The sequence below is a fragment of the Mya arenaria genome, chromosome 1 (assembly GCF_026914265.1).
Source record: "Mya arenaria isolate MELC-2E11 chromosome 1, ASM2691426v1".
NCBI lineage: Eukaryota > Metazoa > Mollusca > Bivalvia > Myida > Myidae > Mya > Mya arenaria.
The window spans coordinates 59182338-59254426 of record NC_069122.1 but is presented as its reverse complement, the minus strand read 5'-3'; the positions used below and the strand labels follow the sequence as shown (position 1 = coordinate 59254426).

Sequence of the window (72089 nt, the reverse complement as noted above, 5' to 3'; positions counted from 1 at the left end):
TTTAATCAAAGTGAAAAAGACCACAGGACACTATGGTTTCCAAATGCTTCATAATTGGTTTGAATATTGAAATGTTATGGACACTTTAAGGTATTTCCGACGGCAAGCAGGCCCGTTTTATTGTTAATGTCACCTACTGATGTTGTTATACATACCCCAGCCTATTAGGTAACATATAAGCAGCAGCTTTTTGTCTTTTGTAAAAGCGATGACCATCAGTGCGTGTAGATAGAATCCCTCACAGAACATCCAGGAATAGTTACACACTGTGAAGTAGTGCGTTAGCTCGTGTAACACTTGGCACCATATCTGTATGTAAAATCAACAGTTTTACATAATGAAACAAACATTCTTCAGTGTTTACTCATATTCACTCAGTTTTCTTTTATTTCCTTATTCCTACCCATCTGTATTACTTGTTGTGTTTCTTATTAAATAAAGAATCATTTTTCAGACTGTGAATTTTGTAACAACAATATTGTGTAAGTATGTTCTGGAAAAGAAGGTATGTTTCCTTCCTGAGCAGATCTTAGTTTAGTTTGCAGGCGCTGTTGATGATGATCAATACCTTAGATAAATTTCTTTTATTATTTTTGGAATTTATCTTGGTGGCGTTGAACTCATACAGATGCTGTTATGTGTAGCAGCGATTGACTCTGTAGTTCCTTTTCATTAAAATTGATAGGAATAAGAAGCATCTTTCGCAGACATGACTCTCACAAGTGTCTTCAAAAACAACAACAGAAACAACAATGCTTTGGCTACAAACAAATTTACGTGGTACCTATGCAGACCCTAAAACGTTGATTTTCTGCAATATTTACAATTAGACGGCAATATAAACATCAGTAAATCAATGCATTTCATGTAAATGTTACAAAATTATCATGATGTATAATATGTATGGTCGTCAATGGCTTATAATTGACATTACTGAACACCACATGATATCGTGAAGACAGATAAAAAATATCTGCGTATGTTCCAAAATTAACCTTTAGAAATAAACAGAATCGTTCTGGACTAAATGTCTCTGAGAAATGCACGGAAAGCGTGTGAACACATGATTACTAAACCTTTGTTATATGGGGAAAGATTATTCTTTGCCAAACTATTATTCCGTGCAAATCAAATTATTTTCAGTGAAATATTTGGGGTAAAATAAGTTTTTTTCAATTGCAATCATTATTAGGGGGAAATTGAGGTTTCACGCAAATAGTCATTTATCAGGGCTATGAAGAAAGTGCGTTCATTGCGGCAGGTCACGTCTTGTCACAACAAAGTGTCGTACGAACTTCCAAACGTTTTGCACCTACGCATAACAGCTTTTACATGTATGCTTGTCACTGGATGCTGTGAACATCCCTGTTTTGTCATATTCCACTGGGACTTATGTAAGTCATTGCCATTTGCTCAGTTAATTGTATCATGGGACACGAATATGAATCCATTGTCATTAAGTGAACTGCGTATGTGTTTCGGCAAAACAAGTATACTCTTAATTAATAAAGCAATTTTACCGGGTTTGCTATCAAGACGTCCGGGTTCATGGGCACAAGAGCATCCACAGTGCCCCAGTCAGCACATACGAGACAAACAGGTGCTTATGCAGGCTCACACGGACACATTTTAATTGTCTAAAACAAAATAATGAAGAATATTGCCTCTGTAACAAAACAATGGAATGTGAATACTGACATACACACGCTAAAGCAGAAGGGCATTTTACTCACTAGCAAAGGCAAACTAAATGATTTGAACTCTCAGATAGCGTGTCTGTATAAAATACTTGCAAAGCCAAGGGCACTAAACATATATAATTTGATGATAACAGTTTGAAAGTATTTTGCAACCACATACTGATCCATGTATTAAAAGGAGTATTTAGATAATAAAATCAATGTATCGCTCATTCTTTCTCAAATGCAATCAATTCTGTAAGTATGAAAATGCATTACGGAGAAATTGCTCCATGAACCATTTGGTCTTCAAGAAGCAATGGTGATATCGTTAATAGTTTTTTTTGTTTAATTCGCAAAAAAGGTCAACATATAGTAAGAGAATTATGCGTAGGTGTTGTTTACCCATCTTACTGAAAACAATGCAATCTTTTCCAACAAATGAAACAGTAGAAGGCTTACCTGAACATTGATAATATGATAAGGGAGATAATAAGCAATACGATGGAGATACTGAAGCCGTAGAAGTACATGTACAACACCTGCTTGTGTTGCTGAAAGTAGATAAAACAAATTACATTAATATTATTGATATATACGTATATATAAAACACGTGTCACGTTTTAAGACTTATTGTATGTTTCTAAATGGTTTTGTGACGTTTTTCAAGGCTCATACAACCATTGTTTGCCTTTTATTGTATACGATGTTTGTTCTGATCCAAGTTTATTTAAGACAACTAGAAACGTTTAAAGAGATTAAATCATTTGAATCGTTTACGCTATTCAATAGAACTGATTTAAAATGCAATCATATTTTACAGATACCCGAGCATTTATTTAGTTCCTATTTACTGTAAAGAACGTTTGTGGGCTACTTTTATATACAAGAGCGTCAGACTGTCAAGACATCGGTGTGTAAAATATGCAATGATACTTTCGTCTACCGTGAGGGATAGTTTTGTCCACCATAGGGAATTCTTTTATCTACAGTGGGGGACACTTTTGTCCACGCTAGGGAATACTTTTATATACCCTGGGGGATACTTGCGTCTATCCTGGGCTATACTTTTATCTATCCTGTTAGATGCGTACGTCTACCTTGTGGGCTATTAACGTCTGCCCTGTGGAATACTAACGACTACCATGTAAGATACTTAATTATACCAAGTGGAATACTTACGTCCACCTCGTGTGTAATTTACGCTTATCATCATGGTTACTGAGGCGTTCCTTGTTGAATACTTACGTCTACAAGAGCTTGGTCGTAACACATGGTATAGTTTGTCCAAATTCTGTTTGTGTCTGGATGACGGAACCATGTCCCATCGCTGTTGAAGGTTTTCTTTGCGTATGCTAAAATTGATATGTACTTACTTTTCTTTTACATTTCGAAAGGAAGGATATTGTCTCCTAGAAGTTAAAACATACTAGTATAAGGACGATGTCTCAGTATTAGATATGAGAATATGTTTGCCAAGTACACCCATCCTTACTTGTGTGAATTCATGTGAATGGTAAAATACTATACTACACAAGCATGCTTGTAGACCTTAGATTTTCAAATAAATCAATTTTGTGTCTAAGTGTAGATAAATCCACTCAACTGTTTATAACACAAAACAGACTTCTAAAAACTACTTTATAGTGGATAACAATCTAACACTTTTTTGAGTCATGAACTACAACCATGTGGAAAATGGATATTTTGCCCAATTTGGCATGGTAAGAAATAATATAAACAGATATATAGGCGAGTTGTGTTTTGTTGTCATTCATGGATACGATCAAGTTAGTTTGGCGTGAAATAACTCTGAGAGGGCAAACTAATCACTCTGACATAAGTTCAGAGTTTTGGTTTATACACTGTTGATGTACATTACGATTCCTGTTAACCAATGACCATACTTTACCAAATGAACAATTAACATTCAATGTGTCATAACAAATGTTCATCTATTATATGATGGGGGAAAACTGATATTATAATGTGTGTAATCATCGGATGTCAGCATTTAAATTCAAGTGTCAATGTTAATGCACTGACTGTGTGCAAGATTAATGGAGGCGTTTTCAAATTACTTCAAAACAATTGGATAATGAAATCAAGCCCATCAACAAATCAGTTCGGCCCGGCTATTAAAACAAAATGGACGATAAAAGATTATATAGATTTATCCAACACACTTTCAGCGTAACGATCTACTACATAGCGTTCAGTTAACTACTAGTTTAAGTTCGAAGAAGCGTCCCTTTGGTCAAGTGCTTACCTAATGGATTTGAGAGCCTTATGTAGGACATGGCTGGTAGAACTTCTCTCCGGCCCTTACATAGCCCCAGCATTGCATTTTGTCCCACGTGGCATTGCAGTCGGTATCTATTGTATCAAGGAACAAGGTGTCGTTTTTTCAAGCATGATTTCAATACAACCTTTTCCGTTAAGCGAGCTTTTTGTTTTCGTACTTTTGTATTTAAGTATTTGATATTATGCTAAGGACGCATTAAAACAAGAAATTGCGCTGCTCTAATAGACAATTTATTCTCATTAAAACAAAAACATGTAAGATATTCATTCGAATTTAATTTGACAATATTAATATATAAATACTCAATAATTGTTTTCGCTGAAACTATGACTTAGCTTGCAGCATAAGAGTGATGTCAAGGGTTAAGTGTCTGCATGACGTGCCCGACGGCGAAGGCATCAAGGCTGTCACAAAAGCCCGACCTTTTTCTTCGTTAAAAGAGGAGCTTAAAATGAACCGTTCGCAACTGAATAAATGTGTGTTTTATTCAATTGAGAAGATAAATACTCTAGAGCCCTGACTCTTAACTGTGTCCTCTGGAGTTAACAGTTAAAAGTTCATTCAATTATTCATCTGGTTTAGATTCACCGTTCCGTCTATATTCTTTCAACGCAATTTAACATATTCATTGCCATACGACCTGAAATTCCAAACGGTGCAGTGATCATTCGCTCTTTGTTGCATATAGCGTTCGTACTGTGATGCTCCTGTTTTGCTTTTGCTTTGCATTTTTGCTCAGTAATTGTCTCCGTAAACCTATCTTGTCGGCAAGGAGTTATAACAAAAGTAGGCAAATACCACATAATAAAACACCGGCAAAATGTCTATTTCTGGCAAAGGATGTTTGTGCGTCTATTATAAGTTTTTGTTTTCCTCATATTCTAAAATAACCCTAAGTTCATTTTCAATTGTAAGACATATGGAGACAACGCATTAAAATCAAAACAGGACATGAGAAGTGAATATCTGAGTAAATTAATTTGTTCTCGTTGTATGATTATCAAAACGTGTTCTACGTGACTGTGTCCAAAATTTGAATTCGATTTCTTATTTTTTTTAAAGCGCAAGACATTTCGTATACAGAGGAAAACTTATAATGTTATCGAAAGTATTTGTTATATGAATGCAAATCATGTACGACACAGGCCAAACTGTTGAATAAGACATGCATTTTTCCTTTTCTCAGGATCGTTACGATTGCTAACGATCAGTATGTGTCTTCTTAAACTTCTATCTTGTCGGCAAGGAATTGCCACTGATGGGAACAACAGCACATTAACTATTTCTGGTAAGGATGTCTGTGTGTCTATTTGACGTTTTTGTTTTGCTCATATTCTAGACAAATCCCAAGACTCAAGTTTAATTGTAAAGCACATGCAGCCAACACGAACCACATGAAAAAAGAACTTTGTAAGTGAATATCTGAGTAAATTTCTTGTTCTGGTTGTATGAATATCTGAACATGTGTTTTACATGAATGGGTTCTAAAATTGATTTTGGTATCTGATTCTCTTTCAAGCCCAAGGCATTTCAATAACAGAGAAAAAACATACAAAAATATTGCAATGTTTGTAATATGATCGCATACAATGACTCTAAAACAGGCACAAGTGTTGAATAATAAATGCATTGTTCCTTTTCTCAGGACCGTTGCGATCGCTAACGACGTTAGTGAGGCCAAAAGGACTAATACGATGCCCATAAAGCCCAATAAATATTCTCCCCCTCCAGATGATGATAACGTTAATGCAGTTATCAACAAGTATAATAAAATTACTAAATTATTTAATCGTTTGTTTTCCGTTGTATTAGTCACACGAGAGTTATCATATCTATCCATGTTTTCTGCATTAACCAATATGGACATGGTTTGAAAATTGGAACATTTCTTTGCATAAAAAAACGCGAAGTGTATCAAACGAATTACGTTGTACTTATGCAGAGACTAGAGCATAATAGGTGAACAATAATTGTACTTTATGAGAGTGAAAACGAATGTTGAAAACCATTCTCATAAATTTTGAGATGGTCAGTGAAAATACGCTGGGCTTAGTTTCGTAGAATGGAACTCTCACTGTCGTCGTCTTAACTATTACTTAAGAACAGCGGTTATTTATTATATTCGTTCGAAAGTAAGGCAATCAGTGTTACATCCATAATATTGTTTTAGCAACTTGTTGACATACGTGCACTCAAAACCTAAAAACGAGTAAAAACATATGTGTTTTAGTGCGGTAGGTGGATGTGGGGTTACTGTCCCCGATTAGTTTGAGCAATTTCTGTGTCAATTCAAAGTCCCTGATTGACTTCATCAGGATTTTATTGCAGCATACTATTTGCAGTATCAAACAATCATTAGCATGTATGCTAGTTTAAGACGTGGATTATGAATTTTCTTCCTATATTTTGATATTTAATAACAATATTTAAACCCGAGAACATTGCCTTGAGATGAAAGCGGAAAATGTTAACAGTTCTATTCGTTTTAATATTCAAACCCACCTCCATTGCCTTAACATGAACATAGAAAAGAAAAGACACTAACTTTAATTGTTTCTTAATATGGAAAACACTCGAGCAGTGGCTATGTCTAAATAGCCAGTTTTACTCAGATTTTTTTAATGAGAGTGTTTTGCATTTAAATTCATTACGAATTATTGATATTACTAGTAAAATATATATAATAAAATAATATATAATTGAGAAATTTTGTCATTCTTGTAACAACTTTTAACAACTTGTAACAACTTGTTGGCTTAAGTTTACTTACGAACAGTAAGTGTTCCATGAACTGCTGAACTCGCTAATAGACAATCACAGATACAATATGTAACCAAATCTCTCACAGCATCTCTTTCGATCTTTATCAATTTAACTTCAATCTGTATCTGAGCACGTTCGTCATGATAAAATAATCGCAAACTTATATTTTGTTCAATCTCCTAGAGAGATAAAACATCTGGAAAATACTCAAAGGCGTAAGGGACCATGGGAGACGTCAACATTTGTAAGAATAACATAAATTGTCCAAAAACAAGACGGCTACATCTATTCGATTTTTACAGTGATTGAATATGACTTTGCTGAAGAAAAAATTTTATCTTAAAGGGTTTTGTATATCGTAAAGAACGTAATAGAAAAAATGAATTACAACATTTTTATGACGAAATTGCGTGTTATGAGTAATACATTAAGATAAATAACTACCGACAAAGGAAGAATGAAGTATAATAACAAAAACACTTTTCTTTGAGCCATCAATGTAAATGATTGCTCTAAGCTGCCCCTGTGAGTGATTGCTCTAGCCTACCTTGTGAATTATCACTCTGAGCCACCCTTATGTGAATAATTGCTCGTAGCAACCTTTGTGTGCATGGTTGCTCTTAGCCACCATTGCGTGATTGGTTGCTTTTAGCAACCCTTGTGTAAATGTTTACTCTTAGCCATCCATGTGTGTATGGTTGCTCTAGCCACCATTGTATGAATGATGACTCTTAGCAACACTTTCGTGAATGCTAGCCACAGTTGAGAGACTGGTCCTCTAACCCAACCATGTGTGAATGATTGCTCTAGACATCCTGTTATGAATGGTTACTATTAGCCGCCCTTTTATGAATGGTTACTCTTAGCCACCCTTTTGTAAATGGTAACTCTGAGCCACCCGTGCGTGAATGATTGATCTATGCCATCCTTGTGTGAATGGTACTTCGTAGGCAACCAGTGTGTGTATGATTGCTCAGAGCCAGCCTTGTGAATATTTGCCCTGAGTCACCCATGTGAATGACTGCTATGAGCCGACAGAACTTTTGAATGTGAAATAGAGCAATGACCATGTCATAACTAGGAACAGTACTTAACGATACCTGTCTTATTTCTCAAGGGTATGCTGTAGTTACATTTAGTACAAAATTGATCAAGCACTTATAGTTCGTTATTAGATGAATTAATGCAACATCAGTACTGTTTTTTTAACAGCTCGGTTTGAAATGTATAATATCGCAAGAAGAGCTGCGAGAGCAATTAATGTAACATCAGCTTATTTATGATATTGTTTAATGCAAGAATGAATTTAGGTAGGAAATATAACAAAGAGACGTTAATTGTTTTAGATTTGGCTGAGTTTTTACTTATGGACATACATTTGTTTAACAGCCAGTGATATATGTTTTGTTTTCTCGGTTTGATTTAAATTTCCCCGTTTAATTTAGACGTTGAGGCGTTTACTAATACCAAGCTTTTACTAGTATAAAACAATAAAAAAACTTTTAGGTACGTGGTTCCTTTTATCTTTATTATACGTTTGACTAATCTAATTTTTTGCAATTTATCAGATTATGGGAATTATAAATACTAAAGTTATTTACGACTAAACCGGTCGCACTTTTGTTCATGAATATGAAGGAATTCAAAACTTACTGCCTTTACGTATTACAGACCGTAATCATGTAAGTGTCTACTGTTTGTACAGAAGAAATGTAAACTAAACTCAAAACTTATGTTTGGCCCAAGACAGCTTGTTCCTCAAAGTTATATTTGGTAAATAGCGTTGCCATAGCATGAAACGGACTTCAGATCGAAACTAACTCGGTCAACGTGAGAGGGGTCTTCGCATACAAGCTAACCATATTCATCATTTTGCCACTTAACAGCTATGGAGCTATTGTTGTCGTACCATATTTGCCAAATACATGTAGTTACATAAATAGCATAGGTGCATACTGTATGTGTTTGACACATTCTGACATCAAGTTCGTTCGATGAAGGTTACACAAAGGTTTGAATAGTTGTCCGTGTCTTATACAAAAGGTTGTGTGTTTCATCCCAACCACGCGTTCTTTCACATGGCCTGTCAAAACGGGTTTTTCCCACGATACGCAACCGGAAGTGATTTAATAAACTAACAGCTTTCGTCACAATCGTCCAAAAAGAATTAAGCATGAATGAAAATAAGATCTGTAATCTGCGAACGGTTCTTGTTTCTTGATAAATGTATTTTTGGGATGTATCTTTCAAATGATTATATCACTCTACGTGACAATGCAATGACATATACGGACAAAACCTGATACTGCATAATCTTCGCATTACAATATAAACTTTTATTAAAGCATTGCCGCATATTGGTGTATCTCTCATTGATGTTTGATCCGGTTATAAATCAACTATGTGTTAAGATATCCCATGTTTACTGACTACATACAGCTGTCACACAAATGTAGTGAAGAGTTTTATCAAAATACGTTGTCAGACAGCAGTGCATTATAATAATATATATCAGGGAATAAAGAGGCGTTAAAACGTATAGAGGATAGGCTAAACGGGATCTGTATAATCAGTCGGTATATACTATAACGTTATCTAAAAACAATAGTCACAAGTTTGTGGACGACAAATCCTAATTGAAATAACTAGGTTAAGAACGTACCTTCTTTAGAAAACCAGACTTCTGTCTCGAACATATGCATGGTCTCTGTGTGTGCATTTATAGTTAAACAGGCACTTATAAGTATCGTTTAGGATTTTTTTCCAGAAACACAGGAACATAATTCAAAAGTGTATCATGACACATTATTCTGAATGTTTAAATCACTGCTCAGACATCAGTTTCTGTGTTTTACGTGCTCACTTTTGCTGTTTAGTTGTATATTAAACTTTCGAATCCATGTGTATCCTACTTCTGTGTTTGTTGTCAATACAATGGTGTCGCCCTGTAATGATATTTTATTAATGGATATAGTCATTATCGATGTAAATTAACATTACGATGATACGTAGCCTTTACACAATAAACACGTTTCTTTCTCAGAGACCGAACGCGTTTTCTCTCCAACTGTGGAACTTTGAAGTCGTATTAAAAACGTATCAATAAGGAAAATAGAACCGTAATGAGTGTTTCGTTTTCCGACGTCTGAAGGGTGATTTGTTTATATACAAATCCTAATTGAACGACTGACAGTGTTCAGTGAGAAAATGTCAGAGATTCCGTCAAAGGGGATTTTACCCGTACTTCACAAAAATCGGCGCATAAGTCTACAATTGTATTACGCTCTATGATTCAAGCAGCATAATTTCTTCGAGAAATTAAAGTTAACTCTGTCCTTAAATAATACAGAATAGCATTCAAATACATGATTCTTTTTCTGAGTTGGCATGGCTTATACGCATATATGTATTTCCATTACAAATATTGCATGACGAACGATTCGATAATTAATTGTGCGACTTGCTTCTTCTGAGAAATGCCCGTAAATAATGGAAGTGTCAGTTCTAATCATGACAAAACCTGACTACATGCTACGTCCCAGCAAAGGCATTGCCACATTCATCACAAATAATGGTTTAGAAATTATTTTCCGTCTTTGGACGAAATCATGTGTTTGGTCTTAAAATTAATTTACTTCAAACCAATTCTGATTAACATCAAATCCAAACATACGCTCTGCAGGTAAGATCATGCAATGCAGTCAGGTTGATGAAAAATCTTCCTTTCTTAAATAAACTATCCATTTACTTCGAAACAGAGAAGGAGTAACACAGAATGACTAATACAGAAGGAATAGTTCAGGCATACATACCATAATGAAGCAAAACACGTACTATTATCACAAGAAAACATTAAGTCAAACCTATCAGGGAAAGTATAACTAGTAATCAATCAGAGTCCGTGCCGGCTAATTGCAACGCATTCGAAACGTAAACGTTCTCATTAAGCCAATAAATCACATGCATATTTTCATTTCCAACAGGGAATTTTCGAAGTATTTCGTGCTAAGTATGTTTTTATATATCTCTTCCAGTGAGTGGCATAAATGACTAGGGATACTTTCCAATTTGTTTTGGGAGATATTACCGTCGTTATATTGGCACCTTTGATTGGTTCTTTACAATATAACAATTGAGCATGCCAGCACTTAAAACCCTAGATATGGAAAATATACATGAATGCACTGGTGTATTTGAATTTAGAAATTTAGGTATCCGATGCTCATGACCTCATATCAGAAAGAATATTCCTACCTTATACCAAATATTAATTACATACAAGCTTTTCCCGCCAAGTAAGATTATAAATTAGGCAATATTTATACGAAAAGCTACAGAAACAAGCTCAGTAGCAAAAGGTTTAAACATAAACGCCAAAGACATAGAACATAAAATCAGAAACAGGAAACATGGAAGAACAGCACAAAACTCCAGGCATAAACGTCTAGCCTAAGGCATATAATTCACGTATTATTTTAAAGAAAACCCAGTAAAAATACATCCATCTTACAGTACTGCCTGTACATTCAAGTCTACCCAGTGCATGAACGTTTCTTATCTCAGCTGAAAATTGGGCTGAACATAAAAGTATAACGTATGAGACAGGTAAAAACACAAAGATTTTTGGGCCATCCTTGTGAATAGTTGTACTGAGGACATACATCCTTATAGCCATTCTTGTAAATGGCTGCCCCGATTTTATACAGGGCTTTGAGGCCATCCTTATAAATCTTTGTACTGGAAACATAAAAAAGCCTTGAGTAAACCTTGTGAATGATTGTAATGGAAGATAAAGGGTTAAGGACTATTCTTGTGCATCATTGTTCACGGAGAATTACTGATTGTGCTGGAAACATACAGAATTCCGGCCATCCTTGTGAGTAATTGTACTGGGAATGTTCAGGGTTTTGGCCCATCCTTGTGAATGATTCTACTTGGCCACCCTAATAAATAATTTTTGATGAATCATCAAACGAATGATTGAAATACATATAAATGTGTTGTATCTAAAATTTTAACGTTAGTCATTCATAATGTATTATTAAATGGCCAAGCGCATCATTGTTGCTAACTTTAAAAGCAATCCGTTTCATTTGGAAATGAGTATAAATTTCTTTTTCTTGTTAAACTATATATGGCTATCAGCAAGTTGCACGACTTTGGCCATTTAAATGTCACTGTGTTATACTGATTGTGTATGTCTATTAAGCCTTTAAGTATCTGTAGCACAACCTTTTTCTCACATTCTATTAGATGTATGTCTTAAGTATTAGGAACACAATCTATGCAAGACAATCACGCAACCTTCACTGACCCGTTCTGGAACATTTTACGCCGCATTATAAACCCATCTATCAAAAAAATAGTTCCGTAATGGGTATTTTGTATTCCACCGTCAATGAAAGAGTGATTCGTTTTTATACGAATCCTAATTGATAGAATGACAGATTTCATGGAGAAAAAAAGCGGGAGAGTCAGTAACAGGGGATGTAAATCTTTTCCGTTTAGAAATGAGAAAATAAGTGTACAACATTAGCACAAACTGTGTTTCTAGCCAGAAACCTTTAACAGAGCAGTGTTGAAAATGGCTGATGCTGAATCAAAACTGCTTGACAGTGTTCCTCCAGATTCCGGTTATTTTGGAGATTCCGGCAAGGAGAATAAAACACTAATTAATATAAACATTCATCGTACTAATGACTTTTTTAACTAGCATGATGAGCAGGTTACATGCATTCATATTCATATGTTACAATATCACTAAGCAATATTCAACTTTTATAAAAAGAGATCAAAGTTCATATTCATTAAAATAGTAACCACTGTTTTATTTAGTGTTCTTATAAAAGTGAAATGTGCTCTTAAATGATACATATGTATGTAAAGAGAGAGAAAAATGTACCAATTAACCCATTGCTATTCTCATAACGCTGTTCAACCATGAGCAATGTGTGTTTTACGGCAACTACAATGCTTCAATATCATAGACCGTGACTAAAGCCTTACATTTGTTAATATACTTATGCAGATGATAGATTTTATTCAAACTAATCTCAAATATGCATGCTTTCTACTCGGCACTTAACGGAAATTGAATTAATGGCATCTGTAGCTCCTATGGGAGATGAATTTTCAAATGAAAAAAAAAATATATTACGTATATTCTTTTTTTCTGAAAATTTGCATCAAGTTTAAATCTATTTGAAGAAACTGTTGTTTAGCAGTTTTTTTTATCCCACATGCAGAGTTATTTTTGTTTGCGTGTCGATAACATATGGTGAGTTAAATGAAATTATTCAAATGATTTACTGGCATAATTCTAACGATTCCGATGCAACAAATAGCAATTTGCAGGCCTGACAAGATATTACTCATTGGGTTAACTTATTGCAGTACTTAAATGGAAGGCTGAACATTTTATTCAAATAAATACGGTGTTTTGTTTGCAGTAAGGAAGCCAAATATGATTTTTAATTTATTAAATTATTCATGTTTTACTCAGTTACACCACCACGCGGTTGAAAAGGTAGATTTATTGGATGTGTACCGCCATTTGAAACTTCTCTCTATCATGTCATTTACACAACCCCACAATTGGCTGAAGCAGACAAACTTCATGAGGGACCATTTACAGGAGCTCATAACAAACGCAGTAAGATTATCATTACAATAAACGGCTTTCTGAATTATCGCTTTGAGAGCTATTGGACAGCTGCATACGTATACCATAAAGTGTTCTGTATCATTAACATTTTGTTTGTTGCCTCAGTCTTTGTCAATTTAGACGCATGTTAAGTTCATGCGAATTGCATGCAAATAACAAATGTCTAAAGCGTCTAGTGTTTTGACAAGTTTAGGCAAAATGTAATAAAGTTGTTCCTATTACACAGGGTCCATTATTTGTGTATAATGCCCTAGAGACGCATTTGTATGTGCAACAAGAAATGGCACTTGGGAGCATACGCCTTGAGAACCTTATAACAGTAGCAAGAAATGTTTTGCTTTACTTAAGCATATATCGTTGCATAGATTATACTGATTTTTAATATAGTTTGCCTTTAAATTGTATAATGCCAGTGTTATTAAATTTTTATATATCCTATATCGCAACAGTCCGCCAAAAAATGTATGTTTTACTTTGACAATATCGACTTGGACATAATATTCTGATGACGTCAGTTCTCGTTCATAACGTCATTTCCTGTATTATTAATTTATGGCCGTTTCACTGAGGAGTTTGTGGTCAAATGAGTTAAACATGAACATGCATTTAAGAGTTAGTGTTAAACATATTGCATCAAACTAAAGAGTGCACCTTTAAAGGGTAAGGAAGTGAAAAACATCTACCTACCTACTCACTCACAAAATATGGGTGGGGAAAGGTTAAACATGTTATTAAGTTATCGTGGCCTTGCCCAGGAGTCTATCACTCCCTGAATTGTTTGGCTTCTCTGTCTTAGACAAAGGATGGGAGTAGACTGATTTACTTCTTATCTAGGTCTTTTAGGAGCAATGCCACCTTAAAGATAATATTTATGACGGCAATTTTCACAAAACTCTTGATTATTTCTATTTTTGTTCACATACTCTTAATAAAATCCAGTGAAATTCTAGGCCTATTTCATTTAAAGGATCAGGAACAATCTTTTTTCTCTATAAACGTATTATACTCTTAAATATAGAACGAGCTTGACGGTTTGATGAAAACATCTAACAAACCATAATCCTTCAGTATTATGGGTAATAAAATATAAAAGCATTTCGTGATATCAGTGGCGAACCCTTTTAAATCGTCATGTGTAGTTTCATTTCAATAAGCAATTCACAAATCATATATAAAATTATTAATTTCCATCAGGTTGAAAAATCAATAGAAAATAATCAAATCATTGTCAGCATTTCCGTCTTAATATGAGATCAAAGATTTCTTCAAAAATTATGGATATTCAAAAAAAGAGAAATATTTTAATGGCAAACTCATCTATTCTCATTCCATGTCCCTCAGTGTTGCCATATCAACTATATTCAAAATTATCATACAGAGAAACTCTTCTTCATGTTGATATTTTATTTGTTCTAAATAAAAGATATTCCTTTATGTTGACACAAATCTTGTTAAAGTCTCGTTGTTTTTAAACCGCTTAACGATACGTTGAAGATACATTCAATTTCAAAACATGATAAAAGAGCTTTTGGGGGATGAGTTTTATCGTACTAAATAAACACTAGGTGTGACTGTGGTAATATACCCCGGTCACTTTTAAGCTACGAGCACTATACGAGTAAGCATTTAGTCGAACTTTTGAAAATCGCACGAAGTCCGTACGGCATCGTCAACTTTTGCGACCATCATTCAAATATTCTGTACTTGTCGATGACTCGGGGAGTCGGCCAGAAGCTCACGAGCTCTTGTTGTGCAATTAGAAATGTACAAAATCGTGAGCAGCTTGCATGGTCCCTTGTAAAGCTCGTAAGGGCCCGCACTGGTACATGCGTCGTCCGTGAGGATTCGGAACACTGCGAGGACCATAAAAGCTTCCCGGTGCTCTCAAGATCATTGCTGGGGAGTCGCACAGTCATCGGACGATACCACGGACACCGGGCGGGGAACTGGCTATGTCCGTACTTGGTCTGCTGGGCGTTATGTTGGCCGCACGGTCAATAGACGATGGTAATACGGACAACGGGCGAGGAACTTGCTATGTCCCGACGGGCTCTGTACGATATTCGTGGCATCAGCTGCTATACCCTCTGTAGCCTAATCTTTGTCATCCTATACTTGGCCTTTATACTTCTGAATCCGGATATTTTATGTAAGTATTGCTGGTTTGTTCTTGGCGTACGGACTGTACGGGCACCGTATGAGCGCTATACGAACACATGCGCAGCGTACGAGGTCCGTCCTAGCTCCTTGTGAGCTCCGCACGACTTGTCGGAGTTGACAGTACGGATAATCTTTGATGGCATCTCTTATTGGATCACACGGTGCCCGTAAACTTGTGACAAGAAGCTGCGGATTGCATTGAGACCGTAAGGGATTTAAATGATTGATTAAATCTTTTGATTTTATAAATCATACGGACATCGTACGGATATGTGACCATAACGCTAATGTTGTAACATTTTCATCGGATGACCTCATTTTACTTTCCTCAAGCAAACTTAAAATTAAAGGTAAATAAATCGTGTATATTTGACCAAGAACATAAACTGCCCATTAACTTTAATGCGGAGACTGCCTACATTCAACGGGTCAGATTTAATCTCATGCCCCCTTCAACACAAAACAACTGCTTCCACTGAAACAACTATTTTAACGATTTAGTAGCGGACTTGATAAACACCTCTTGTTTTATATAATATATACATAGTGTGTTGTTTGTGCTGTTTTTCCATGTTTCTGGTTTGTGATTGTTAAGTTTTGTGTTCTATGTCATGGACGTTGACCTGCGCTATCAAACGGGGTTAATGTTTAAACGATCAAATACTGGACTTGTTTCTGTAGTTTTTCATATAAATATTGGCTATATATCATTAAAATGGCTGAAATCATTTGATGCAGTGGGATGGTTGTCTTTTTTGAGACCGTCATATTGATAGACGTTTTACTTGCCGTAAATATTGGTCGAATCACTGATATATTTGCCGTTCACATTACAAAACCCAAAGTTTATCTGAAGTTTTATTTTAACCTTTTATAACAGTACTGGTATTTACCATAACGGTTTCCTCTGCGAATTACACACTATTTTGAGGTGCAAATTCATTTTCTGGTGACACTGACTTTGAATACTATGCTCGAATGACCACATCACAACAAGAGTTTTGCATTCAAATGGAACCAATCAACTTATACTGCTTAATCTATTTAGTGTTTAACATTATATTTATGACAACCATAACGCAACCGTGGCAGAGATGCGTGAACGTCGAGCCCCTGCAGGATTTTCCTTGAAACACAACCACAACATAAAACATAAAAACAACAACGACACAACCTTTAATGCGGTAAAGAAAATTTATATCCAAACATAAATTACTTATTTCAGCTTAAAAACCTCACAAGAAAACTAGTTGACATACTGCCTCATTTGATTGCGCGTATATAATTCAACGATTTTGCCAAAAATATATTCCCTTGAAAGGTGCGTGTCTTGTTAGAAATAATATTTTCAACCATTATGTACCTTATAAATCATTTTATGCATAAATTAAACGTCGCCAAGCTTTGCTAGATTTGAACATTAAAATCCCATAAAGGGTTTCAAATCAACAACGGCCTACACGTATTTTAGTATCTAAAAATATCTAACGATACAATCATTAGTCTTTCAACTTCTTTCTTATATGTCAGTTAATTAAAACCTTGGAAAAAAAGAAGAAGAAATGTTAGTTTGACATTAATTATGTATACCATTATTCTGCCAGTGAAGATGAGTCTACATTTAACATTAACAATTAAGCTTTTAGCAGTGAGTTCTGAATGATTCATTTTGGAAGAATTGTGTGGCTTTTAAGGGAAAGTATAACCCTAACCCTAAGGTATAATCAGGCACATGACCTGAGAAGAGATCGAGGGTGAACGCGAAAAGGTTCTATCTTTTTCTTAATTATATGTCACTTAAAACCTTTTTGCATTCACCCCTCGAGATGACCTTGCCATTAAAAGGCTGTTGTTGTTTTTTGCTTGTGCAATTCTCTGGGGAAAACTGAGATCTCATAATAAGGCGCAAATGTTGACAAAGATTTAATTATTTCCTTTTGATGTTTGAACTTGTTGAAAAATAATTATTTGATAAGGAATCTTATATAGACTGATAACACACATTTACTCTAACATGTTACAGGTTTAACGAGCTTAACACTGGCAAAATAGTATAATAGCAGAAATCATGCGTCAGACCAATTCAGTATTCCGGCAGAAAAGAGCCAGACTTATTAGACATTTTCTGTTGAAAAGTATTCAACGTTTAATGTTTATATTGATGGACTTTGCATTTATCTCACTAATTAGATCAATCGCCAACATACATGTATAGACGATATAAAAATAATGTTTAATTTCGCAGTCAATATCGCATTCATTTAAAAGCATGCTTCTCCTTTCAATATAACAAATCAGCTTTTGCCCCTTTTTCAAGACTTAAAGACATTTGTTTTAAAATACTTTTGTTAAAACGTTTGAATTATCCGTAAATCGATGACGCACATTGTTCCGTGCTTCTTCCTCGATTTTAAAGATAATTGTGCCCGAGAAGCTTGACAGAATATCTTCGTGACCATATTCATATATCAACATTGTTACCGTCTGTTGTGCTCATAAGTATACGTGAGTCATTCTATCAGACGCTCTGGGCATGCTGTAACAAGTACACGCGGATTTCCTTAAGAGAACAGCCATTGAAAAGGTAGATTTATTTAATTCGTACTGCCAGTTGAAATTTCTCTCTGTCATGCCATTTGCATAACTCCTCAATACGTTGAAGCAGACAATCTTCATGAGGGACGATTTGCGGGATCTCATAGCAAACGCAGTAAGATTGACATTAATATACACGTCTGTCTAAAATTTCACTTTGAGAGCTATTGGACAGCTGCATACGTATACCGTAAAGTGTTCTGTAGCAGTAACATGCTTGTTGCTCAAGTCTTTGTCAAGTTAGACGAATGTTTAGTTCATGCGAATTGCATGCAAATAACAAATGTCTAAATCGTTTAGTGTTTTGACAAGTTTAGGCAAAATGAAATAGAGTTGTTCCTATTACACAGGGTCCATTATTTGTGTATAATGCCCTTAAGACGCATTTGTATGTGTAACAAGAAATGACACTTGGGAGCATAGGCCTTGAGAACGTTATGAAGAGCATGCAACTTAGTGTTTTATTCAAGCTAGAGATTTGAATATATTTAATTTTATTTAAGGATATATTTTGCATTTCAATTCCATATCGCCAGTATTTTTATATTTTTATAAATCCTTAAACAACAGTTCGCCATAAATTGTACGGTATACTTTGACGATATCGCCATGGACGTCATGTTGTGTTGACGTAATTCACTTCCTAGCATTACAAAATATTACACTATGTTGATTTTAAACATATCATTTTTATAGATTGTACTATGTAGTGTTGTACAATTCATTATTGAAAGACAGACTGTGTACATTAAGCGGCCTTATAAATATCGTTTATGCACTACGCCTGAAACAACGGAACACATTAATTCGCTTCTGTTTTCAATAAACATGTTCATTATTGTAAAACTAATGTTATGTTATGATGTGTGCATATCTTGACTTCTATGTTGATATTATTGGTGTTACATGAACTCAATTAAACACTTTTGCATATGTGAAAACTGATAAAACAAAGTAGCATGCTTGTTATGCATTAGTTTGGCAGCATGAATTCGCACATATATTAGTTATATAATGCAGTATTAAAATGTAAAGCCTAATTATAATGAATACCCATCCTAATTTGTAGTTAACATGTTCATTAACTAGAAACCTTTAATACTTAAGGAGAAACAGCATCAGTAGTTCAGAGTGTAAAGCTTGTCATTTGATTTCTACTTTTTAATTTTAAACCTGCCTTTACGCCTAGGGTTGTTTTTTTATTAGTTCAATGCATCAAGTTTAAAATGATTTTATTTACGTTATGTTGGAACGCAAACGAAACAAAAAAGAAACTAAAGGATTGATGATTTCGACCACACTGTCTTCTCTTATTTATCGTGGTTTGTCCTCCTTATATGTCGTGTGCACCGTCCAAAAACACAGTGGAAACCAATCAAAATCCCAACACACATAAATGGAATCACAGACGAATGTTGCGTTCAGTTTTTGTTTCAAGAATTCGGAAATATCATGGCATGATTAACCAATCGTGCACTTGCAGCAATCTGAGCAATGTCGGGTAACCTTTGCAGATACTTGAATGCAATGTTCTTCACATTTATTGCGAAACCAATCTCATCAGGATTTCATGTTGTAATGCGGATTCACACCATAAACGTGTAACTAAGGAATACGTGTAGGCCAACGGTTTGTCTAGCCTTGCCTCACCAACGTAACTTTCTTCCGGCTCGCAGGGCTTATTTGTTTTGTATAAAAACACAGACTGGTGTAAAACTTGTTAGCGCAAAACTGCAATTATTACTATGTTGTGTGCTGCGATAAATCAGTTTTATTTTGTTTGAATTGCAATTATCAGTTTCCTATCTGTTGTAAATATCTTTCGGGAAATTACTTTATAATTATACACTTGATTTTAATCTACCCCCGTTTTCAGCTCATAGAAAGAGTTGCCAGCAAACAAATGTTATTAAAAACACATTCTTTGCTCATGGGTGCTATTTATTCCATCAAAGTATTCATGTTTTGTTTTATGATGGTTTCGGGAACTTGAAAACACAGTAAAAAGCAATTGTATAATGAGCTGTGTCGAAGGACGGGGCTCCACCTAAAAAAATTATATAAGAGCTTTCTTACCTGTGGACATTTGTTTCGATGTGTTTCTCATGGTTTCTAATAGTAATCGGGTATATTTTTCCAACACATTGCAGTCATCTTTAAATCCGACATATTCACTATTATTGATTCTTAAGAATGAAAAAACAAACAATAGAGGCAGCTGAATAAACAAGACGATTTCAAATTCATTATTTAATGGAAATCTTCTATCATGATTTGCGGTTGTTACATTAATGCAATTGGCAAAATGAAGCACATATAAGCAAGCACTACTACTAAAATGGATAATTGTATTATAACACGATGTAAAGATTATCGTTGATATAAACCAAGCACTCGTGTCATTTAAGGAAATTGACATGTCCATAGGAAAACAATTTAAAACATTTCAAAGTCTATGATATATGACAAAAGGTAAAAGGCAGCAAAAACAAATGGTTATCAAACACAGTCGATACCGTATGGGCTGCTGGTATACGGCACAGGCTCATTTTATCATGTCAGGCATATGTCTTAATTTCGTCAACAAACGCATAGTATGATATTTCAAATTCAAGTGTTCTGAGCTATTTATTTCAATCCGAATCATTTAAAGTGCCATTTGCATTCCGAATTAAGACGAAGACAAATTAATTCAAACAAAATAAGTGTTGCTTAGAACTGTGTTTTTATTTTCATTTTTTAAACGATTGCTGTTTGATTTTGTACTGTTCACCGATTACGATAACGCTTGTTCGAGTTCTACTGATTTTGGTAAAGTTTTAAAAATATAATGACTGACCCGTTTAAAAATATACACTTTTCGAAGTAATTATTATTATATTTAACGTTTTTTTCTGTAGTATTCGAATTCAATTTAATCATTATTGTGTGTATACTTTAGATTGATTAAAGTTTAGATACACTTCCCATTCTTTATAATGCACAACATTATCCCTCTAACTGGTCACGAAAACATTATTATTTCAATTTGTAAGTCAGTTTCAAATTAATTTGTGATATTTACACTATTTCAAATGTGATATTCTATCATTGTTTATGCTTGTTTCGAAGACTTTTGTGCGATTACACAATTTCAGCCCTTCACTTTTAACATCAGACGAGCTGGTCGCCTTCGTCATAGTTTGTCTCGCAAGGTTTTGTCTTCGTCAGCGGCGTCAGCTGAATGGAGTCAACAACGTCTTCCTGTAAAATGAATGATTGTTTTTTTGTTTTTTGTTGTTGTTTTTTGTTTATTCTTTAATGTAACATATTAGCAGGCTTCCACAAACAGTCTCCAAACAAGATTACATCGTTATAAAACAATATACTCCGCTTATAATTTTGAGCATTTAAATTTACAAGACTTAGTTCATCTGATTATCGAGTCTTTCTATTGTTGACATAAACATTAAACTTCTGTTACAGCAACATCTATTCTTACCGAAGAATCGCGCCTGTTACAGGGCATCGGAGAGCACACAGTACGCTTGTGGACGCCTTTCCCGTTTGACATATCGGGCAATGTGAATATCAAGGTCGTACTTTTCCACCGTCTTTCGGCCTTCCTTGAACCTCTTTGGTGCGTGTATGCAAATTCCTGTAGACGGCGCTTTAAGATTGTCGTAACCTTAAGGGAAAGGACAAGGTAAGTCAGTTGAGATTGTTTATTGTTTTAAGTCTGAATTTTAATTTTAAGTACAAACCGTAAGGAAACTGCAGTATAATTTCAATACACCATGGGTTATACTCCTACATGTGGATACCTGGTGACCTTATGTAGCTGTGGTATCGAATGAAAGTGTACTTACTACTAGTTACTAATATGAACAAAGATAACACATTGTTCGAAATAGCACCTCTTGTAATGTAACACCAAAATGATAAAGTGTCCGATTTAAAAATCCAAACCAACCTTCAAGGCTGAAGAAGCAACATAACATGAGCATAGAAACATCAGTTCTATTTTTTAGATATATATGGGAACTTTTCATAATGCTTTCATTTTGAAAAGTATGATAAACTATTTCACAAATAACAGTAGGAAGTTTTTCACTCAATTTATTGACTTTACCAAGGCGTTCAATTATGTTCTAAGTGATTACATGTTATAAACTTGGTGTAAAAGGTCAAATGCTAAATATCATACGTATAAGTCTATAAATTTTATGTCTACAGTTGAGTTAAATATGACAAATGTTAAGATGATAATGTTTGGTAAGTGTCCGTCAAGGAGAATCCTTCTTCCCTTTTTATTTTAAATGTATTTAAATAATAAAGTAAAGTATTTCATGACAAGTACCAACACGGGTACAGGTTTAAACGTGTTTTAACAATTTATATCATGTATGCTGATGCTATTGTTTATTGTCAGAATCAGGGGCTTGTAAACAAAAATGTATGTAAATTCAAGACAAGTTTGTATTACGGAAAAGAGGTAGATTGATGATGAGTTTTAAATATTTGCATAACGGTCAAAAATTAGAAATTGTTGACAAGTTTATTGGAATGGCGTTCGAACGAGTTGGTGTTGTCGATATGTTTTTCATGCTTTAAGCAGAGTGTCACATATATATTTATACAAAATTGGAGCTCAGAATTTTCAGAGTCTGCTAGAACTATAAGGTGTGTGTTATTTGCAGATTTCAACTTAAAACCTTTATTAAAAAGACGACATTGATAAGAATAGAATTGCATTGTGTCTGCGCGCATAATACAAGAAGAAGCTGGTAGAGGGCATACACCAGCTGTTATACCTTATTGGGAAAGGAAGTCATTTATGTAATGAACTAGACGATAAATATCATTTTGTTTTTATGTAAATTCTGATAAAATAATGGCTTACATAGATAAACTTTATTATGCAAAACCGAATATGATTAAAATTATAGAAAAAGGTTCCTCTCAAAATACCAATGTAAATAGATTGCTATCGATGTATGTACTCAAAGCTTTCAAGTTGAGATAGACCTATAAAATCTATTGCGGATGATATATTTTTTCCTCTGGCAATGTATTTGTTGAGGTATGCTACTGTGATTGCTAAAATCATGTTGTAATTGTATAATTTAAATGTTGACTGATAATTGATAATGTTATTGATATAACATACGTATTTTACTAATTGTATATGCATGGGCATATTGCGTAGTGTGTATACTGAAATAAAAATAATCTAATTTATGCAGCAGACGCATGGAAAGGTATTGGTCAATTTAAAACCAAATGACAGAACTATACAACTGTAGGTTCATAAATTAGTATCCTAAGCAACTGGAATCGTTCAAATACACTTGCAAGCTTGTTTTATTCGTATTACATTATTTCATTCGAACAGGTACGTTTATATATTTTGAAAAAAACAGATGTTGTTGCGGTTCAAATACCTATCAGTCAGATAACGATAAACATCGAATAAACATTTGTCTAATGACCATAGTTTATGCATTGTGATTTTAATTACATGTAGTTTGAAATATGTTGTCATTTTCAGGATGAAGGCATTTAATGTATATTTTTCATGCTCAAAATAACTAAAATACACAAATCGTGCTATAATTATTCAGTAGACAATATCAAATACTCATTTCAGGGTGACCTTGATAATTATTAGAAAGAAAAATATACGCCTTTAAGTCTATGTGCTAATCCTGACAAACGGGCTGAAATCCAAACACGATTAACTAGTATTTTCCTAAAGGTTTTAGATACGAAATAAGCATGACTTAGAAACAATATCTTTCCCCATGGTTTGGGATAGCAGTGGTGATTCCGATCTTCAGAGTCTCATACTGTAACAGTTTCTTGAGTGCGTATCCATGGAATAACCCTATTTGACCCTTACTGCTTAAAGTAATTGTTGCAAATATGTTAGGATTGCTGATCTTATTAGACTCTGAGACACCATGTTTTAGATTGGTCTGTATTGAGTATCTGTTTTTCCATTTCTTCTGACACTTGATGAACTGTTTAGAAGTCATTAAAATAATTTAATTATCGTTTATCTGTTAGTTGACTCTTGTCATTATTGTCGTTAATACTCAGTCTCCAAGAGTGAGAGTGGTATAGAAGTCCACCCCTCACCCCCGAGGTTGTGGATTTGATACTTGCCATGGCATTTTCTTATAAACTCCCAAAATTGACATCAGACTGATTTCCTACGCAAGAAACTGACTTGAAAGTGATTCTATCAGAAATCACTGATTCTGACACAGTAGAACTAACAGAAGGTAGTATTAACCAATAGCGAGTCCATACTGTTGTGTTCAAACCATGGATATAAAATATGTTTTCCTCGATCACTGTCTTGCTCACTTTCTCCGAATAATTATTTTTTTCATAGTTCGAAAAAATCGAAAGATTTTGATTGGAAGTTTTGCTGTATTTATTATGCAGCTGACTACGGAGCAAAAGATGATGACATTTATCATGCGATCAAAATATCAAGCTTTTTCTCAAAAGGCACATTCAGTTAGCTCATATGATTTGATAAATCGAAGCTTTTTTATTTTACGACGATGATTATGATGATGTTGTAATTGATCACTGTCGTGTTACTCAAAGCGGTACCACCAACAACGCTATAAACATGCGTCCGGGCCGGGAATTAAAGAAAACAAAACAAACCCAGGCACTTTGGCTGGGCACATGTGGGTTTGGTTTGCTGATCCATGACATAAATACATAGATGCTCCTCCTTGTCATATAAGAGGAACCCAGTAGTCAAATATTTAAAAATTATTCCTTCTTAAAGGCACTAGGTAGGGCTCAAAATGCCAAAGAAGCCTCGTTAAATTAATGTCGTTTGCATATTATTCTTGGCCAAATTAAAAACAAGCATTGTAAATTTCTTTTAATACATCTTAATAAACAAAATACAATTAATAATAAAAAGAAAAGAAAACAAACACATGATTTGAACTACGAAACGAATGACAACATTTCATGCTGTATAATGATTAAGAAAGGTTTGTGTAAAATAAGGAACACAAAAGAAGATGAGATTTTGAGATGTTTCAGAAACATTTCAAGGACATTAGTTTTAATAAAAACGGAATACGTAATGTTCTAAAACTAAATTAACTTTCTTCAATGACCTTAATGATAAACTTATGTATCACGTTTACACAACATATGTTCTTAGCAAAACAAAAATATTGAGCATAATAAGAAACGGTTGTCTTAGCAAGTGAACACTTTTTACAAGCAGTTTATGTAAATAACGTACAATTGTTTCTGCTGAGTGATTTTATAAAAAAATATAACGTTTAGAGCACATGCAAAAACAATAGACAAAAAGACAAAAAGGCAAAAACAAAAGAAGTCATATACTAGCATGTTTCCCTACCATATCTTGCTCCAGTCACTGTTCACACAACATTCCTGTGTGCTTTACAGTTGCATTATTGATCACGTGTAAACAAGTATTTCCGATATTTTAAAGCCTTGATAATCACAATATGAAGAGCCAAACTTGAGTAAACGTATATCATTTTGGTAAATCTATCCTAATTTTAAGTACATCCTGTGGAGTGTCCAGCGTAAAATGGCGCACGTTAATAAAGTGGTTATATCATTGGCTAAGATAATCTCGAGAGTTTTTAAATAGATATGCATAAAAACATTTATACCACAACAACCTTTCTAACTTTAACCCTTATCTGCACTGTGCTTAAAGATGAACAGTATTAATGTGTCTCTCTAGCCAAACATTGCATAACATTCGTACATGAATAATGAATACAGTTCTGGTGTTTGATGAAAATATGGTTGTGTTATCATATGCTTGTAGCATGAAGATTAAATGAGTCTGAAATCGCAGTATTTAAATACTTTCTACTTAGTAAGAAGCTAAAGAAACATCATTAAATTTAATCAGTAAATACTTATTGGTATCATGGCATTTGTCTGTTTAAATAATGTTTGTCTACCGATATACATACATCTACGAGATTTTCAAGACAAGGATTTGTTCGACGAGTTCATGTTATGATTTCTATGTCACGAATCTATTTCAACAATAGTTTCATTTTTTTTCTTTTTTCTTATTCAACGGCGACGACGCAGATGTTGTTTTACAAGTTGATAAAGCCATTTCTTTCGTGCGCACCATTGATTCACGCTCCGCAAACTTGCTAGTTGAACCACCGGAGAAGGTCCGACGACGCCCGACCGATTGGAGTTTGTAGCGATTGTACTGTTTCTTGAAGCATTTTATCACCTTGTTAGGGGATAGGAAGACACAATATCAGTAAGCATACGCACTATCGCAATACTGATAATTCTAACGGCATTAGCCATAAAACACAATCAACTACAAAAGGAATATTATACAATAAAGTAACAACATCATCTATTATTACAAATGGGTATAATGATGGAAAATATAAAAAAGAAAATGAATTGACAAAACACCTTTAAACGGACAATAATCGACTATAAATAGTACGTTGCACGTTATACGAACCTCGCCGTTGAAGAAACAGAACACAAGGGCCACAAACACACCCTGAAAATATGCATGAACTGAACTTAATATTAATGTACCTGGCCCCTTTCACTGAGGTTTAAAACATATACATCTTCCCTAAATATGCCTCCGACTACTGGACTTTTTTAAAAATGATTATATAAATATCGTTTAAATATTTCTACTTTTTTATATTTGCATCTAGTATAATATTGATAAATGACTTCGGATGGGATGGATATTTGCAAAGGTTTTATATATATATAGACAGGAGTTGTTTGATAGTCAAGACCACTCCTGTTCTATTTTGTCGCATGAAAATGAAAATGTTACACAGTATCCGTAAAATGATTCAAGTAACACTCGCTCTCCTATAAACTACCATAACCATACCTGGAATGACACCAAGAAGGCTGATATCATGGAGTAGACGTATTCGCCGTTCGCTCCCGGAGGTGGTTTAAAGGGAAAGGCGATATACTGCAGTCCAAGTAGGGGGATCAGAATGAGAGTGGCCCGTACTGCGCGTCTGCAAAATTACCTAAATGTCATCGACTAATACACAATATGATGTTACCTATAATTAAATCTTGCCTGTTACCTTGACATTCATTGTCCTTACAAACAGATTCGTTACGCATGACAGGAGTGTTGACATTGTCTTTTTGGCATCATTTAAATATATGGCAGAATGACACATCATTAAAATGAAATATATAACATTTTTACAAAGTCCAAAATTATTAATTTCCATTTGTGGTTTGAGTAAAAAATATGCAAGCTAGAGAGTTTGGCATTTTAATACCTAATATTATCTTGGACACTTGTTTGGTCTAGAAAATTGCATGCAGTTTAAGGCGCAGCTTACACAGATAATGTTTATATAATTTTTACTATTCTTAATAATAGACAGCTAGTTTGTGCGAATAGTGGTGTGAATAAAGGTATCAATTGTGCATGTATACGTTATCGGATTGTAATAAATAATTTTTCATTTTATATAATGCAACATGTGTGCATAAGTAATCATGAACGACAATGTGGCATTTATATTTTTTATAATGTCGATGATTTATCATTTCACGTCTCTTGTTTCGTGGCATTGGTCTGCTTTAGACAAAAGATACCGCATAGGTTCATTTCAACCATCAAAAATATCCATACTACATTGGAGACTACAGAGACAATAATATAATAAAGGACAAGGCCAATGTTAGTCATTCAAATAAAAACCCTGTATCTGGCGCAAGGTTCGGGCTCAAGCGACACTGAACGACAGACAAAAGCGTACGAATATCACAAACACGTAGGAGGATTTATTTCAAGACATGATACCTCAGTACATGTATTGCTTGGAGCTATAAGAACATAAAATGTGACTTTTTATAGCATCCACAAGAACACCAGCAATAATATGAACGAATGCCCGGTTGATAAGCTCAAGTCACTTGCTACTTAAAGTTTAAATTGTTGATGGATACGTTTTTATTAAGATAATCTTTAGAGGTGGTATAAGTATGTTGCCGTTACAACATTAGGGCCTATTCAAAGAATAATTCAGGCGAATGACCATACCTCAGTCAAGTTGATTTACGTTTAATTTTGTTTTATGGCTTCTTGATAAGCTTCTTCCCTAAGTTTAGAAACCTGCCATATTGCATAATAAAATAATTGAAGAGAATTCCATCCATAGAAAAACAACATCATTGATACAGTCATATTGGCAAGCAATCTTTAAAATAGTATGTAGAAGTTTTATAGTAAATCATCAGTGATTGTCTGCTATACTGAGTACTTATGCGTCTATTATAAAGAAGACTGTTTGCTACACAAACAAATGCATCACAGCATACCAACAAAATTTCCTTAGCAGGACTTATCAACTTACATTTTTCTTCAATAGGATCAGTTTGTATGGGGATATTACCTGACCCTTGCCCTCCCTTCGGGGCTTAAAGGTGCTTCCAATACCCTAATAGAATAACATTTAGAAGTCAAACGGGTGGAAAATTTATGAGAGGCTGCTTTTGAATATGATGATATTAATTAAGTGTTTACGAATTAAAACAGCATGCAATTTCCGTAGGTTGCTGCTGATAAATGTAAATACACAGAGTGAATCACCTGACACAAGGAATAATCCCCTATATTTAAACCTTCAATTGCGGTAAACAAAATCATGAATGCTGCATTCCATATATTGCCAAAGGTATTTTTACGAACTCTTTAAAGCAATGAAATGTGTTCCGCTCGATCTCAGACTGAAACTAATGTTTGAAAAGATAAAAGATTGCTAGACAAAACTTCATTTTGATGGCCAAGGAAAATGCATGTTTTTGAAAAACAACTTTTCCAGAAGAAGTGCTTAGCCATTATAAAGCTGCCTTTGCTGATTTATATCTTCAAAGTTCAAATAGCAGTGTTTTAAAATCTTATTCTGTTAATACAACTTGTTTCCGCGATTCAAGCGGTGTTTCAGTGTCCTACTTTAATTAAAAAAGAGTATGTTGTTTCATGAAAACAAAAGGTTACCTGTAAACTTTATATGACTACGGTACCACAACATATGACCAAATATAGTAATAAAAAAACAACAAAAAACAATAGTACGAATATATTGCATTCTAAAGGATGCGGATATATTTTAGAGAATTTTGTCGAAATCACATCAAATTAATCGAAGAGACAAACGTTTTCTTCCTTACCTAGTCTGCATGGTTTCATTGTTGTATACAGAGCGTATCTTTGACAACAGGATGCGCATTATATTATTGGAAAATATAAAGATTACCTGAAACAAAACAACATTTATTCAGCACGTAATGCATAAATGAAATGAAATGGAAAGTACGTTATTAGATGCACTCTAAAAGTGCACCTTATCTAAAGCCGAATTCTGAATCTGACCTTTAACTGCTCTTCTTATAGCTATTTTACGATAAAATTATGATTTGCAGTTTTCAGTTCTGCGTCTCAAACGTTTTACTGCCGCTACACAGCACGTGGCTATATGTATGAATCAATAGTATGTATATTACCACAAGGGAAATGTTAATTGGACCAGCCAAAATCCAGTGGAGATTCGTGTCACCTGTCCAGCACCTGAAACGAAAATGTATAGAGCTCAACATCATGTCAGCATTGCTCAGGTCGTGTCAACAGGGCAGCATCCGTAAGGCAAATGTATAGAGCTTAACAGCATGTTAGCATTGCTCAGGTCGTGTCAACTGTGCAGCATTTGTAACGCAAATGTAGAGAGCTCAACAGCATGTCAGCATTGCTCAGGTCGTGTCAACTGTGCTGCGTATGTAATGCCAATGTATAGAGCTCACATCATGTCAGCATTGCTCAGGTCGTGTCAACTGTGCTGCGTATGTAATGCCAATGTATAGAGCTCACATCATGTCAGCATTGCTCAGGTCGTGGCAACTGTGCAGCGTATGTTACGCAAATGTATATAGCTCAACATAATGTCAGCATTAATTAGGTCGTTGCAACTGTCCAGCATATGTAACGCAAATGAATGGAGCTCAACATCATGTCAGCATTGCTCAGGTCGTGTCAACAGGGCAGCGTATGTAAGGCAAATGTATAGAGCTTAACAGCATGTTAGCATTGCTCAGGTCGTGTCAACTGTGCAGCATTTGTAACGCAAATGTAGAGAGCTCAACAGCATGTCAGCATTGCTCAGGTCGTGTCAACTGTGCTGCGTATGTAATGCCAATGTATAGAGCTCACATCATGTCAGCATTGCTCAGGTCGTGGCAACTGTGCTGCGTATGTAATGCCAATGTATAGAGCTCACATCATGTCAGCATTGCTCAGGTCGTGTCAACTGTGCTGCGTATGTAATGGCAATGTATAGAGCTCATATCATGTCAGCATTGCTCAGGTCGTGGCAACTGTGCAGCGTATGTTACGCAAATGTATATAGCTCAACATCATGTCATCATTGCTCTGGTCGTTGCAACTGTCCAGCATATGTAACGCAAATGTATAGAGCTCAACATCATGTCAGCATTGCTCAGGTCGTGTCAACTGTGCAGCATATGTAATGCCAATGTTTAGAGCTTAACATCATGTCAGCATTGCTCGGATCGTGTCACCTATGCAGCATATGTAACGCAAACGCATAGAGCTTAACATCATGTCAAAATTGCTCGGCTCGTGCACCTATCGAGCATATTGAACGGAAATTTAAAGAGCTTAACATCATGTCAGCATTGCTCGGCTCGTGTCAACTGTCCAGCATATGTAAAACAAATGTACAGAGCTCAAGCTTGACAAGCAATGAATAAAATTAGCAACAATGAGACAGGAGTCAGACCTTGTCATTCTTTGTAGGAATACAATTTCAAATACTGACGGTCCAATGACAAAGGAAATACACATAGTTTACTCTCAAATGCATGATTCAGTCGAACCCCGTTTGATCGAATTCACTTGATTCGATTTCCTCGTTGGTTCGATCAAGTTGTTAAGACCAATTTTGAGTATATTTATTAAGAAATCCCGCTTGGCTCGATTTCCCGAAACTCAATTTATATGCCATTCCCTGGCAGATCGAGCCAAAATGGTTCGACTGTACCATTTATTGAAATGTTTTGTAGGAAAATAACAAATCACCATATTTCATTTCTAAATAATCTGTAAATCTCAGTCAAAGCAGAAGAAAGGTCCATCAAAATGAAACACTCTTTTAATTGAACAACAGCAAACGCATATACCAATAATAAACTACTTGGTAAACATACCTGTCCCTATCCTCTTCATTTAGCGCTCTCAATATGGTGTAAATAATGGTGGGTAATAAAGGAAACGCTGAAAACAACAATAAACATGTTTCATTTTATCATTAGATCTTTTTGCTTATAAATTAGTTGAGTTGTTTGAAGTATTCTGTTTCAGTTTATGCAGTACACTAAAATGTTTCATGTGAATCGCAATAAAGTTAAATCATGTTTAATCAAAGTGAAAAAGACCACAGGACACTATGGTTTCCAAATGCTTCATAATTGGTTTGAATATTGAAATGTTATGGACACTTTAAGGTATTTCCGACGGCAAGCAGGCCCGTTTTATTGTTAATGTCACCTACTGATGTTGTTATACATACCCCAGCCTATTAGATAACATATAAGCAGCAGCTTTTTGTCTTTTGTAAAAGCGATGACCATCAGTGCGTGTAGATAGAATCCCTCACAGAACATCCAGGAATAGTTACACACTGTGAAGTAGTGCGTTAGCTCGTGTAACACTTGGCACCATATCTGTATGTAAAATCAACAGTTTTACATAATGAAACATACAATCTTCAGTGTTTACTCATATTCACTCACAACAACAATATTGTGTAAGTGGAAAAGAAGGTATGCTTCCTTCCTGAGCAGATCTAAGTTTAGTTGGCGGACGCTGTTGATGAGTAATTATTTTATGATAAATATTTGGAATTTATCTTGGTGGCGTTGAACTAATACAGATGCTGTTATGTGTAGCAGCGGTTGACTCCGAAGTTCCTTTTGATTAAAAATTGAAAGGAATAGGAAGCATCTTTCGCAGTCATTACACTCACAAGTGCCTTCAAAACCAACAACAGAAACAACAATGCTTTGGCTACAAACAAATTTACGTGGTACCTATGCAGACAATAAAAAGTTGATTTACTGCAATTTATACAATTAGACGGCAATTTAAACATCAGTAAATCAATGTATTTCCTGTAAATGTTACAAAATAATCATGATATATAATATTTATGGTCTTAAATCGCTCTTAATTGACATAACTGAACACCACATGCTATCGTGAAGACAGATAAAAAATATCTGCGTATGTTCCAAAATTAACCTTTAGAAATAAATAGAATCGTTTTGGACTAAATGTCTCTGAGAAATGCACGGAAAGCGTGTGAACACATGATTACTAAACCTTTGTTATATGGGGAAAGATTATTATTTGCCAAACTATTATTCCGTGCGAATCAAATTATTTTCAGTGAAATATTTGGGGTAAATGTTTTTTTATTTCAATTGCAATCATTATTAGGGGGAAATTGAGGTTTAACGGAAATAGGCATTTATCGGGGCTTTGTAGAAAGTGCGTTCATCGCGTCACGTCTCGTCACAACCAAGTGTCGCACGAACTTTCAAACGCTATACACCTACACATAATAGCTTTTATATGTATGCTTGTCACTGGATGCTGTGAACATCCCATTTTTGTCACATTCCACTGGGACTTATGTAAGTCATGGCCATTTGCTCAATTAATTGTATCATGGGACACGAATATGTATCCATTGTCATAAAATGTACTGCGTATGTGTTTCGGCAAAATAAGTATACTCTTCAATAATACAGCAATTTTACCGGGTTTGCAATCAAGACGTCCGGGTTCATGGGCACAAGAGCATAGTAGAGGATCCACAATGCTCCAGTCAGCACATACGAGACAAACAGGTGCTTGTGCAGGCTCACACGGACACATTTTAATTGTCTAAAACAAAAAATGAAGAATATTGCCTCTGTAACAAAGCAATGGAATGTGAAAACTAACATACACACGCTAAAGCAGAAGGGCATTTTACTCACTAGCAAAGGCAAACTGAAAATGATTTAAACTCTCATATAGCGTGTCTGTATGAAATACTTGCAAAGCCAAGGGCACTTAACATAACGAATTTCATGATAACAATTTGATAGTATTTTGCAACATACTGCTCCATGTCTTCAAAAAGGTATCTAGAAGTATGAAAATGCATTACAGAGCAATTGCTCCATGAAACACTTGGTCTTCAAAGAGCAATAGTGATATCGTCAATAGTTTTTTTTGGTTAATTTCGCAAACGAAGGTCAGCATATTGTAAGGGAATTATGCGTAGGTGTTGTTTACTCATCTAACTGAGAACATTGGAATCTTTTCCAACAAATGAAACAGTAAAAGGCTTACCTGAACATTGAGAATATGATAAGGGAGATAATTAGCAATACGATGGAGATACTGAAGCCGTAGAAGTACATGTACAGCACCTGCTTGTGTTGCTGAAAATAGATAAAATAAGTTACATATACAATTTTAATATTATTGATATATACATATATATAAAACACGTGTCACGCTTTAAGACTTATTGTATGTTTCTAAATGGTTTTGTGACATTTTTTCAATGCTCATACAACAATTGTATGCCTTTTATTTTATACGATGTTTGTTCTGATCTTAGCGATTAAAGGCAACTAGAAACGTTTAAAGAGATTAAATCATTTAAATCGTTTACGCTATTTAATAGAACTGATATAATAATGCATATATATTTTACAGATACCCGAGCAATTATTTAGTGCCTTTTTACTGTAAAGAACGTCTGTGGGCTACTTTTATATACAAGAGCGTCAGACTGTCAAGACATCGGTGTGTAAAATATGCAATGATACTTACGTCTACCCTAGGGGAAAATTTTGTCCACCATAAGGAGTTCTTTTATCTACCCTGGGGGATACTTTTGTCCACCCTAGGTAATACTTTTATCTACCCCGGGGGATACTTTTGTCCACGCTAGGGAATACTTTTATATACCCTGGGGGATACATACGTCTATCCTGGGCTTTACTTTTATCTACCCTGTTAAATGCGTGCGTCTACCCTATGGGCTATTAACGTCTGCCCTGTGGAATACTTACGACTACCCTGTGGGATACTTAATTATACCAAGTGGAATACTTACGTCCACCACGTGTTTAATTTACGCTTATAATACTTACGTCTACAAGAGCTTGGTCGTAACACATGGTATAGTTTGTCCAAATTCTGTTTGTGTCTGGATGACGGAACCATGTCCCATCGCTGTTGCAGGTTTTCTTTGCGTATGCTGAAATTGATATGTACTTACTTTTCTTTTACATTTCGAAAGGAAGGATATTGTCTCCTAGAAGTTAAAACAAACTAGTATAAGGACGATGTCTCAGTATTAGATATGAGAATATGTTTGCCAAGTACACCCATCCTTACTTGTGTGAAATCATGTGAATGGTAAAATACTTTACCACACAAGCATGCTTATTTATGACAATGTAATGTCTGAAAAACATTAACTTGCAGACCTTAAATTTTCAAATATATCAATTTTGTGTCTAAGTGTAGATAAATCCACTCAACTGTTTATAACACAAAACAGACGTCTTAAAACTACTTTATAGTGGATAGCAATCTAACACTTCTTTGGGTCATGAACTACAACCATGTGGAAAATGTATATTTGCTAAATTTGGCATGGTAAGAAATAATATCAACAGACATATACGCGAGTTGTTTTTCGTTGTCATACATGGATACGATCAAGTTAGTTTGGCGTGAAATAACGCTGAGAAGGCAAACTAATCACTCTGACATAAGTTCAGAGTTTTGGTTTACACACTGTTGATGCACATTACGATTCCTGTTAACCAATGACCATACTTTACCAAATGAACAATTAACATTCAATGTGTCATAACAAATGTTCATCTTAGATTTATATGATGGGGGAAAACTGATATTATAATGTGTGTACTCATCGGATGTCAGCATTTAAATTCAAATGTCAATGTCTATGCACTGACTGTGTGCAAGATTAATGGAGGCGTTTTCAAATTACTTCAAAACAAATGGATAAAGAAATCAAGCCCATCAACAAATCAGCTCAGCCCGGCTATTAAAACAAAATGGACTATGTAAAATTTTATAGATTTATCCGACACACTTCCATCGTAACGATCTAGTAGATGGCGTTCAGTTACCTACTATTTTAAGTTCGAAGAAGCGTCCCATTTTGTCAAGTGCTTACCTAATGGATTTGAGAGCCTTATGTATCCTGGACATGGCTGGTACGACGTCTCTCCGGCCCTTACATAACCCCAGCATTGCATTTTGTCCCACGTAGCATTGCAATGTACGTGACCTGCAATATACATAAAACAATAGTTTTAGAATCACGCGTTAGTTTAACATTAGTACTGGTTTAAGCAGTAAATGTTATTATGTAACAAAATGGTTCATTTATGTAACAAAACGGTTCATCCATATTATTGCCTAATCACAATAATCACAATAAGGCTATCCAATATTTCATGGCCGAGGGTGTAATCAGGAAATAAATACACTTTTCAGTATTTTGCAGACAAGCATGCCTTAATGCGTATTCACAAAACCATCAAACCTTTATTAAATCTGGGTCAAGTTTATTAAGTCTATTGTATCAAGGAACAAGGTGTCATTTTATCAAGCATGTATTCAATAAAACCTTTTCCGTTAAGCGAGCTTTTTGTTGTCTTATTTTTGTATTTAAGTATTTGAGTTTATGGTAAGGACGCATTAAAACAAAAGTTTGTGCTGCCCTGGCAGACAACTTCTTTTTATTAAAACAAACAAACATTTAAGATATTCATTTGAATTTAATTTGACAAGTATTATTCCCTTTACATATAGAGATAAAGCGACCTCTATCAGATATAATGTAATGGTAAAAACCTCGATTCAAGGAAAAACACAAGATTAGGCACTATGGCATAAGTTGTTTTCTGTTTTGAGAGGATATGAACGAGCCGTAAATGGAAGACTTGATTGCATTTCACAACAAGATATGTTTCAAGAACCTAATTATGTTCACTCGAGATTTGAGTTATAACAAATGTACAGAATGAAACACCAGCAAAATATCTATTTCTGGCTAAGGATGTTTGTGCGTCTATTGTAGGTTTTTGTTTTGCTCATATTCTAAATAAACCCATTGTGTCATGTTCAATTGCAAAACAAATGCAGACTACACAATATCATCAAAATAGGACATGATATGTGAATATCTGAGTAAATTAGTTTGTTCTCGTTGTATTTTTATTTAAAAAAGTGTTCCGCGTGACTGTGTCCCAAATGTGAATTTGATTTTTTATTGTTTTTCAAGTGCAAGACATTTCGAATACAGAGGAAAACTTACAATGTTATCGAAAGTATTTGTTAAATGAATGCAGATCATATCTCTGACACAGGCACAACTGTTGAATAAGACATGCATTTTTCCTTTTCTCAGGGTCGTTACGATTGCGAACGAACAGTAAGTGTCTTCTTAAACCTATCTTGTCGGCAAGGAAATATAACAAATTTAAGGAAATACCACTGATGGGAACAACAGCACATTAACTATTTCTGGTAAGGATGTCTGTGTGTCTATTTGACGTTTTTGTTTTGCTCATATTCTAAACAAATCCCGAGACTCATGTTTAATTGTAAAGCACATGCAGCCAACACGAAACACATGAAAAAAGAACTTTAGAAGGCAAATTGAGTACATTTCTTGTTCTGGTTGTATGAATATCTAAAGATGTGTTTTACATGACTGGGTTCTAAAATTATTTTTGATATCTGATTCTCTTTCAAGCCAACGGCATTCCAATAACATAAAAAAACATAAAAAAAATATTGCAATGTTTGTAATATGAATGCATACAATGTCTCTGAAACAGGCACAAGTGTTAAATAATAAATGCATTGTTCCTTTTCTAAGGAACGTTGCGATCGCTACCAACGTTAGTGAGGCTAAAAGGACTAATAAGATATTGTATTAGTCACACGAGAGTTATTATATCTATCCCAGTTTTCGGCATATACCAATATGAACATGGTTTGAAAATTGGAACATTTCTTTGCATAAAAAAACGCGAAGTGTATCAAACGAATTACGTTGTACTTATGCAGAGACTAGAGCATAATAGGTGAACAATAATTGTACTTTATGAGAGTGAAAACGAATGTTGAAAACCATTCTCATAATTTTGAGATGGTCAGTGAAAACACGCTTGGCTTAATTTAGTACAATGAAACTCTCACTGTCTTCGTTTTAACTATTACTTAAGAACAGCGGTTATTTATTATATTCGGTCGAATGTGAGGCAATCAGTGTTAAATCTATGATATTGTTTTAGCAACTCAAAGAGCAAAAATGATGGCATACGTGCACTCAAAACCTAGAAACGAGTAAAAACATGTATGCTTAAGTGCAGTAGGTGGATGTGGGGTTGCTGCCCCCAATTAAGTTTGAGCTATTTCTGTATCAATTAAAAGTTCAACAGGATTTTATTGCAGCATACTATTTGGAGTATCATTATATTAGCAAGTATGCTGGTTCAAAACATGGATTATGAATTTTCTTCCTACAGTTTGATAGAGAGATAAAACATCTGGAAAATACTCAAAGGCGTAAGGGAACATGGGAGACGTCAACATTTGTAAGAATAACATAAATTGTCCGCCCTTTAAGGTCAGATGTGACATACGGCTTGAACAAGACGGCTACATCTATTGGCTACGTATCGTAAAAGACGTAATAGAAAAAATGAATTACAACATTTTTATGACGATATTGCGTGATATGAGTAATACATTGAGGTGAATAACTACCAAAAAGGAAGAATGAAGTATAATAACAAAAACCCATTTCTTTGAGCCATCAATGTAAATGATTGCTCTAAGCTGCCCCTGTGAGTGATTGCTCTAGCCTACCTTGTGAATTATCACTCTGAGCCACCCTTATGTGAATAATTGCTCGTAGCAACCTTTGTGTGCATGGTTGCTCTAGCCATCCTTGAATAAATGATTACTCTTAGCAGCCCTTTCGTGAATGATAACTCCTAGCCATACTTGTGTGAATGGTCCTCTAACCCACCCTTGTGTGAATGATTGCTCTAGACATCCTTTTATGAATGGTTACTCTTAACCAACCTGTTATTAATCTATGCCACCCTTGTGTGAATGGTACCTCGTATGATTGCTCTAGCCAACCTTGTGAATGATTACTCTGAGCTAATTTTTAATGCAATGAGCTACCCGTTTGCTTTGATCCATTCTAGTGAATGTTTGCTTAAAGCCACTCTTGTGTGAATGAATTTTCTGAGTCAGCCTTGTAAATGCCTACCCTGAGTCAGCCTTGCCAATAATTGATATGTACAATCGTGGTGAATGCTTGCTCTGAGCCACCTTTGTGAATGTTTGCCCTGAGTCACCCATGTGAATGACTGCTATGAGCCGACATAACTTTTGAATGTGAAATAGGGCAATGACCATGTCATAACTAGGAACAGGACTAAGCGATACCTGACTTAATTGTCAAGGGTATGCTGTAGTTACATTAAGTAAAAATTTACAGTTCGTTATTAGATGAATTAATGCAACATCAGTACTGTTCTTTTAACAACTTGGTTTGAAATGTATAATATCGCAAGAAGAGCTGCGAGAGCAATTAATGTAACATCAGCTTATTTATGATATTGTTTAATGCAAGAATGAATTTAGGTAGGAAATATAACAAAGAGACGTTAATTGTTTTAAATTTGGCTGAGTTTTTACTTATGGACATACATTTGTTTAACAGCCAGTGATATATGTTTTGTTTTCTTGGTTTGATTTAAATTTTCCCGTTTAATTTAGACGAAGAGGCGTTTACTAATACCAAGCTTTTACTAGTACAAAACAATAAAAAACTTTTAAATACGTGGTTCCTTTTATCTTTATTATATGTTTGACTAATCTATTTTTTGCAATTTATCAGATTATGGGAATTATAAATACTAAAGTTATTTACGACTAAACCGGTCGCACTTTTGTTCATGAATATGAAGGAATTCAAACTTACTGCCTTTACGTATTACAGACCGTAATCATGTAAGTGTCTACCGTTTGTACAGTACAAATGTAAACTAAACTCAAAACATATGTTTGGCCCAAGGCAGCCACTTGTTCCTTAAAGTTTTATTTGGTAAATAGCGTTGCTTTAGCTTGAAACGGACTTAAGATCAAATCTTACTCGGTCAACGTGAAAGGGGTCTTCGCATAAAAGCTAACCATCTTGGTCATATTAGCACTTAACAGCGTTGGGGCTATTGGTTTCGTACCATATTAGCCAAATACATGTTGTAACATAAGTAGCATAGGTGTACACTGTATGTGTTCGACTACTTTTTACATCAAGTTCGTTCGTGGAAGGTTACACAAAGGTTTGAATAGTTGTCCGTCTCCTATACCAAAGGTTGTGTGTTTCATCCCAACCAGGGGTTCTTTCACATGGCCTATCAAAACGGTTTTTACCCACGATACGCAACCGGAAGTGATTTAATAAACTAACAGCTTTCGTCACAATCGTCCAAAAAGAATTAAGCATGAACTAATATAAGATCCGTTGTCTGCTAACAATTCTTGTTTCTTGATAAATGTATTTTTCGGATATATCTTTCAAATGATTATATCATTATACGTGACAAGGCAATGATATATACAGACAAAACCTGATACTGTATAATCTTCGCATTACAATATAAACCTTTATAAAAGCATTGTCGCACATTGGTGTATTTCTCAGTGAAATTTGATCTGGTTGAAAACCAACTATGTGTTAAAGATGCACTCCTACTCCCAAATAAGATTTATCTCAATTAATTGTATTTATTTAATATTAAAAAGATGAATACATGTCGAAAACAATGGTTCTTATAAAGGATACCGAGTTTAATTTGAGAAAATTATGCATTAAACACATTAGTTCTACCTTTTGAGACTTTAGTAAACCACAGTCAATCTTTTAGCATTCACCAATCATTTAATATTTTTGTGCTTTCTGCTATTAAATACACGGTTATCTTGTTATCAGTAATGAATATTTTCCATAAATGCATTATTTAGTAAGTAGTCAAAGGTTTATCAGTCAAAATAGATGTTTGTTATACATATGTATGTATTGATTTTGAATAAGAGTGTCACTTTAAGCAATCCCAAGTTGTCTGACTACACACAGCTGACACACAAATGTAGTGAAGAGTTTTATCAAAATACGTTATTAGACTGCAGTGCGTTATAATAACATGTATCAGGGAATAAAGAGGCGTTAAAACGTATAGAGGGGAGGCTAAACGGATCTGTATAATCAGTCGGTATATACTATAACGTTATCTAAAAACAATAGTCACAAGTTTGTGGACGACAAATCCTAATTGAAATAACTAGGTTAAGAACGTACCTTCTTTAGAAAACTAGACTTCTATCTCGAACATATGCATGTTTCCAGTGTGTGCATTTATATTTAAACAAACATATGTACCTAGTATTATGGAGCTAATATGAGTTTGGCCAGAAAATCCCAATTGAGATGAAATCCATTTCACACAATTAAAAGAATCAATCATTTTGAACTTCCCCTCACCGTGTGCGTGTGCGTGTGCGTGTGTGTGTTTGAGCGGCACTTATAAGTATCGTTTAGGATTTTTTCCTGAAACACAGGAACATAATTCAAAGGTGTATCTGAGACATTATTCTGAATGCTTAAATCACTGCTCAGACATCATTTTCTGTGTTTTACGTGCTCACTTTTGCTGTTTAGTTGTATATTAAACTTTCGAATCCATGTGTATATACCTACTTCTATGATATTTTATCAATGGATATAGTCATTATCGATGTAAATTAACATTACGATGGTACTAAGCCTTTACACAATAAACACGTTTCGTTCTAGAACACCGAATGCGTTTTTCTCTCCCACTGTGGAACATTGAAGCCGTATTAAAACGCATCAATAAGGAAAATAGTACCGCAATGAGTGTTTCGTTTTCCGACGTCTGAAGGGTGATTTGTTTATATACAAATCCTAATTGAACGACTGACAGTGTTCAGTGAGAAAATGTCAGAGGGGATTTTACCCGTACTTCACAAAAATCGGCGCATAAGTCTACAATTGTATTACGCTCAATGATTCAAGCAGCATAATTTCTTCTAGAAATTAAAGTTTACTCTGTCCTTAAATATTACAGAATAGCATTCAAATACACGATTCGTTTTCTGAGTTGGCATGGCATATACGCATATACGTATTTCCATTACAAATATTGCATGACGAACGATTCGATAATTAATTGTGCGACTTGCTTCTTCTGAGAAATGCCCGTAAATAATGGAAGTGTCAGTTCTAATCATGACAAAACCTGACTACATGCTACGCCCAGCAAAGGCATTGCCACATCCATCACAAATAAGAAATAATTTTCCGTCTTTGGACGAAATCATGTGTGTGGTCTTAAAATCAATTTACTTCAAACCCATTCTGATTAACATCAAATCCAAACATACGCTCTGCAGGTAAGATCATGCAATGCAGTCAGGTTGATGAAAAATCTTCCTTTCTTAAATAAACTATCCATTTACTTCGAAACAGAGAAGGAGTAACACAGAATGACTAATACAGAAGGAATAGTTCAGGCATACATACCATAATGAAGAAAACACGTACTATTATCACAAGAAAACATTAAGTCAAACCTATCAGGGAATGTATAACTAGTAATCAATCAGAGTCCGTGCCGGCTAATTGCAACGCATTCGAAACGTAAACGTTCTCATTAAGCCAATAAATCACATGCATATTTTCATTTCCAACAGGGAATTTTCGAAGTATTTCGTGCTAAGTATGTTTTTATATATCTCTTCCAGTGAGTGGCATAAATGACTAGGGATACTTTCCAATTTGTTTTGGGAGATATTACCGTCGTTATATTGGCACCTTTGATTGGTTCTTTACAATATAACAATTGAGCATGCCAGCACTTAAAACCCTAGATATGGAAAATATACATGAATGCACTGGTGTATTTGAATTTAGAAATTTAGGTATCCGATGCTCAATTATGTGACCTTTGCATGGCTGATGACCCCATATCAGAAAGAATATTCATACCTTATACCAAATATTAAATTACATACAACCTTTTTTCGCCAAGTAAGATTACAAATTAGCCAATTCACGTATTATTTTAGTTTAAAACCCAGTACAAATACATCCATCTTACAGTACTGCCTGTACATTCAAGTCTACCCAGTGCATGAACGTTTCTTATCTCAGCTGAAAATTGGGCTGAACATAAAAGTATAACGTATGAGACAGGTAAAAACACAAAGATTTTTGGGCCATCCTTGTGAATAGTTGTACTGAGGACATACATCCTTATAGCCATTCTTGTAAATGGCTGCCCCGATTTTATACAGGGCTTTGAGGCCATCCTTATAAATCTTTGTACTGGAAACATAAAATAATCTTGAGCAATCCTTGTGGATTATTGTTATGGAAGATAAAGGGTTAAGGACTATTCTTGTGCATCATTGTTCACGGAGAATTACTGATTGTGCTGGAAACATACAGAATTCCGGCCATCCTTGTGAGTAATTGTACTGGGAATGTTCAGGGTTTTGGCCCATCCTTGTGAATGATTCTACTTGGCCACCATCATAAATAATTTGTTATGAATCATCAAAAGAATTATTGAAATACATATAAATGTGTTGTATCTAAAATTTTAACGTTTGTCATTCATAATGTTTTAATGAATGGCCAAACGCACCATTGTTGCTAACTTTAAAAGCAATCCGTTTCATTTGAAAATGAGTATAAATTTCTTTTTTCTGTTAAACTATATATGGCTATCAGCAAGTTGCACGACTTTGGCCATTTAAATGTCACTGTGTTGTACTAATTGTGTATGTCTATTAAGCCTTTAAGTATCTGTAGCACAATTTTTTCCTCACATTCTATTTGAGGTACGCCTTTAAGTACTAGGAGCACAATCTATGCAAGACAATCACGCAACCCTCACTGACCCGTTCTGGAACATATTACGCCGCATTATAAACCCATCTATCAGGAAAATAGTTCCGTAATGAGTGTTTTGTATTCCACCGTCAATGAAAGAGTGATTCGTTTTTATACGAATCCTAATTGATAGAATGACAGATTTCATCTAGAAAAAAGCGGGAGAGTCCGTCACAGGGGATGTAATGTTTTCCGTTTAGAAATGAGCAAATAAGTGTACAACATTAGCACAAACTGTGTTTCTAGCAAGAAACCTTTAACAGAGTAGTGTTGAAAATGGCTGTCAGATGCTGAATCAAGACTGCTTGACAGTGTTCCTCCAGACTTGGGTTATTTTTGAGATTCCGGCAAGGAGAATAAAACAATAATTAATATAAACATTCATCGTACTAATGACTTTTTTTAACCAGCATGATGAGCAGGTTACATGCATTCATATTCATATGTTACAATATCACTAAGCAATATTCAACGTTTATAAAAAGAGATCATATTCATCAAAATAGTAACCACTGTTTTATTTAGTGTTCTTATTAAAGTTAAATGTGCTCTTGAATGATATATATGTATGTAAAGAGAGAGAAAAATGTACCAATTAACCCATTGCTATTCTCATAACGCTATTCAACCATGAACAATGTGTGTTAATCGTCTTTTACGGCAACTACAATGCTTCAAATTCATAGATCGTGACTAAAGCCTAACATTTGTTAATATACTAATGCAGATGTTAGATTTTATTCAAACTAATCACAAATGTGCATGCTTTCTACTCGGCAATTAAACGGAAATTGAATTTATGGCATCTGTAGCTCCAATGGGAAATGAATTCTCAAATGAAAAAAACAATATTACGTATATTTTGTTGTTCTGAAAATTTGCATCAAGTTTAAATCTGTTTGAAGAAACTGTCGTTTAGCAGTTTTTTTATTCCACATGCAGAGTTATTTTTGTTTGCGTGTCTATACATCGTTTTGATAACATATGGTGAGTTAAATGAAATTATTCAAATGATTTACTTGCATAATTCTAACGATTCCGATGCAGCGCAAATAGCAATTTGCAGGACTGACAAGATATTACTCATTGGGTTGACTTATTGCAGTACTTAAATGGAAGGCTGAACATTTTATTCAAATAAATACGGTGTTTTGTTTACAGTAAGGAAGCCAAATATTGCTTTATAATTTATCAAAATAAAAATGTTTTACTCAGTTGCACTACCACGCGATTGAAAAGGTAGATTTATTGAATGTGTACCGCCAGTTGAAACTTCTCTCTATCATGTCATTTACACAATCCCACAATTGGCTAAAGCAGACAAACTTCATGAGGGACCATTTACGGGAGCTCATAACAAACGCAGTAAGATTGACATTACAATAAACGGCTTTCTGAATTATCGCTTTGAGAGCTATTGGACAGCTGCATACCTATACCGTAAAGTGTTCTGTAGCATTAACATTTTGCTTGTTGTCTCAGTCTTTGTCAATTTAGACGCATGTTAAGTTCACGCGAATTGCATTCAAATAACAAATGTCTAAATCGTCTAGTATTTTGACAAGTTTAAGCAATATGTTATAAAGTTGTTCCCATTACGCAGAGTCCATTATTTGTGTATAAAGCCCTAAACACGCATTTGTATGTGCAACAGGAATGACACTTGGGACAATACGCCTTGAGAACGTTATGCGGAGCATGCAACTTTGTGCTTTACTTAGGCATATATCGTTACAAAGATCTTCGCCAAAAAATGTATCCTATACTTTAACGATATCGCCGTGGACGTCATGTTGTGTTGACGTCATTTTCCGTTCATGACGTTATTTCCTGTATTGCATACAACCAGATGAAGGCCAGACACGTTTTAAGAATAAATGTTTTAATGTTGAAGAAGATATAAAAAGATATGCTATATGTTGGCGCTTTTTAACTGGGGAGTCTCTGGCCACGTGTCTATCAATCAAATTTAATTAATTTTTATTTTATCTGTAACTTAAGCATATGTTTTGTTTTTTTCATTTTTTCGGTCAAATGAGTTAAATATGAAAATGCATTTAAAGGATATGGCTAAAAAACAAAGTTGCATCCACCTATATTGTGCGCCTCTATAGGGGTAGGGAAGTGAAAAACATCTACCTACCTACCCACTCAAAAAATATGGGCGGGGATTGGTCAAACACACTTCTTGGGTTATCGTGGCATCGCCCAAGGCGATCCCACTTCCTGCTTTTCTGTCTTGGGACACCAGCTATGAAAGAACTGATTAACCTCTAATCCAGGTCTTTTAGGAGAGTGTCATCTTAAAGATAAAATTTATGACGGCAATATTCAACAAAACTCTTGATTATTCCTATTTTTGTTCACATACTCTTAATAAAATCCAGCGCAATTTCAGGACTATTTTATTTAGAGGACCAAGAACATGCTTATTTCTCTATAAATGTATTATACTCTGAAATATTGAACGAGCTAGATGGTTTGATGAAAACATCTAACAACTCATAATCCTTCAGTATTATGGGTGATAAAATAAAAAAGCAATTCGTGTTATCAGAGTCGAACCCATTTTAAATCGTCGTGTGTAGTTTCATTTCAATAATCAATTAACAAATCAAATATAAAATAATTAATTTCCATCAAGTTGAAACAATCAATAGAAAATAATCAAATCATTGTCAACATTTCCGTCTTAATATGAGATCAAAGATTTCTTCAAAGAAATGGTTAAGCAAAAAAAAAGAAATGTTTTAATGACAAACTCATCTATTCTCAGTTCATGTCCCTCAGTGTTGCCATATCAACTTTATTCAAATTTTTCATACAGAGAAACTCTTCTTCATGTTGAATCTTTTATTTGTTGTAAATAAAAGAAATTCCTTTATTTTGCAACAATCCTTGTTAAAGTCACGTTGTTTTGAAAGCGCTTGACGATACGCTCAAGATACATTTAATTTCAAAACATGGTGAAAGAGCTTTTTAGGGATGGATTTTATCGTACAAAATAAACAAAAATACTGTAATTGTAGATGAGTCGAGAGTCAGCCAGACGCTCACGAGTTCTTGTTGTGCAAGTAGAAATGTTCGACATCGGGAGCAGCTCGCAGTACCCACTGTAGCCTAATCTTTGTCATTCTATTATTTGCCTGCATGCTTCTGAATCTGGGCCGAATATTTTCTTGGAAGCCCCCACCCCCACCTTTCCTTAATGTAAGTATTGCTCAGTCATTTTAGAGGCATCTTAATGGGTTTTTTTCTGAATATTATTTTACTAGGTGTATGCACTTAATCTGACTAGCTAAATAAGAGAAAAATTCAGATACCACCGAGCTGGTTTGTTCTTGGCGTACGAACACTGTACGGGCACTGTATGAGCGTTATACGAACACATGTGCATCGTACGAGATACGTCCGAGCTCCTTGAGAGCTCCGCACGACTTGTCTGAGATGACCGTACAGATATTCTTTGATGGCGTCTCTCAAAGGATCGTACGGTGACATGTGACAAGAAGCTACGGACTGCATGGAGACCGTACGGGGTTTTAATGATTGATGAAATCTTGCGATTTCATAAATCGTACGGACATCGTACGTATATGTGACCATAACCCTTATGTCGAAATATTTTTATCGGAATTCAAATTCAGTTATCATTTAAAAGGGTTCATTTTTTAATTATTAGGCAAATATGATATCGAAATATTTTAATTATACAAGGCAATAAGTTATCTAAAAAGCAAATTTGCAATTATTGTTACTTTTTCCTTTTATTACCTTTGTATTTCGCTAAATTGAACTCATATACTACATACAAGGATGACCTTACCTTTCTCAAGCAAACTGGATATTAAAGGTAAATAAATCCATATATTTGACAAACTTTACGACCATTTTTAGTCTAATCTGATACTGTAATCATAGCCCCAATGCCTCTTCATGCATATTTGACCAAGAACATAAACTGCCCATTTACTTTTATGCGGAGACTGCCTACATTCACCGGGTCAGACTTAATCTAATACCCCCGTCTACTGAAACAACTGATTTTATTGACACAACTATTTTAACGATCTAGTAGTGGACTTGATAAACACCCCTAGTTATATTTACTGTATTATGTAGTTTGTGGTTTGTGCAACTTGTGGTGTTTTTCCATGTTTTTGATTTGTGATTGTTTGTTTTTGTGTTCGAGGTCATAGACGTTGACCCTGTGCCATTAAACGGTGTTTATGTTTAAATGTTCGACTACTGGACTTGTTTCTGTAGTTTTACATATAAATATTGGCCATAAATCATTAAAATGGCTTAAATCATTTGAATCATCGGGATGGCAGTACTTCTCGAAACGTTCATATTGATTGACGTTTTACGTGCCGTATTTATTAATTGAATCGCTGATATATTGGATAAATGTTTTTTGTTACGTAAGCTTCAAATAATAATGCTGTATGAAGTACGCGGCTAATTGCCATAACTACAACTTTGTACTTGTATTTGTAATTTTGACCTCAGAGTACATTCTATTTTTTTCGTGCAAAATCATGTTCTTGTGTAACTGACTTTTAATAATATGTACGAATGACCACACCAAACCAGAGCTTTCATGCAAATAGCACCACTCGTTCCTTTTATCAAGGAGCTCAAGTCAACATCTAGTTTGACTTAAACACTTATAAATTAAAGATTCGCATTCAGTTACAAGAGTAGACATTAACTTTTTATTTATTTAATGTACAGAAATTTATTTATGACAACCACAACGCCACCTTGACAGACATGCGTGAAAGACAAGCCCCTGCCGGATTTTCCTTGAAAAAACAACAACAACAACACCAACAACATCAACAACATCAAAGAAACAACATCGACGCAATCTGTAATGCGGTAAAGTAAATTCAAATCAAAACATAAATTATTATGATGACTTATTACAGCTTAAAAAAGAAGAAGAAAACACATATCAGAACTAGATATGTTGACATATACTGTTTCATCTCCTTACGCGTACATAATTCAGCGATATGGGCTAAATATAATATTCCCTTGAAAGGTGCGTGTCTTGTCAGTAAAAAAATATATTCAATCAGTATGTACGTTTTAATTTCATTGAAGGTCTATATAAAAAATAACCGTCGCCAAGCTGTGCTAGACTAGAACATTAAATTCCCACGTGTTTTAGAATCTAAATATATCTTACGATACAATCATTTATCTTTCAACTTCTTTCTTATATGTCAGTTAATTAAAACATTAAGAAAAAAAAGATGAACAAATGTTAGTTTGACATTAATTATGCATACCATTATTCAACGAGTGAAGATGGGGCTATATTTAACATGCAAGATTAAGCTGTTAGGAAGACAATACTGCGTGTGCATTGAAGTATCTAATTAAATATTAAAGTGGTTTTATCAAGAGTCCTTTTCTAAAGTGTTTCTGATTAACTCATTGACATGCTTAATAATGATTCGTGTTTGAGTGAACGTGACATTCTTGAAAGTTTATGTTGTACTGTTCTGTTACGTTCAAAATTGAATAGTAAGCCTGTATTTCAACGTAACACATTTAACGGTTGACCCGCTAAACTAAAGGCCCGTATTGCTCGAAACATATTTAGTCCTGTGATACATGATAAAGCTAAGCTCACTCATTTCGTTTTGGTATGATTTTCATTTTGCATTCGGAGCTCCTCGGCCATTTTATCGAAAACAACCTCGGATGTATATGGACGGTTTACGATGTCAGAAATCGATACACTTTAAGTCCGCTGCAAGTAGATCGCGTAGAAATTTCATTTAACAGTTCAACTTAATGACTTAACTCTTGAGAATCTTAATTATGTTTGAAATAATATACTTCACTTGTAATCAATTTAAACTGAGATCAACAAATACAAGCTAAAACACTACATTAAATTTATGATATCATTTAAATTTTACGATCTACTTATTCCGATGTACCGGCATACATCCGAGGTTGTTCCGAATGTCTCATGTTGAAGAGTTGTGCGACTTTTACGGGAAATTTTAACTCTAACCCTTATGTAGCATAGACACATAAGAGATGAGCTTGCCATCAAAATGTTGCTGTTGTTTTTGCATGTGCCATTCTCTGGAGAAAACTGTAATCTCATATTAAGGCGCAAATGTTGACAATGATTTGATTGTTTCCTATTTATGTTTCAACTTGTTGAAAATTAATTATTTGATAAGGAATCCCATGCTGACTGATAACACACATTTTACTCTATCATGTTACAAGTTTAACAAGCTTAACACTAGCAAAATAGTATAATAGCAGAAGTCAAGCGTCAGACGAATTAAGTAACCCCGCAGAAGAAAGCCATTGACGTTCTAAAGACTTATTAGACATTATCTGTGGAAACAAATTTGACGTTTAATGCTTATACGGATGGACGTTGTATTTATCTCACTAATTAGATAAATCACAAACATAAATCGCGAAATAAAAATAATAAATTTTCGCAGTCACCACGAATTCATTTAAAAATCAAGCTTCTCTATTTAATACAAAAGTATTTCAGCTTTTTGCCCTTTTTTCAAGACTTCAAGACCTTGTTTCACTTTCGTTGAAACGTTTGAATTATAAGTCGATGAATAAAACATTGTTTAAAAATCCGTGCTCCTTCCTCGATTTTAAAGATAATTGTGCCTGAGAAACTTGAGGGTATACTTTCTTCTGAAAGAACATATTGGTCGTTCATATCAACATTGTTACCGTCTGCTCTGCTCATAAGTCTATGTGAATCATTCTATCAGACGCTCTGGAAATGTAATGCTGTTACAAGTACACGGGTATTTCTGTTAGAGAACATCAATGTGAAAGACCAATGCTGTGAAAATGACAAATTACGTCAAATAAATATGTATTCCAAATGCTCCAATGTCCTTGGTTTTACTAGACTACAACTAAAAGTTTATTTTTTAGTTTCCATCAAAGGCATCTCGAAATTTCGCATATGACATTCGCCTCGGTATATAAATTCTGTCTTTCTGTCAGTGAATATCAGATGTTATTATATCACTTCCTATATAAATCACCAGTCGAAACATTTTGCTCTATGACCGATCAAGCTGACGGTATAGCTGGTCAAAAGTTCTGAATTTTCTTGTGGGTACATTGTTTTCTTTTGGTTAATTGCCCTTCTTTTTTCTCGATATACTAACAAAATTATCACACGAACAACTGTTTTTACGTGTTGCCTGCACATTCATGATGCGACTATAATAAAAGAAAAAAATATTAAAATGAAACACTATACTCGACACAAGGAACCTGATGTGGTTAAAATAAACAGTGTTCATTATAAGTCAAAACCTTAAAATAAACACTTCTTAACAGATATTTAGTAAGGATAATTATATAAAGGCGGCGTTCTCACAATAAAGATGTGCATTGAAGTAGAAAAAAACGAATTTCATTTGAATGATAATAAGCATGACTCGAGGGGTTATTGTTTTCGAACTAAAAGATCACCGACAAAATACATATAGATAATATATCATTCATTTAAAGGTTATAACATTATGCTAATAAAAAAGTTAAAAACAGATTAACCAATAATTGTTGCGATCTTTTAAATCTACCTACACCACACATACACCTTATGCACCAGTCAATTGTAACCACGGCCCCCAGCGTGGACTTTGACTTTCGGTCCTGTCAATCCCGGGTAAAATCCCCGTTCTGCGGGAACAAACTACTGGTAAAATCCCCGCCAATGCCCCCCGCTGCCCGGGGACGTCATAGGTAAGGCCTAATCCCGGCTATTGTTTGCGCAAAAAACAAAACCAACGCATTAACTCGGCACTGCGGGGCCACCTGGAAGGTAAAACACGGCCCATTGGGCCCGCTATCCCCGGTATACACCTGGGGCGGGGGGCAAAGTAACAATAGACTGGTGGATTAGATTGTCACGGCACGCATGTGCAATATGTAAAAGGCATGTTGATATATATGGAGCATACATGTACCCGTCTGAGAACATGTGTGCGCATTACATTACCGAAAAAAAGGAACAACATTACCATAACTTGAAATATAAACATACACATTTGTTCATGACTAGTCTGCTTCCATATCATGTGTCTGCTACATGATAGAATTTTACGAACGTTTAGCATTTGAAATGCAGCGTATCATATCAATATTAACATAAAATTATGCATATGCGCGGTGTTTTGATAATTTTCTCTGCAAGAATTTAGTTATCTAGCGTCGATGTGTTAATTGCACAAAGTGGATTTTTTTAAACACATAAATCAATTTTTCACTAAGTCGAGGTTCATCAATCTTGTCGTTCAGTCAAATATAATAAATGGCTTGTGTACAAACCGGTTTACACCCAGACGACAGTATAAGTTTATTGTTGTGTGTAACCTCAAAATGTGCGCGAGGACTCTAAGCATAAAATAAAGACACGTGAATGTTTTAGATATAATTGGGAAATGTAGAAAATATGTACACAAGAAGGCCTAACACAAGTTTACTTGATCGATGTATATAATTGTCTTACGCTTTATTCAGATTCCGTCAGTTAAAGTGAGTTTGCAGCCCCATTTCCTGGAGTCAACACATCACGAATCACGGTGAAGAAGAATTTACACGTTCCGGTCATAAAAGTAGCTTTAAGTAATAACCCATAGTTCTGTCGTTGCTCTTAGAGGTAATAGGCATTGAGCATGTCAAAACATCATGTGTATGCTTAATGTAAATTTATTTGGGAAAACGTAGTAATGGTAGTCAATGGAAATGGCAATAGTGTTCTTTGACCTAAATGCTGAACAATATTTTATATACAGTGTTAGGAATTTAGGAGGAGTGTTTTCTACAGAATTACACAAAGGAAAGGGGAAACGCTTTAATCTTACCATCAGATGCTGGAGTTTCATAACCGTTGATCAAGTATGGAGAAACGCTAGATACAATGTGTTTCAGTGCATTAATAACTTAGTCAAGGGCCATAACCCTTAAATGTATTACTATTGCATAACAATTTTAAACTCCAACATGCTTCACAAACAGGTAATAACAAATAGTGTTCGTTCTATAGTATGATGGTTTTACTACATTCCGTGGTTATTTTATATTAAGTAAAAATCAGATAAAATGCTACATGCAGAAATGTTTAATTTACGTTTTTTATATTGATGTATATTAATTAAAGACATAACGAATTTAACGTGTGTGAAAATAAATAGTCTATGTTAGTTCCTTACTTTGAGTGAATATCTTATTGAATGTTATTCTTAATCAAGATTATCACGACCTTTGCAAAAATAAAACCTGCTCAGTCGAACCCATTATAAAGACATTCGCCATAAAGATGTGTGTAATTAAATGTAAAAATTGTTTTGTACGTTGACCAAACAATAAATTATTGCTAAACGGAGCTTACTACCAGACCTTTTGACCCATTATTTATTGTCATTTGTCATTTTTCCGTGATTTTATATTTGATTTTATTTACTACCCTGGTAAGTGATATAAAAAAATGAAGACAAATGTTTGAGATTATTCTAAAAAAGACTATTAAATTCAAATCCCGAAGTTTTGCTGTAAGATAAATTATATCTAAAATATTTTCACTCTATTTTTGATGCCAACGCACACTATAACAAGGCCTTCAATGTGCACACTGACGCCTCTTCTACTAGTCTTGGGGCCGTGTTAAACTATGTGTCTGATGGTGTCGACCGGAGTGTGGTTATTTGTAGCCAAAGCCTTAAACAATCGGTGCGCAATTATCGTTCACGTAAACAAGATTTTTTTGTATTGCAATGCGCCCTTTGTGATAAGTTCCACGACTATTTATATGGTTTTCAGTCTGAGCAATTTACGGACATCAACTCCTATGTACAGAGTACTGAGATACATGATGTCTGTGGCCAAAGATGGATAGCAACGCTTGCTGTGAAAGACTTCAAGATATTTTACCGACCCAGCAAGATAAAGATTGACGCTGACATATTCTCTACACAACGAACGTCCTCTAGCAACGACAGCGAATATATATCAACTCGTAGTATTGATGTTAATGTCGTCAGAGCTTTTGCAAATATGCACTATGTCGCTACATCGCCCTTCAATGCATTACATGCAATATTAACGACGACTGAGGTTAGATAACCCTGCACTGTTTCATATTCTTCAGTCTAAAGATTGGGTAAAGGCCGAAAGGCAGACATTGTCCTTTCAGAGATCCGTCATCTTGTTGCACTTGGTCAAGTTGTGGACAGAAAACATATGTTTGCCTGTCGCATCGAAATACTTGCATGTTTTTGAACATCTGTCACATTAGGGAGGTATTCTTGTACACTCCATAAATCAAAAGGTTGAGAAAGTAGAGCAAGTTGTTTTGCCCGAGTCAGTTTATTTTTCACCCATTACATGACGACCTTCGCCGCAAGGGTCGTGACAGAACTCTCGCTATTCACAAATAAGTAAGAATGGCTGTATTTGCCTGGCATGGACGCCGACGGATGCGACGTGGGTCAAACTGTATATATTCGCCGGAATATAGCCTAACCGATAGCAACGAGTCTAGTGAACATTTAGTCGTCGAGTCATGCAAAGAGTTTTGGTCGCTGGAGATCACGAAGGGTGGTACTCGTAACCGTTGATAACTTAACGCGCTACGCACAGGCCATTCTCAGGCGTTTTCAAACGGCGAACACTGAAAAAGTCTTATTTCACTCGGGCGTTAATCTACTATAGATAATACTATGTAGCGTTATTTAAGGTATTGCAGATGTAAACTTATCACTGCATTCAAGTAACCTTGTTTTAATGGTATTTAACCCTATGCCTTATCAAATTAACATACGGTTGGTCAACCGTGAATACGGTTGATCTGTCTCATTCTACAGTAAACAACTGGTTATTCAGCATACATTTTCATTGAAGGGAAGTTTACCATCATTTGCCACTTCCATTGTTTCGCCATTTGTATCATTTTCTTTTTGTCAATTGTAGTTATGCGTTGCGCCGTCGTACGAATATTATTCTTTCTTTTGTATTATATTGGCCATTCTATGCTTGACAACTGATAATTTAGCATCTATTTAAAATATGAATTATACGTACATATATTTCAGTCGCTATTTCTTTGTAACCCATCGTCAATAACACTTACCCGAGCTAGACATCCGGTAGCAGAGATAACGTTACTGATTTACATGTCTAAACATTACATTCTTTATGAAGATTTTATATCATTATCCGTAAAATAGGTAAACTGGTATGAAATAGTGCGTATCTTTCCGTCAGACAAACTAGAGTTACTATGTTTTATCCTGCAACTTATCAATTACAGTAAAAAAGATAATTTGATGGTGTTAAAAATATACAGCTATATTACCATAAATATGAAAGCACGCAACCCGAAATTAAGGCCTAAGGAGAAAGGACAATCTCGATTATAATAAATCCAAGCAAATGAAAACTCTACAATTCGCATAGTTTGTTTCAAATTTTCATTTTATTGTGTTAATTCTGTTAAGAACAACCCTACCCGTAAATTAAGTGCATCAAGTCCGTGGGGTCGCTTTTCATGTATTAAAAAGAAAGTATTTAAAAAGAAATGTCACTATGTCATTTCCTCTTTCAATTGTATGTACATGTAATTGGAATTTCAAATATTAATGCAGACAGTTAAACTAAAACCGACGAGTCCCTTAATCGTATTTCGTGCAAAATCAGCTACATCTTAAAAAGTGGTGTGCAAATTGAACAATGTTTATGCACGTTTCACGCTAGATTTGGATTACAGGTCAAATGTCAAGACACTGTCATAATGGAAATAAATTCTGCATTCTATGCATGCAACAATACCGATGCTGTCGGTTAAAATCATATGCGATGCAGCTTAATGATATGCATGCATGTTAGCAGGTAATAATTCGGTAGAGGTCATTTTATAATAAAACTGCAACCGCAGCTGTCTAATTCATGTCGAGGGCTTAGCACAAGATTCTTGACACGCCTTCTAATAATATCTTGAGTTACAACAGTATTGCACTAAGTCCGGTGATGAACCGTATTTTGATCTTTCCTTTGTGTGAGAATGTCAACCTCATCTTAATGACATTGCGTTTATGTGTTCTCATTATGTGCACTGCTGGTACGGTTGTCAAACAGGGCCAGTAAAACCTAGGATGCACTCCAGACGTGTTGAATCGTGTTACTATTATTGCATCAGAACACTATGTTAAGTTTCGGTGCATTCATGTTCCTTGTTCTCTGATGTAATGAGTATAGCTGCAAAGTATTATATTCATTTTTAATGCATTTATGTTCCCCAAGTCTCTCTTGCTTCGAAACTTAATAAAAAACTTATGTTTATTAATCGGTGTAACATTTCAAAATAGTCCGTAATATAAAAAGGGTCGAGTTTAAATAGTAATTTGTTTAATAAACTGATGCTAAATCACTCTCAATGTCACGATGATGCTCGAGTGTGTGTTCTTGTGTTGATGGGGAAAGCAGAGAACCCGGAGAAAAAGCACTCTGTGACCACTAAATCAATCTCATATGCGCCCATACCGGGAATCGAGCCCGGATCGGCTTTGAAAATCGAGTGCGCTAATCACTGCGCTAATTTGATACCCAACAGGGTCTTACTCTAACATCACTAATGAGTGTTTTGAGAATATTTTGTTTTATTCTCAATAAAGTCAAAACATTAATGTACAGTCAAACCCCGCTGCCTCGAACTCGCTTGGCTCGAATTCCTAATTGGCTCGAACTTGATGTAAAGGACCTATTTCTTTATACTGAATGTAAACAATCCCGTTTGGCTCGAATTTTCCGATGCGCCCTGGGTGTTCGAGCCAACGAGGTTCGACTGTATTTCAAAAATGATTAGGATATCATATTGTTTGGCCAGCGAGACACTTAAATTGTGAAAGTGACTTAAGCTAGGAATTAACGAATACTGGCCTAGTGGCTTATGAATAACGTCATGTCTTGCAAAATATCATAGAAAAACAGAGCGATAAATATGTAACTTTAATTATCATAACAAATTATTTTGATGATCCATGAATTCCGTAACAACGTCAACTTGTTACATGTACGTAATTTGAGATCCGGTTTTCACCACATGGGTATTAATTATATTGTTTTTTAAGTCTCTTATTACGCATTCTAGCTATGATACATGTGTACGTCAACGTCAACTTCAAGCCTAATGATTATATCAATATATCAAACACGTCCATATAAATTCTAAGGCGTAAAAAAAATACATTTGGTTCCGTATCCCGACCCTACCTACGGAATAGGCGCCGACCCAACCGTTTTAATAGTCAATTTAAAAAAAAAATTGCTTTTTAATATGTAGTTTAAAACCTTAAATACATACAGAAGATAACTTTAACAACATTCTCCAATGATGAAAATGACATTCTTATATAAAGCCTAATAAAAAAAGCCTACCTACCCTATCTATTTTTGAAAAAGATGTAACCCTAACCAAACATTTTTTTAGGCCTTGTGCGTCGCAAAAGCCTAACAGAGACTAGTTCACGCTTCATTTACGTTCAGACATCGATTGTTTTCTTTATTTCGTGTGAAATGTGATCACAATGCTGCAAGTTCTTGTTTGGTGTGTGTTGGTTAAAAGACGTAAAACAAATGTATTTTTACTAAATTTGAAAAATATTGTCGCCAATACAATAATTAGTTAACGATTCGCTGGGAACCAGTGTGATCAGTCGCTGTAACAAACACATGCAGATGTGTTTTGCAAAAATATATAGAATTAGATCTTATCGATGTACAGATAACTAAATTATCAAAGCGATGGCAAAAAATAAACATAATCTGCAAATTAGCCACTATCGTTTTAACCAGTGTATTGATTCGTTTGCATACGCGGGTACAAATATTTATACTGGTAATCAACCTATTACATTAGCATTTACCAGTTCTAAAGTCAGACCTGTATCTTGCCAAAAACAATATTGGAATCACAGTAACCCGTTGTGTAAACTAATTCTTAAAGTAAAGAAAGAACAATGTCTTAATCTCAAGACCCAGACAGCTTCTCCCCGTTATAGAATGTTCATCCACAGTCATATCCTAATATATTAAAGTGACTGCCTCTCGCATTATGCAAATGAAATATCCACTACTGAGTTCAATAAACTTCCACACTGGAAAATAGAATACCTCGTTGTGAAAGCCATAATTTTCGTAAACATTTTATCATACGGTATAGCTTTTAATAGCAAGGATGTATACCTAACCTGCCAACTATGCCTTACACAATTATATGTAAGCTAATGTTTTTATCGAGAGATTTTAAGTTCAGTATTGTAAAAGGAAAGCCTCGCTGCATACCCTTGTAATTCTTTAACGTTTTAAAGCTGCACTCTCACAGCTTTACCGTTTTGACAAAGATTAGATCGCAGATTTTCATATTTCCGTTCGAAGATTAATGTTTTATGGCTAAACGCGTTACTTACGGTTTAAAAACATGCACAAATCATCAATTTTTGAACTATGATATGAAAATTTGCGATCTGATTTTTGTAAGCAGACTTATATTACTGGTTGCCGTTCATTTTTGCATAAATTGGCTCTTTCAAAGACAAAAAATAAAAAAGTTGACAAAACGTTCAATCCGTGAGAGTGCAGCTTTAATATACGGCATGTAGGGTTGTTTCAACAGTCAGAATGAAGAATACATGTGTAGAAAATGCTAAACAAAACTTATGGTGAAAAGAAACATACGGCAGTCGTAAACATTTCAATCGGTATATATCAAAATGCATGTTTTTTTATAATAGAACGCATACCCTCTGTACAAAAGATGCTTTACAAAATAATATTTTGATATCGGTATATTCAATTTTACTTATCGCCCGATGAATAAGGTGTGCATTTAATCGGTATTGTTTAAATAATCAGAACGCATGCATTATTAATCAAACGATACTAAATAAAGTAAATATTTTAGCCGTTATTGATAAGTATACGATACTGTAAAACCGCAATATATTTTTATGACTGAACAGCAGTATTCGTATTTGTATTTCACGATTGACGTGTGAAATATTTACTTGAGCGTGAAGGGGTGAAAATATATAGTAAGCGATACTTCACATTTCTGTTTATGATATGCCAAAAAAGAATATAAAACGACAGATGATGGTACTTTTTCAGCAAGCACGCCAAATTATTAGCGAATATAACGCAATTTCAGATAGCTCAATCACATTCAATTCATGCCGTGACGTTCACTTCATTTCATTACGTTACGTAACAAAGCATAACTTCGCGAAGAGTGTATTTGGTGACATGATTAAAATGAGATTAGAGCAAATTAAAATTTTCAATCAGTGGTAAATATCTTATTGTTATTTCACTGTCTAAACTAATGAAATGTCATTTTAAATTCTCTAAGTGATAAATCTCAATAAATCACAGGAAAGCGTAAACAATTCATTTTCCTTACCATCTAATGGATAAGGCGTGTTTCGGATGGTTTGGTTGCACTCTGACATAACACTCTTGTACTCCTGATAATCCTCGATATAATCCCTCGCGATCTCCATGTCGTTGTATAAGTACTTTCTTATATGTGGTTCATAATTATTATATCCGTCATAAGCATAAACCTCATCTGGCGTCGGTGTGTTCGTTAATCCGTTTTGTACGGCGTTCACATCGCTAGCGTTACCAACGCTATCCCCGTATAAATCGGCTATGGCGTTAACGTTGGCGTTTGGAGTTTTAAAACTAACGTCCGTATTCTCTACCGTCTCGCCATCTGTCCACGTTACGGTTGTCATATTTCAGGACGTTTGAGTTTCGCCAAATTAATGGAGTAAGGCAATTTTTACCTACTTAGGATAAGGTAGAAGATGGCCTTTTTGCACACACATATCCATTTGAGTAATTGTCCAACTTGCTTAATTAATTTGTCATTCTATTTAATAAATCCAAAACGTCACATTGTTAGAGTAGCGATTTGTCACGCTAGGAGTTAAACTCCTGTATTCAAGGTCACAGTAGTAATAATGATTAAAATCTTTTAATTCATAACGATGTTTAAACTCGTTTCTTTTATAAAAAACACTTTTGAAATATCGGCATGTTTGGTATTTCACTATACTCACTAAAGGCACAATCTACATTTTAACAGCCGGCTAAGTTGACGGATGGTATACAATGTTTATTAGTTAAACTGTATTTCTCTAGCGAAGTTTTACATGACAAGGTCATCTTTCATCGAGACGGCGTTATCTTATAAATACTCAACTTACTTGTAAATCAAATATCATCCAACTATGTATCATTTACATATCTCGTGTCCATTTTCCCGTTCAGTGTTTTTTGTACATAATTAAAACAGGCTAAAACAATTTAATTTATTACAGCGTTAAAGCTGAATACATTTTAAGATGCATTAAGCATGTCTACAAAAACGAAACAATGATATTCATACGCGACATCTAAGTGTTTTTACACGACAAGCTACAATGGAGTAAGTGTTCAATTCGACATTGACTTACTACCTCATGGTTTAACCGGTGAGATAGATGTTCAATATTGAAAACTTCGCCGCGATGATACCGCGTCAACCACTGGCTAAGATATCGCCCTCAGTCTCGTGTAGAGCAAGTGAGCAGCGAGCAGCCTTTACGGACCAATAGTATTGGATAATTTGTTTTATATGAAGCTACTGTGGTATTTATATATATGCATAAACATTCACAGGCTTTGAAAAGATATATTCTGCATATGGAACTATGAATCACTTGTCAGATGCATAAAATATTCTAATAAAGTTGTCTTAACGTCACTTGACAGATGTATACAATATCATTTATTATGTGATCATGCAGTATATTTCCGTATCGGAACGCACGCGCGTACAAAATATCCTGTATTTGTTCTGCATTGTACTATTCACATGTCCAATGTCTAACCTGTGAAAATGACCCAAACGCGTGAAAAGGCTGCGAATGAAAATCGTGATCGACAGACGCTCGTAAATTAGAGTGACATAAATACTCTTTGATAACCATTATCAGTTCTCGTATCAAAACGTTAAAATATTGTCAAAATCTAATATCAACGCGTTTATCATTAAAGTATCTGGAGTGATGAAAGATACAATATAATAAATAAGTAATTTTAATTAGTTAACGGCTCGTCGAGTATGTTTTTCCAAGCTTTGTACTCGTCCAAATATATCTTCGTATTGTACACAACAATGTTAAATGACCTATACTTATCCAAATGTCACTGGTCAGATATATACACTATTATTATAGTTCTCTAGACACGACTGGTAAAAATACAATATTATAATATAGTTATCTAAACTATGACCGTCAAAATATATACAATATTAGAATTAAGTTGTCTAAACATGACCGGTCAGAATATATAGAATATTAGAATTAAGTTGTCTAGACGTCACTGGTCAGAATATATACAATATTAGAATTAAGTTGTCTAGACGTCACTGGTCAGATATATACAATATTAGAATTAAGTTGTCTAGACGTCACTGGTCAGATATCTACACAATTATAATACAGTTATCTATTCAACTCTGGTCAGAATTTACAAAATAGTATACTACAGTTAATTAGACATCATTGGTGAGCTATATCCCAGGACCCCTGCCCTCTCTGACCTAATACCTTGCTGTAGTACTGATATCATGTATATGCATATATAAATATTGCTTGTTATCATTTATATACATTTGCTTTATTGAATGATTAATAATGAATGGTAATTATTTTGGAGGGGGGGGGAGGCGAAGGGCATTAAATCTGAACAAACAGGCCTTAGTCTTGTCGACAGGTGTTATTATTTAAAGATTCATATTAAGAACTCCTGTTCTTGAAACTGAAGTTGAAAAGAACATATTTATATCGCGAAATACATCATTCTGCAAAACGAAACACGTCGTTAATATAACGTTAAATACGACAGTAATATGAAATATGCATTTGCAACAAGGAAATGACAACCCTATACTTCTTGTTGAACAGTCAAGTCCTCATAATCTAACGTGGGCATTTTTTTGCAATAAAGTGCATTATTAAGGTAATAACCATAAAACGTTAGAGCCACACTCTGATTTAATCTTGCTACATATATAATTGGATATACATTTTAACCCTTTCCAAATATCTGGCCATGCTCGAAATCTATTTCTCCCACCCCAGATAAGTAGATAAAAATACTTGATTAGCTGGAAACGCTAAGAAAGTATCCGTACGGAACTACTTGTTGTCACACTCTGCTCAAAAAGAGTTCCAGCTAACATATACGTTTTTATATATTTTGTTTAAGGTCAAAGACAACTTAATATATTCCGTATATGGGGAGTAAAATCCACATTTGTTATAAAAATTCAAACAACGTACGAAAATATGTTACGTTTAATATTAGAAAAATAAAAAAGGTGAACCACTGTGCATTCGATAAAGTAGCCAAATCCGGTAAAAGTGTACAAGCAATTCGGTGAAAATGTAAAAACAAACTATAATCAATAGCCTTTTATTAATATTCGCAAAACAAATGTGCATATGTTCGATAAAAGGCGTTAATTTATAACTTACTTTTATATGTGAGCATAATTGTGTTGCATATCTCCTTTCAGTCGGAAATTCTGATTGTATTCGGTTATTTGATTGATGTCTTCAAAGTAAAGGCAATGAAAGCCATAACAGTCCGCACCAATTTGATTAACGTTTGTCAGGATGTACCGCAGCGATTTTTCAGAAAATGCAAAAATTTGATTTTATTTTTGTTTGCGCCCGATTTTTATTTTTCCGTAAATAATCGAAACTGGCTAAAATACTTCCTTGTGAAGCCAATTTTCGTCAAACGTTTTTCATTGATTGGGTTGTTATCAAACAGAGCAAAATCAAACAGTTTTTGCCTCTGACTGAATTATTTATATACTTCCTTGACATTCACTTAGATGGAGGAATACAGCTTAATTGTTAAGTGTTTTTTAATATACAAGTTAGACAAAAATGGTTAAGCCATACTGAAGCAAACTAAATTTCTATAATCATTTAACGCACTCGCTCCAAAATCAGACCAACTAAATATTAATTCAGTGCTGCCGTCTTGCTGCGTGTAGTAAAGTTGTCTGGAACGATAGAAAACATCGAAAAACTTGATATAATGACATACACAATACATTCCCACTGTTAACCTTCAATTATTTAAATGTTAAGCAATTTAACCTTTTGAAATGACAGCAAATGGTAAACTTGGTAATAATTCATATTGTGTCTGGTGTTTTGCACATTTCATAGAATATGTTTGTGGTAAGGGGAATGTGTGTTTCAGTGATAATATAACTCACACGGGCTTAGCTTCGCGTAGGCACTATTGGCGCGGACCTGCGCATGGTTTTTGAAGATGGTGTGTGTTTTCTTTTTTTTAAATTGATGAAAAAATGCCTTTTACACTTAAAAGGTAGGTTATATGCTTCCGTTATAAATGCCTTGATATATGCGCGGGTGTGTGTGTGTGTGTGTGTGTGCGCGCGTGCGTGTGTGTACGTGTGAGTGTGTGGGGGTGTTTACGTGTGCGTGCGCGTGTTCGTGCGTTTGTGCGTCTAATGCGGTGTAAAAGTAAACACAAATTAGAAAATCAAATAGATCCAGCACTTTCATCAAGTGTTTGAAATCACAAACAACCCAGCTTCAAATCCTATCAATACGGAAAGTAGACAATGGTCTGATATGGTATAACCATGCTTTGATTCACTGCCATGAGTCAATTAATAGAAAGCAACAATTAGGAAGCACTTCCGAATTTGTCTATAGCATATTATTAATATTCACATAACAAATGTGCAGATGTTTGATTAAATGCGTTCATTTATTACTTACCTTTATATGTGAGCATAATTGTGTTGCATATCTCCTTTCAGCCGGATATTCTGATTGTATTCGGTTATTTGATTGATGTCCTCAAAGTAAAGGCAATGAAAGCCATAACAGTCCGCATCAATTTGATTTACGTTCGTCAGGATATACCGCAGCGATTTTTCAGAAAATGAAAAAATATGATTTTATTTTTGTTTGCGCCCGCTTTTTACCGTAAATATTCGAAACTGCCTAAACATTACCTTGTGAAGCCAATTTTAGTCAAACGTTTTTCATTGATTGATTTGTTATCAAACAGGGCAAGATCAAGTAGTTTTTGCCTCTGACTGAATTATTTATATACTTCCTTGACATTCACTTAGATGGAGGAAAAAGTTAAAATGTCAAGTGTTATTCAATATACAAGTTAAACAAAGATGGTTTAGCCATACTACGCAAGTATATTACTTTTTTTATTTAACGAACTCGCTCCGAACTCCAACAAATTTAACATTTATTAAGAGTTGCCATCATGTTGCGTGTAGTAAAGTGGTCTGGGACGATAGAAAACGTTCAGCTTCTGGATTTAATGACATACACATAACATTGCTGTTGTTAACCTTCATTTATTTAAATGTTAAGCCAATTAACCTTATGAAATGACAGCAAATGGCACACTTGGTAATAATTCATACTGAGTCTGGTGTTTTGCACCATTTCATACAATACGTTTGTGGTAAGGGTAATATGAGTTTCAGTGATATTATTATTCACACTGGCAAAGCCTCGCCTAGGCACTATTGGCGCGGACCTGCACATGACTTGCTTTTAAAAAAGATAAAAAAAATACTGCATTTAAAACTGAAAAGGTAGTCCGTTTGAAATAAGTGCTTGCGTGCGTGCTTGCTTGCATACGTGCGTGCCGTTCATGTACTTCAATTCTGGTCTTTCTACGCCACTGATGCATGGTAAATTATTATTATAATCGTACTATTGAAAAACAACTCTGACATTTTTGTCTGAGATAAATCCAAGCCCGGCCGACCACAAATCTTTAAACTGTCAACTGTTATTTTCAAATGCTTAGATCTCCTTTACGTTGACTACAAAAGCATGTCTATATAAAATACATACTTAAATCACGTGATACTTCGGAAAACGGCTACATATTAAAAATAGGAAAATGAAATGCATTTATAACATAAAGTCATACACATTAATGCATAGCAAAAAGTATTTACAATATCTGAGGTAAATTTAAAACTCTCGTTCTTAATGATTCTCCTGTGTTTATCAGATATAGAAGTATTACATCAATTAGAAGAAAAAAAACATGCATCAAAGATTTCCTCGCATGATATTTAGTTGTCTTGTTTATATTTTAAACTTGCGAATCATAAGAAGTGTTATTGCTATGTTATGTCTGTTTATCACATTCACCATCTGTATGTAGAGATATCATGAGGTGATAACAGTGGTTTACTGTGCTAGTCAAATACGTATACCCCTAAATTACCGTTGCTTCTACATGGTTCTAAATGTAATGCATTTTGTTTTTGTTGTTGTTGTTGTTGTTGTTGTTGTTGTTGGATGTAGAGATGGTGAGGGTGGTATGGTGGTCGTGGTATTGATGTTACTTTCCATTCAATGGCTATTTTGTGATTGATATCGAAGTCCGATTAAGAAATGAGAACTGGGTGAGAACAACTACGAGCGGCAGCACTAAACAAGTGGTAACACCTTACTGTATGTATGTTTGAAAGTCATACATTATTCACAATGTTTTATACCGTGCACATAAAACATGCAGATAGGAGATTCTTTAGGATCTGTTCTTTCTCCAGTGTAGATATACAAACGGCGGTAATAAAATATCCGGAAACGGAAACGGATATTTGATATTACTGATCGTCAGTAATTTATACCTCAGAGTTATGACATTGACCTTTTAAGCCTCATTTTACAAGAAGTATTGCAACTGTATGAAAATAGAGATAGCGCAGAGTGATACTGAACCTCAGAAAGTATTTATGAGCAAAGAGCAAAGCATTTAACTTGGTGTATTTGATTTCTCGTATAAATTTATATCAAAATAGTCAATATATTTGGTACGATTGTAGTATACTATATGTATGTTTTCTGTTTGCGTATATGCATTTTTCATCTTGCCGAATAAAGAAGACTAAGATAGTTAACAGAACTTGGTACGTTTTGTAGGCACTAGGAATTTTAAAAATTGGCTTTTTTTTTATAAATGCAGCAAAAATGTTAGTTTATTTTGTAAAGCATGTTGTGCAAGGTTAAACAGTTTGTTAAAGGATGTTTCAATAGGACGGTTGACTGTTTTGCACTTCCGGTGATTTTCCGTTACTTAAATAGACAGGCAGTCAAATTTCCCATAGTCCACCATTGTTGTTCCGTGTCTGACTGAATTACATTGTACATTTGTTACGTGTTTGCAAGAAAATTAAGATGGAAAAGGTTGTTACGATGCACTAGCCGAGTGAAATCAAACCTTGCAAAAACAATCGAACGAGATTTTTTGAGAAGTTTTAAAGGATAAATAAAAAGAAAATAATTCACGCCATTTTATTAAAACGGAATATTAATCAGCTATTACTAGTTTGTCGCCACACCGGGACAACGTGGTACATTTGTACTAATACTAGACAATTGACGACATTATGTTATGCCAAAACTCGCCCAATATCGAAGTCGGCCAATACGAGTTTCTGCCGTTTTGATTTGCCACTAATAAGGGGTTGAAGGAACGGACCATTTTCATTGACTGTCGAAACTCGCCCTAATAATATGAGAATCCTGTAAATTATTATAAAAGGCAGCCATTTTGTTTTCCGTTTTGCCGAGTGTTTTGAAAATTGTGTGCCTTATTTAAATTATATTTGGAAAAACTAGCCTATAGAAATACGTCAACCATTTCGTCCTGTTTGGAATTACAGTTGTATTTCACCTGTTGGTGGATTAAATGACAATTATTGTTTTGGGAACCGACAAAAATGAACGACGAAGGAGAAAATAAGCGCGAAAACAATTTTGAACTTTTCGCAAACGGTTTACGAAATAATCGCGAAAAGATAATTATGCTTCATTAGAATGTACAGTGAAATCGGTTTTATTAATACGTCTGTACAATGTCAATATTTAGGAAAAGTAGTCTAGAAAAGCAGAATCTATGAATGAAAAAGGTAAATGAGCTTCAATAATAAGGTAATGTATTATAATGTGTTTTAAAAGAAAATGTCGTAGTATACGTAATAGTTAATTAATAAAATAAGTACTCATTAATATGTCCTCAGTCAGCTGTAATGGGCTTCGGGCTCAGACTAATACAACTTACCTCGGACAAATAAAAGGGCCAATATGAAATCACCTTATTAATAACATTATAATACTACTTGTTTTGGAGCCAGGCCGAATTCTTTCATAATTATTATGTTGACAACAATCTTTAAACGATGCACAGATTTAGGTACTTCACTTCTTTTTATGAACAAGCATGAAACAGCAACTGACCAGCAACTTTCGTACTTGTTTTGTAATATTTGTATGACTATCTTTAATTGTCATTATTACTATTTTATTTAGCAAGTAAAACAAATCAAAGCAATTGAGGCGTTGACAGACTTTGGACCTGTTACGTTTTGTGAGAATAGCTGAATGGAAGGGAATGTGCGTGAATATTTTTCAGTTTGTATCAGTCAAATCAGCATAGAATCTTGAGCATTTGGCATAATTACGCATATTTGTGTGATTTCCTTTGTCCACAAGTGACATAGGTTGAGGGCAATATTAAAATGCATCAATACATGTAGGGAAAAAATAGTACGTGAATGATTTGATCGATAAGTATTCGAAGTGGATATTACTACTCCATGGCTCTATCTAAATTGAGTATCAGCATATACGAATCTGAAAGTATTTTGCAAAAGAATTCATGCTGAGCATGCATATTCTAACTTTAGATGTTAAATTTTATTAGTTTTACAAACTAGCAAAATGTAGCAGGGCGAAAGACTTTCAACGCTTTAAGCACTTTGATTTCTAATTTGAGACCACTTTACAACATGATTTGATTGTTGTGTAAAAACACATTTTGTTCGTCTTTTATATGAAATATTATGTGAAACTTATCACTTGCATTACATAAACATGTAATTTTCCGCCTATAACCGGTTAAAATAATATTTACTATGCCATCGACGGTAAAAGTCTTGAGCCATAGGTTGAGGTGCCTTTTTATTTTCGATTTTGTTCCAACGATTACGGAAATTGATGACCCTGCTCCTATTTTACCGATAGTTTCTGGATCCCCGCAAGTATTCCAAAATGTAATCAGAGAAACAAACATGTACGCGAAATATTGAGCATCCGATTTTTTGTTTTAATTCAGTAAGAGTTAAGTTTGAAACAAGTTTTTCAAGACAAAACATTTCTGAATTTGAATTAAAGCGCTGCTTTAGCATCTACTCCTGCATAAGGTAGCTTTGTCGCTGTTAGAACAGTTAAAAAATGTAAATAAGGTTGTTTACATTCAAAGTAAATGTTTTGTCGATCTGCAGATGGTAAATTCCGATCTACGGTTATAAAATTCTGCCTTGTGGCTTACAACCTTAAAATTACAAACTGTAAAGACTCGAACAGATAACACCTTGCCATGTGTCACCATTTAGGAAAAACTACAATAATGCAGCTTAAAATTGAATTTTGACATAAATCAAATATAATTTAATTTTAAAAAACTATTTAAACTGTTGCTTATTGAGTACTTTTAAAAACAAAATGTAATTTTATTACACCTGTTTTTACTTGAGTTTGTCATTTATAGATTTTATGTCAGTTTTATGTGTGAATCACGTGCACGAATGTAACATGCCTTGAATCATAAATGTATCTTGAAACTACAGTGTGTGACCAATTCAGCTTTTGCTTCCGTTTTCGTAACACGAAGTATGCATTCAATTAACACCTTAGTTAATTTGTTTTTCAACAAAAAACTATCTCAACATAAATTACAAACTGTCGTATAAAGCTGAACATTCTTTGCTGTTGTCAAGTAATTTTGAACCATAATTATGTCGTATAACGTTAAATTAGACACGTGAATTATGCTCTGTGGTTAATATATTGATGCAAGGATTTTGTTGTCATATGAGAGTTTTTACAATGAAGTTTATCTCATCTTTGAATTTCAAGGTTTAATACATTTATTTATCGTTTTCATGAAGGCAAATTGCGGCATCTTAAATTGATAGTGGCTGTAAAAATCGCAAAATCAGGTTTTATTATGCTTTTTCTAACGTATCTAACGATTGTCAAAAAAGGATTTATATTACGTATAACGAATGCTGCTGAGCTAAATGCGTGCTTTACGGGAAGGTCCCGCTAGACAAATATTCACTTTAGAAATGAAAATAGGTAATATAAAATCGGGATATGTTTGTTTCCATGATCCCTGACTTACGATCGCTATATTCTTCACTGAGTCAGCACAACTTATGAAATATTCACTTATGTTGTACACGAGGTGAATTTTACTGTCATCTTACACTAAAATGAAAGCGTTTTTTTCTTTTTGTTAATAATCCTCCAAGGATATACAATGACATTTGATAGTATTCTGATAAGAAATGCACCACGTTACATGCGGACACAAAGTTATTTTGACAATGACATCAAGTTGTCTTCGGGCCTTTTTGGGAAACGTGAATTTCTGAGTAGAAAATATTTTTTCTATAACTGAACTTAGAATTAACATATCTTTTACCTATTATTAAACTGGCCAGACATGTTTGTACCTAAAATACCGTGTAAGAGATAAATAATAACACTGAGGGAAATAAATGAGAAAATATAGTGTTTGTATATTACTTTTTTATTTCTATACAACCCACTTGTGATTAAGTCAATTATACGTATGGATACATAGTATACGAAATGATTACAAAAAAACATCCGTGAAATTATACTTCCTAGACAAATCAGCGCAATGAGTTTCTAGTGTAGTTTGTAAAGATTTTTAGAGAGTACTTTATATTAGACAGTGATTTATTACCTTTTAGTGTATTGGCAATATATGGGGTTCATATTTTCTTAAAGAAATTTATTATCAACGACGTCAGAGCGTTTATGATTGGCATGTTTATTTAATAACTTCAGCCTTTTTACGAGAATTCGAAAACTTCGTAAGCTACATTCATACTTCATATTGTTACAACATTTTTATGCTCTGATATATTACTCAATAGCGCACCGAATGCACTAGTTCATTTAAGAGTAATCGCTGTTTGAATGTTTATGCTGTATGAACGCAGGAAGAAACGTGAGTGCCCCTGTCCTGAAGTATTTCAGGAAGATGAACGATTGGGTCTTACCCATATCCTTGGTGTCTAAATCTACAAATTAGGCCAAATAAGCCATTGGGCAAACAAAAAAATTGATATGAAAAGTAGGTTGTTTCAGAAATAACTTTATATGATTTAAAATGGCCATTTTTGCAACATCAACGACGAATATTAAACGATTATAAATCTGGTATCTAGAACATCTATTAAAGTTACTGGATCAACAAATGTTTAATTATATATGGTTTCTTTGTGATAAAATATAATGTAGCTCTTTATTTCAAACAATGGAGGTTTTTACCACTGCGCTTGGGTTCCAGTAAGCTTTCTTCCTTAAGGATTCTATTCTAACGTGGGCCATAAGAGTTATATTTTAAAGAAAACCATTCGTATACCTCTGCCACCACTGTTCTTCGTCATGTTGCTTTAATCCTATCCTATCTTTTGCCATCCAAATAGTGTCTGGCTCGTGATCATACCAGATCCTATTGTAACTGAATTAAATAGACCAGTCAAGCCAGATAATTCAATTGCAGCAGTTGCATCATCAAACGACATTGTCTTGTACACTATTGGGACTGCTCAGAAATCAGGAGCTTACCAGAAAGATTGTTTTTCATGGTCAGCATGCCCCTGTTCCTTAAAATCGCACCTTTGGAAACACTCGATGAATGTAGTTAAGGCTATAATCAAATACCTTCAAATTCCAGTGCTTGCAATGAAATCAACCAATGTTAGCAATTGCAAAAAAAAAATAGCGGGAGAGAATGTATTTAATTTCTCAGACTGGTGTGACATGATGGCAACAGAGAAACCACAGTTTTAAATGGATCTTTGTGAATTTCAAATCATCGAATTAATCAGGACAAGAAATTTCTGAGCTAGCGAGAACAACTTGCAGTGTAAATCCATGGGTATTCCGCTTTGACCATATCAATAATGCAAGATGGCTCTCAATACGTATCAGAGACATGTACTCTCTGTCAGGAATGCACCCTGTCGTCTACGAAAAATGTGTCGAAGGAAGGTTAATTGAACACAAAACAAACTGCCCATTCTCTGCCATGGCACTTGATCAATTGTGCCAATGTGAAAGGTGATGGTTTGGAATGTGGGCTTGACTGACAACTCCATTGCGCTACAACGCTGAATGGTTTTAGGCACCGAAGATGGCACTATGCATGGTTCAACTAAACACTTTGAACCACAGACGACAGTGGTGACCTGCTTACATTGGAAACAACGATCATAATGGACTCTGAGGAACCCTAAATTGGGGAAAAGGTGTACAAAGTGGGTCAGGAGCGCTATAACCTTTGTGTCAAAATAATGGTCTGCTATCAAACGAAGTCACTCAATCACCTTATAATGAAAAAACAAACTTCCAGATTCCCACAACGGTTTCAAGAATATACAATTCATGCCAATCCAGGGAAGGACATTTTGAAAGAATCTGCAAAAACAAACACTAGCCATGGCCTCCAGCACTCTCGAAAGGTAGAGCACTGAGATCTGGAATCAAAGCAGACTTACTTGTAGAGCTCTGGCGTGACCAGCGGATGCAAACCTATAAGTTACTGCAAATATACTGGATGATGCAGTTAAAGTTTGATTACTGACCCTAAGAAACTCACAATTGATTGAAGACTATTCCAAAGCAGTATTCATGTCATACATTGAGTAACATTCGGAACATGCCGATTAGATTCATAAAGTGCGGGATGTTGCCACGTAAGGCAGGTGGGGGGGGGGGGGGGTAGGTGGAGAGAGAAGGTTTCATCAAATATGCCAAATAAATGTAAATGTGTTTTTCGTGTGAAGGAATACAAGCCAATTGTTTTACCTGTAGTTGGTAGAGGCGTTCAGGTAGAGACCTTCCACGCATGAGGATGCCGACACAAGAATGGTACATCATCTGCTTGATGCAGCACATCCTGGTCATGGGAAGGTATACCCATAACTGATGTAGTCGTGAACATTCTGTCCAAACTAACAGGCATTCCAATGGAACATGCAGTATGGATATCATTATTATTATTATTATTATTATTATTATTATTATTATTATTATTATTATTATTATTATACCACATTTATATAGCACTCTTTTCATATGGCACATACGTTCAAAAGTGCTTTACATTTCTATACATTTTATAAATACAGGCATACAGCTTAAAAACAGCATCAATCGTATTATACAAATTGAGCATAAAACAATCATTTAAAAAAATAAAAATAAAAAAATAGATATTCATATAAGACATAAAATCAAACATATTATCACAAACCAAGTAAAATATCCTTATAAAAAAACAACAACAATGACAAGCTTTGGCATAGATGTGTCAGATATACGAAATCACCAGTTACCATATATTTTCAAAAAGAAATGAGTTTTCAGAGATCTTTTAAAAGAGTCTAAAGTGTTTGAGTTCCGTATTCCCAGTGGAAGCGCATTCCACAACTTTGGAGCAGCATTTGCATAGCAACGATCACCATATGTAACAGTACGGGATCTTG

The 72089-nt window shown here is 34.7% G+C and overlaps 2 protein-coding genes across 2 annotated transcripts in view; both read right to left on the bottom strand.

Moving 5' to 3' along the window:
• The window catches only part of LOC128228312 (calcitonin gene-related peptide type 1 receptor-like), a 13435-nt gene extending 9413 nt beyond the window's left edge, over positions 1–4022 (bottom strand). Inside the window, exons 1-6 of the mRNA XM_052939554.1 lie at positions 3950–4022; positions 2929–3035; positions 2142–2233; positions 1555–1637; positions 710–726; positions 156–309 (exon numbers count right to left, since the gene is read on the bottom strand). Of these exons, the coding sequence (XP_052795514.1) occupies positions 156–309; positions 710–726; positions 1555–1637; positions 2142–2233; positions 2929–3035; positions 3950–4022 (526 nt within the window). The remainder of the gene's footprint in view (positions 1–155; positions 310–709; positions 727–1554; positions 1638–2141; positions 2234–2928; positions 3036–3949) is intronic.
• A 21026-nt stretch (positions 4023–25048) lies between these two features.
• LOC128239983 (calcitonin gene-related peptide type 1 receptor-like) lies at positions 25049–59860 on the bottom strand. The gene is made up of 12 exons (XM_052956463.1): positions 58809–59860; positions 35495–35608; positions 34434–34540; positions 33622–33713; positions 33042–33168; positions 31790–31943; positions 31428–31494; positions 29712–29775; positions 29379–29464; positions 27067–27202; positions 26671–26712; positions 25049–26424 (listed from the first exon to the last, which is right to left on the bottom strand). Exons 1-12 carry the CDS (start codon positions 59143–59145, stop codon positions 26230–26232), a joined length of 1521 nt encoding a protein of 506 aa, XP_052812423.1. The 5' UTR covers positions 59146–59860; the 3' UTR covers positions 25049–26229.
• Between the last annotated feature and the right edge of the window lie 12229 nt (positions 59861–72089).

Coding starts and splice junctions, on each gene's coding strand:
- LOC128239983 (XM_052956463.1), bottom strand. CDS start 59,145: ATGACAACCGTAACGTGGACAGATGGCGAGACGGTAGAGAATACGGAC. Junction 35,609..58,808: donor CACGCCTTATCCATTAGATG/GTAAGGAAAATG, acceptor TGTATATTGCAG/GTCACGTACATTGCAATGCT. Junction 34,541..35,494: donor AAGGCTCTCAAATCCATTAG/GTAAGCACTTGA, acceptor TATCAATTTCAG/CATACGCAAAGAAAACCTGC.